At 34.0% G+C, this 72,089-nt stretch overlaps 4 protein-coding genes and 1 long non-coding RNA gene across 15 annotated transcripts in view; 3 read left to right on the plus strand and 2 right to left on the minus strand.

Annotated features, from left to right (window-relative positions):
• Positions 1–5,092, plus strand: part of LOC100815561 (formin-like protein 20) — a 23,365-nt gene extending 18,273 nt beyond the window's left edge. For 2 of the 5 annotated variants that reach the window (XM_014774736.2, XM_003522263.5), the window contains 3 exons: positions 3,627–3,695; positions 3,777–3,843; positions 4,049–5,092. In XM_014774736.2, the coding sequence (XP_014630222.2) occupies positions 3,627–3,695; positions 3,777–3,843; positions 4,049–4,218 (306 nt within the window). In that variant the 3' untranslated portion in view covers positions 4,219–5,092. The remainder of the gene's footprint in view (positions 1–3,626; positions 3,696–3,776; positions 3,844–4,048) is intronic. The other 3 variants (XM_014774739.2, XM_014774740.2, XM_014774735.2) reach the window with 3 other exon arrangements.
• A 1,270-nt stretch (positions 5,093–6,362) lies between these two features.
• Positions 6,363–8,121, minus strand: LOC100797246 (uncharacterized). Its single transcript, XM_003522957.5, has one exon. The coding sequence runs from the start codon at positions 7,683–7,685 to the stop codon at positions 6,699–6,701; it is 987 nt and encodes a 328-aa protein (XP_003523005.1). The 5' UTR covers positions 7,686–8,121; the 3' UTR covers positions 6,363–6,698.
• Positions 8,122–31,696: 23,575 nt separating this feature from the next.
• Positions 31,697–40,755, minus strand: LOC100797798 (LON peptidase N-terminal domain and RING finger protein 1). 7 transcript variants are annotated; one of them, XM_014774743.3, is made up of 19 exons: positions 40,374–40,755; positions 39,231–39,329; positions 38,067–38,149; positions 37,855–37,939; positions 37,672–37,758; positions 37,470–37,529; positions 36,763–36,824; positions 36,394–36,587; positions 36,250–36,310; positions 35,649–35,826; positions 34,839–34,877; positions 34,678–34,736; positions 34,516–34,552; positions 33,326–33,375; positions 33,159–33,228; positions 32,721–32,796; positions 32,273–32,388; positions 32,105–32,186; positions 31,697–31,935 (listed from the first exon to the last, which is right to left on the minus strand). In XM_014774743.3, exons 1-19 carry the CDS (start codon positions 40,443–40,445, stop codon positions 31,928–31,930), a joined length of 1,518 nt encoding a protein of 505 aa, XP_014630229.1. In that variant the 5' UTR covers positions 40,446–40,755; the 3' UTR covers positions 31,697–31,927. The 7 variants fall into 7 exon arrangements, with proteins under 7 accessions (XP_014630229.1, XP_014630231.1, XP_014630227.1 ...); XM_014774745.3 differs by having other exon boundaries at positions 32,273–32,352; positions 40,374–40,754; XM_014774741.3 differs by having other exon boundaries at positions 32,105–32,173; positions 40,374–40,754.
• A 12,357-nt stretch (positions 40,756–53,112) lies between these two features.
• On the plus strand, positions 53,113–55,785 carry LOC113001424 (uncharacterized). Its single transcript, XM_026128121.1, has 2 exons — positions 53,113–54,349; positions 55,556–55,785. Exons 1-2 carry the CDS (start codon positions 53,113–53,115, stop codon positions 55,783–55,785), a joined length of 1,467 nt encoding a protein of 488 aa, XP_025983906.1.
• A 15,299-nt stretch (positions 55,786–71,084) lies between these two features.
• LOC100818035 (uncharacterized) overlaps positions 71,085–72,089 on the plus strand; it is a 4,870-nt gene continuing 3,865 nt past the window's right edge. Inside the window, exon 1 of the long non-coding RNA XR_003266694.1 lies at positions 71,085–71,138. This is a non-coding gene — a long non-coding RNA (uncharacterized lncRNA). The remainder of the gene's footprint in view (positions 71,139–72,089) is intronic.

Here is a 72,089-nt window from a genome sequence, read left to right on the forward strand (position 1 = left end):
ATCCATCAATTTTTTTCATAAATTTTGTTTCTTGTATTTATTTGGGTGCAATTTTGGTCTCAATCTTTGGATTTATAAAATTGGATGTAAAGTGGCCAACACAAATCTTATTTTAGCACCTATTTCCCCTAAAGGGGTGAAATCATGGTTCCATAAAATAGAACACTTATATTAGCATCTCTTTTCCCTTGACTAAGTAAATGGTGATAATTATAGTTCCAAGAACCACTCCATAATTGGCAAGTAAATCTAGAGAAGAAGTCGATACTCCCTTTTGGAAATTAAGCAACAATTCTGAAAAGCTCATAATTTTTTATACAAATAGGTAAAAATTGGAGCTGAGTTGTGTTGGACCACTGGAGTTAAGAACTTTTCTTTAGCTACCAGTTTCAATGCAATTAAAGGCAATACATCAGTGATTTAAGTGAAAGTCTATTACAAATGTGTACTACTCTAAGGCCTAACCCTCCTTGAGTTTGTGGTGTTAGGAAGTTTCACATTGCCTGCCTCAGTTCTTAGGGTGCAGTTTATATATCTGTTGGACAATTTCACTTAGAGCCAATTGGTTTTAAGTTGAAATCTAACATGTGGGATGTCCTTACTTTGGAATTGGGAAACCTTTTCTCCCACGTAACTTTTCAGAAAGTGATGATAAAAAAAGGAGTTTTTTTAGGATTCCCACTATTCATAATTGATCAATAGAATCCTAGAAGAAGCTCAAACTGAAAGTTCCCAAACTTGCCTCTGAAGAGAAGGGAACAGTTGCTGTCTCTTTCTCAAACAACTTACCTTGTTGTAAAAGAAGTGTTATGTTCTTCCAAAAGTTTTAACTATGATGGGTGCCAAAGAATTCTTTGGTTTATGTTGAAGTAAAATGCTCATTCATATCATTTATGGCTTCTTTTTATGTTCTGCTCATGGTTGCTTAAAGGCAGTCGCAATTCCTGAAATCTTATCAGACTTTACTCTCCTCATTTCTCTCTATCAATTATTTTGTACTGTCCAAAAGAAAATTATTTGTTATCTAATTCCGAGTTTACATTCCAAATGCTTGCTTTGGCTTATTTTCAATTTCACATTGGTTCTAAGTTTTCCCATCTAAACTTTTTCAGCCCATGTCAATACACTCTTACCATCTACTCCTAAATTATAATGGTAAAATGCTTGTGGAGCAGTGTTGCTATTGGCCTTTTGTAAGTTATTGAGCTTGTCATGTACCTACTCTCCCAAATGCTTGAGCTGTTAGGTAAGGCACATGGATGGTTTTATATTACATCTGTAACCCCCCACCCCCATCCCCTCGTGCAAGAATCATTTGGGCTTGAAGCATGTATTATGCACCAGCCTTCCTACCTTGTGCTAAATTCAACTTTTTATTAGAAGAATGAGTGGTAAGGATCAAATTTCACTCGGTCATCAAGTCTCTGAAACCATGTCATGAAATGACTTTCCCAAAAGCTTAAACTATTAGGTGAAGACATATGAATGGTTTTATATCACATCTGGACATAATATCTGGGCCTCCGGATTGGGGCAAATCCAAGGCGGTCCAACACATGGGATCCTATAGTCAAGAAATGTAAGAGAAAATTGACAAAATGGAAGCAAAAGCTATTATCTTTTGGGGGAAGGGTAACACTTATAAAGTCTGTCCTAAATTCTATTCCTATATATTTTTTATCTTTTTTCAGGGCTCCAAATAAAATTCTGGACAAATTAGAGACGATTTCTGTGGGGCGGAGGTGTGGAGGAGAAGAAGATAGCATGGGTAAAGTGGGAGTCGGTGTGCCTACCAAAGGAGAAAGGTGGAATAGGGATCAGGGACTTAAGGAAGTTTAACTATGCATTCCTTGGAAAGTGGAAATGGAGCTTTTTCTATAACAAAGGAGAATTATGGGCTAGAATATTGGACTCAAAATATGGTGATTGGAGACATTTGGAGGAACCAACAAGGGGCAACAGAGCATCAGCATGGTGGAAGGATATAAATATCATAGATCCTTCAGGTGCAGATGGCAGCCTTTTTGATAAAGGGATAAAATGGAAAGTGGCATGTGGAGAAAAGACCAAATTTTGGGAGGATGGATGGAAGGAGGATAGAGTAACATTTAAGTTGAAATACCCCACACTTTTCTCTATTTCCAAACAGTAACAACATCTCATAAAGATGATGGGCAATTTCACAGCTACAGGTTGGGAATGGAACTTTAAATGGAGAAGGCAACTTTTCGATGATGAGATGGAGATGGCTGTAAAGTTTTTACAAGATCTAGAAGATATCAGCATCCACCCGGACCGAGAAGACAAGTGGATTTGGAAGGAAGATGCATCGGGTGTCTATTCAGCAGGGAGCGAGTACAAGAAGCTTATGTCAGCCCAAACTGATGAAAATCAGGATGGTGTTTTTACTGAGTTATGGAAGGTCAAGGCTCCTAGCAAAGCTACGTTCTTCGCGTGGAGACTACTCGGGGATAGATTACCAACAAAAATGAACCTGCGTAGGAGAAATGTGGAAATAAATGATCCCACATGTCCATTCTGCAAATATAAAGATGAGGATGCAACATATATATTCTTTAGTTGCAGGAAAATACTGCCTTTCTGGTGGGAATCAGTATCGTGGACAAACACTTCAGGACCACTTCCACAGATCCCAAGAATGCATTTCCTCCAGCACGTGGTTTGGAATCAAAATGGCTCTAGTTCTCAGATTTGGAAATGCTGGTGGATCTCCTTGACCTAGAGTATTTGGCAGCATCGAAATAACATTATTTTTGAAGGGACAATTTTAATGGTAGTAAGATACTGGAGGATGTAATTTTTCTTTGCTGGACTTGGCAAAAAAATCTGAATAAGGACTTTGACGTATCGTTTCATCACTGGTCCAACAATATGAAGGAGGCATTTATGTGATTAGGGTGGGACTCTATATGTATGTTGGGTAGCTGTGGACCAAGCAAACTGTCAGAATTATGGTTTCCTAATTCAATTTAGATACTCTGTATTAGGGAATCATAGTCCTACTAAATTTGGCCCAATGTGTAATTTCAACAATACAACTTATACTGATTAACATATAATACAATATTATTTTTGCTGAGTAAAAAAAAAAAAAATCTGGACATAATATATGTGATGGCACTAAATATTTTTTTTATTACATTTCTTACTTCTGTCTTGAACAAATATTATGGGTCACTGTCAAACCAAAATTAAGGAGTCCTTTAATTTGTTTTAGAAGAGAACGAACTCTCCGTCATATTGCATTCATGAAGCTAATCAAGTGGTAAGGATCAAATTCTACACTACTTGCTCATCAAATCTTTGAAACCATGTCATGAGCCAACTTTCCCAAAAGCTTAAATTATTAGGTGAAGACATAAGACATGAATGATTTTACTTTACATCTTTAACAGAATGTATGCAATGACATTTTCAAAAAAAAAATTGTTACTTTAGCCTTGAACAAATATTATGTGTCAAACCAAAATTAAGGAGTCCTTGAATTTATTTTAGAGGTGAACAAATACTCCATCCTATTGCATGAATGAAGCTAATCGTAGTTAATACAAGTCTGTCATCTAGTGTATATTTTCAATGCATTTGACTCTTTAATGTTTTTTCAGACATTGAAGGAATTCATTGCTGTTGCAGAGTCAGAGGTGGTATCCGTAACAAACCTATATTCTGTGGTGGTAATATGCTTAACCATCTCTTTGGAAGATTATACATAGGTATAAAGGGACATAAAGATTGTGTGTTTTATTTGTGGACAGGGTAGAAATGCAGATGCACTTGCCCTATATTTTGGTGAGGATCCTTCCCGTTGTCCTTTTGAGCAAGGTTGGTTTAGCATTAGTACTTATTCTTGTTGTCGGTAGGACAGAGAAGCAGAGGGTGAGAAAGGAGAGTAGATAAGGAAAGGAAGACCGACTTTAGTTTCATCGTTCTTGCATGTTAATGCTTTGTTTGGCAAAGTGACTTGTCCTGCTATCTATTTTATAATGCTCAAGCTAACTTCTTATTGTTGCTTTTTTGTTGATTGCAGTTACTGCAACTCTCTTCAATTTTACAAGGTTGTTTCTGAAAGCACATGAACAGAATTGCAAGCAAGCGGAGTTAGAGAAAAAGAAAGTGGAGAAAGAGGCTGAAATGGAGAAGGCTAAAGGCATTAACTTGATAAGGAGGAGTGGGAAATATGAAGAAGAAGAAAGCTGAGAAAGAGGTTGAAGAAAAAGGCTAAGGGCATTCACTTCATGAGGAAGAGGGAAAAGATAGTTGAAGACTGGGTTGGCTTCTCCTTTGCACCAACATCATTCTCTTGCCAATGAGAGGAGATCTACCTGTGGTAAGGGGATTGCTTCCAACATCGAGTTAAGTAGCCCCTTTGTGAGATCTTGGTGTGATAACTAGCCTTTCAAGTTGATCTAATTAATGAAGTGAAATGGAAAATTCTTTCCACCTGGAGACCTTTGAACATACAAAAAGGCTTAGGAGTTGATTTATTGATGGCATGCTGAATCATATTTTTGTTGATCATTCACAGAAGAATACTCTGGAAAGGCCAAATTTAGACGCAGCATGGATGCTTCTCATGATGATCACTAGAGAATCATCTGCCTCCAGTGAATGCTATGATAATGGATCTGGTCCTTCGATTTAATAAGAATGTTGAAATAGACCATGCTTCTATTGCAGTAGAGCTGGCTTTGGTTTCATCATTCAATTGGCATATTTGTCGGACACCAAAAAGCTAATGTTGTACCATGAAACCTTGAACAAAATTCGAACCCTCTTTTAGGATTTAATTCTGTCTCATGTAAAATAGAAATTAGTTTGTTTTTTTCCATTTAATAGTTATTTTAGTGGGACACCCTAAAGAGCAAGTTGTATAGCTGTCAGGTTATGAAAAGAATTAGAAATCAGGTCTCTGTACTGTAACTGTAACACAAGTGAGGAGAAGGCTTAGATAGAAATGCTAGTTTCAGTTATCTTGTGAAATGCAATACACATTAGCGAAAAAGCTTCTTGAATTCTTGTTGCATTCAGTTGTTCCAGAATGGACTGGGTACACACATTTTGGTAGTAGAAAGACACTTTTCGTATTCACTCTGATAGTATAGCTATTTAATGGTGCTGCTTGGAAGGTACCTCACTGATTGCATCAATATTTGCATTTACATAAGTATGTTGTGTGGGGTTCGATTCCTAGTCATGTATATAGATAAGACTTTGTTAGGAGAGACAACTCACTTTGGTGATCTCTACACATCGAAAGGAATTAGTCTTGGAAATTGATTGGGAAATATTATTGGTACAAAAAATATTTGCATTTTCCATCTGTAACTTCATTTTGTCATACTGAGATTTCATTTGTAGTGGTCATTCAGAATTGTATACTAGAGTTATTATAGCAGAACAGGAACTCCGAGAGTCACTAAAACCAAGTTTGTCAAAGTTCGAATGCTGAACTTTTACATTTGATTCCTATGAGTGACTTCGGCGCCGTAACTTCATTGATGTCTAATTGTGTCTGGAAAGAGGAATGGTGAGAATGGTAAGTATTAACTTTGCTATCCCAATTTACATGTTTCCCTTGCCTCAAGGTTTGGTCCATTAGATGTATTCACGGATCCTGATTTTGGTACAGAAAATTCCCACGGCATTTGCATTTCCACTGTTTCTCATCTTTGTTGCCTTGGACAAGTAATGAACAAGTTGGAAATATTGTACAAGTGTGTTTTAAAAACACTAAATATCAGTTGAACTTTATAGAAGCAATTCAGCTTTTTCTGTAATTAAATGTGTGTTCCATGGTTTAGAGTTCACATATCATGACTGCTCCGAGCTTGTTTTCCATTCAATGATCTCATGTATTGGGATCATAATATAATAATAACACTATATCATTCATTGGTTTTGACACTTAGATGGTCTCATACATACATTTTAAAAAAGAATTTAGAGGCTTGAGCTAATGTAAAATGAACATATTCTCCATGGGGTCCACAAAACAGCGTCTTACTTTTTTTGGTCTGAAAACAAACCAGTAAATTGCTTTGCCTCTAATAGGGTGTTTGGGTTTGCGTTTCCCACAGCATGTGTGTCAAGTCTGAAGCAAAAAAGTGGTATTTTTGCATCTTTTAGCTGATTTGACATGATAACGTGCATCCTGATGCAAATCAAAACACACTATAATTTGTCTATCATGGGATTCACAAGGAAATTGTGCTGGCAGCTGCTTCTATCTTTATTAAAAGGCAACAGCAACACTCACGCAGAAGAAATTGAGTAGCCCTTATTTTCCTGTAACATCAAGATGCGAGTATTCACCTATCTAACTTGTACAGAACGCAAGGAAATAGACAAGAGCCTTTGTATTATTCACAAGTAAAAGATTACCAATAAATATACAAGGTAGAGAGATAGGATAAAAAGAAGACATTTTAACAACATAAAAGAAATACATTAAAGTAAAATGGTGAATCAATCTCCTAGTTTTAGCACATAGCTGAGCTGAGGTTCCTCTGTTGAAAACCTTTTTGCCCTGGGGTGTTGCTCGATTTGGTTTCAGTAACATGAAGGAATTTTCAAATGCATCTATATATTTTGAATAACTTGTAGCTCCTTCCCTTTTGAGAAAATAAGCAGAAAAACCTTGGCCAAATTGATTGATGACAACAATATGCTACCTTATGTTACTTAGGTAGTTCTTCAAAATTCTTCAATACCAAGTAACCACAACTGTCTTCCTCTGGGAATTCAATCCTCATAAAATGCTTGTCTTCCTGATCACCCCTCAATCCCACCTTGCAGCTTTTGTAAAACTTGCAGCTCACAATTGTGTCAATGGTGATGAAAACTGAGTACAAATAGGCAATGAAAATGGCCTCTAAAGCCATAAAAGGCCATGATGACATTTCACCATTGTGATAGGCTCTTACAACCCTGAACTGGAACAAAGCCTCAATGGCAGCAAGGCCTACATTGGCAGGCAGTGCCAGGAACAAAGCCATTGATGTCCTTCCCCTTAGCATAACACAGGCCTTCAGAATTGCCATGTACCCTCCATGTCCCTCCATGCCAGACAGTGTCAGTGACATGTTGCAAATCACAAATGCATTGGCAAGGATCACAGAATAGAGAACTGCAGATGCAGCAGACATTAAAAGTGTGGAACTTGATGAAGTGTATCCCAGCCCTTCAGCAAATGTGAAGGCCAAAAAGAGGAGGCAAAAGCAAGATGCATTTGCTGAGAGAATGAAGAAAGAGTTGTAGATATAGGTGAGGAGAAGAGGCTTGTAATGGTACAAGATGGAAGTGAAGGAAGTTGGCAAAGTTGGTTTGTGGTGACTTAGAGCTTGAATTATGGATGCTTTTGCAATGAGGAGGAATGTGAGAGTGAAAGGAAGGGTGAAGATTGAGGAAGTGATTGTTTGAGAAACCTTAAGGTTGAGAATGGTAAACAATTGTGATGTGGAAGGAAAGCCTGCAGCATCAAAGAGAGTCCTTAGGTGACCGTGTATCTGAGGCAAGAGGGATGAAGAGGCTGGCACAAAAGCTTGTGATAGGATTATTGATGCTGAGAAAGGAAGGGCTAGAAAAGCTGCAGTTGAGGTGAAATAGTGGTAGTTTTGAAGAAAACTGTGAATTGATCTTCTCAAAATTTTGCATGAAACCTCCATTGGAATTGATGATTTTTTTTTTCTTTTTTCCTTGGAAAAGGAGAGGGAGAAGGTGATGAATTGAGTGGCTTGGCTTCTCAATTCTCACTAAAGGAGATCACCCTATGACAGACAAGTGTATGAGGTGTTGGTGTTGGTGTTTGTTTCCTTTTCTTTCTTTTGATTTTGCTCTTGATTTTTGGAGTAGTTGATTGGAGAGTTTAAAGGGTTGGTGTTTTTTTTTTTTTTTTGAAGGAAAGAAAGGATAGGCCAACAAAGATAAAACTAACTCCTACAAAGGTGGAGTTGTTCAGGAATTTCAGTTTTTGTCTTTACTTTTTCCTGAAGATTTTTATTTTTTGATCCTTCTTTGTATACTGAAAATCCTCACCAATAGGTTCTTAAGAGGACACAGGCAGAGCACCTTTTCAATGGCGTCACTGACTTGATATATTAGCACTTAGCAATAAGTGATTTGGTATGACAGGCTTTAAGTCTTTGTCTTGATTAAAAAATGTCTCCTTACTTAAATTGCACATAATTCAGTAGCTTATTATTGATGGCTAGAATACATTTTTGCAAGTCCAAGTAATATTATTTAAATCATGACAAATGGAATCATTCAATTTTGGCCCCCTTTATTATTATCCTTGAAATTTAAGGGCCATTTTAAAAATTTTAAGTACAACTCAACACTTGAGTGCCAAAATAAAAAAGCAAAAACAACATCTTGTCAAAGAAAGAAAATAGAATTTAATCTGACTTTTCATCATATAAAATATGATCTTTATAAAGTAGTAAGTTTGTAACCCTCTTTGACACTTTTCTTTTCACGTGGTATGGGAAGTGAACGTGAGTTGCAAGATATAATAGCAAAATAGGACAGAAGAAACAAAGAAAAGGTAAACAAAAAATGGTTTACCTTCTACTCCCATCAACAATAATTAGAAGAAAAAAAAGGGGGGACCCCACCATTATTATATGAATGCAACAAATCATGACCGTCTATTAACATCAAATCACATGCACATCTGCCATTATGGATGGATGTGATGTGAGTTCCGGTAGAAGTTGAACTCTAATCTGACGTGGAGGCATTGCTGACCAATTAGAGGAAAGTGTGGTGATTAATTCTTCATTGTTGGTGCAAGTATCATTCAGTTGGTGAGCTATGTGCTGATGTAGTTTGACCTGATTAGTTGGAGAGTTTTCCACAAGGGATAAGGCCTTATCATAATTTGAATTGATTTGGTTCCGTATAATATAAAGGGAATATTATCTAATCAAACTAGTTTTAGCATTTTAATATTTGAGCTCTACCTCCTTATTATTCCCTTGCTGAGGTGTCAACTCATTTGGTGACATTCTAACTGAAACTTAATTGTAATTAGGTGATTGAAGACAATCACCATTATTGAAGGTCAAGGTTAAAATTAAGGTGTTAAGGTTAAAATTAAAGTGTTTTGGTATTATTTGAGTTTAATTTTTATTGAAATTAATTTTTTTCAGGTCTCGTCAAACAGTTGATTAATATCTTTTATTTTTTTATGAACCCAAAAATAAAAAAAAAGGCTTAAAGATCATGGATTCTGTTTTTTTTTTTTTTTAATTTCTTTTTCTCCTTCATTTGCATGATATAGAAAAAGAAAAACATAAGACGACAAAAAAATAGAAACAAAATATATACACATGTATGTATATATAAGTGTCGGTTCCTTTTCTTAATTATTTTGTGGTTAAAATTAATTTTATTTATTAAGTTTGATTTAAAACAAAATATTATATTTGTCTACATGGAAGGCATCATTTTTTTTCTACATCTTAATCAAAGCAAAATCTTGCTTGAAAATTTTATCCTTACTTTCCAGGGTTCTATCTATCAATAAATCATTGGTTTGAGTGGTACTGGATTTGATTCTCTTAGACAAGATCTCAGGTACGAGTCCTATTAACGGAGAAAACGTAGTTAGAAGAAAAGAACTCTACTAAAAATTATTAGTTAAATTTTCCAACGAAAATTAATCATCGATGAAATAAATAATTAATAATTAAGGACTAAATTGTATTTGGGTTAAATAGGAGAAGTGTCTAAAGGTAACTGTTGCTACTTGATGAGAGTAGTGGTTATAAAAGGAGGTTAATACCCATTTACGTGAAACAAGGTTCCCTTCTTGACAGAAAGTGTTCTTTCTAATCTTTCTAGTCATCACGAACGTAGAGAGTTAGAAAGAATAGTCAAGGGAGTGAAAGAAGTTTCACTATGAAGAAAAGTACGCATTATTTATTTATTATTTGTGAGAATCATAGGTTTCAAGATCCTGTTGGTTTCCTGTCATTGTTAATCTAGGGAACCCTTAAAATTTGTTACATGTGGTATCCGAGCCATAATTTTTTTATTATCCAATAATGATTTATTTTCTTCCAATTACGATGAACCCTAATTATGAAATTTATGAATTTTATTTTTCCACTGCAAATATGATATTTTGTAAATAAATAAAAAGGGAGATTGTTGATTTTTTCCGAGAAAGTATAATATTGGAGAAAGAAAGTGGGTAGCCACCATGTAGGTTGTTCTTTTTCCTTGGAACCAAGGAATTCTTTGGAATTGCTATTTGTAGCCCATCTTTTGCTATTCTCAATCTCACTTGCTCATTTTGTTTCCTGAATATTATTATTAAATGTGATTAAAGGATTGAAATTTTATCGGAACAGTAAATATGTATATGCTATACATTTGCTTCAATGTGATTGAATTTCTATTATTTTATTTGGCCCGGAATGAAATTAATAAAATGACTATGAATTGTTAATAACAATAAGTATGTGCAAACCATATATTTGGTTGGAATTAAATGTACGATGAATTTGTTAGTCACCAAAGTGGCCAAATTTATAAGGTTATTCAATTTCATATTAATGATTATTTCAATTACTCATAGAATAATGGATGCTAAATTATATGATTATTGGTAATTGAAATTCATTGTTATAAGACATTTATAGATCGTCCAAAGGTTGATTAGTTGTTCTTATAATTAATAAATATAATTGTAGGCGATTTGTGTGTATCATTAGTTTTATTTATATACCCAAAGGAAATAGATACTACTAATTGGTGCATATTTAATTGCCAAATAATAAGAATTTTATTAGCATCATCATGTTTGTACATTGTGTTGGTGTATCACCCAAAGGAGAGCATCGATATACATTGACCGTTATCAAAATGAATCATATGTATAACATGTGTTTTATGTCTCAAAACACTTATGTGAATTTTATTATGCAATACATGTTCCCAATTCATTGAATTCTCATATATGATTTGTGCCAATTTTAATGGGCTTAACTTCTCTGACTAAAATGAGCAAGTCCAATTTCACCTCGGTGTTTTGGATCTTCATCTTGCTATGTTGGAAGAGGAGTCTATTACTATTATTGATGCTAGTACCAATGAAGAGAAAACCCATTATTAAGCTTCGAAAAGATCTAATAGACTCAGCCTAATGTTCATGAGAATAATTGTTGCAGACAATATTAAGACAACTTTCCCTAAGACCGATAATGCTAAAGAGTTTATGGGATTGGTGGGAGAGTGCTCTCAGACAGCTGATAAATCTATTGCTGGGACATTAATGAGTACATTGACCACCATGAAGTTTGATGGTTGGCGTACTATGCATGAACATGTCATTGAGATGACAAACATTGCAACAAGACTTAAGACCTTCGGAATGATTGTGAATGAGAACTTCCTTGTTCAATTTATTTTGAACTCATTACCGTCTGAGTATGGCCCGTTCCAAATGAGCTATAATAACATGAAAGATAAATGGAATGTGCATGAATTGCACGGTATGTTAGTTTAGGAAGAAATGAGGCTTAAGAATCAAGGAAGTCACTCAGTCCATTATATAAGCCACCAAGGGAATCAAGGAGCTGGAAAGAAATTTATGAAGAAGCATGATAAAGGCAAAGGGTCATTAAAGATCAATGACGACTCTTTGCAAATCTAGAAGAAGGTATCAAAGGGCAATAATTATCAATTTTGTAGGAAATCTAGACACTTCCAGGAGGATTGCCTAAAGTGTAAGTCTTGGTTCGAAAAGAAAGGTGAGCTTAATGCTCTTGTATGTTTTGAATCAAACTTAACTGAAGTTCCCCATAATACATGGTGGATTGATTGTGAATGTACAACTCGTGTTTCTAATACTATACAGGGGTTCCTTACAATCCAAACCATAAGCCTAAATGAGAAGTTCGTCTTCATGGGGAATAGAGTAAAAGCTCCAGTGGAAGTAGTCGAGACTTGCTGTTTAAAACTCGACATTGGACATCATTTAGATTTACTAGAAACTCTTTATGTACCTAGATTATCTAGGAATTTAGTTTTATTATCTAAACTTGTTGTTACTGGATACTCTTTTAATTTTGGTAATGGATGTTTAAGTTTATTTAAGCATAATCATCTCATTGGTATTGGTGTTCTTTGTGATGGTTTATATAAATTGAAATTAGATGATTTGTATGTTGAAACCATTTTAACTCTGCATCATAATGTTGGCACTAAACATAGTTTAGTGAATGAACGATCTGCTTTCTTGTGGTATAAACATTTAGGTCATATTTCTAGAGAAAGGATGGAAATATTAATAAAGAATGAAATTCTTCCTGATCTAGATTTTACGGATCTAAATATTTGTGTGGATTGTATTAAGGGGAAAAAAACAAAACATACAAAGAAATGAGCTACAAGAAGCACTCAGCTTCTTGAAATTGTGCATACTGATATTTGTGGACCTTTTGATGTTAATTCTTTCGGAAAGAAAAGATACTTTATCACCTTTATTGATGACTATTCACGTTACGATTATGTCTACTTACTGAATGAGAAATCTCAGGCAATGGATGCCTTAGAAATTTACTTGAATGAAGTAGAAATAAAATTAGACAGAAAGGTGAAAATTATTAGATCTGATAGAGGTGGTGAGTATTATGGAAGATACGATGAAACTGGGCAACACCTAGGTCCATTTGCTAAGCTTATTTAGAAACATGGCATTTGTGTGCAATACACAATGCCTGGCACACCACAACAAAATTGTGTATCAAAAAGGCGTAATAGAACTTTAATGGATATGGTTAGGAGTATGTTAATCAATTCAACTTTACCCATATCTTTATGAATGTATGCCTTCAAAACTGTCATGTATTTGTTGAATAGGGTTCCTAGTAAGGCAGTTCCAAAGACACCCTTTGAACTGTGGACAAATAGGACACCTAATATAAGGCACCTGCATGTTTGGGGTTGCCATGCAGAAATAAGGATTTATAATTCGCAAGAAAGAAAATTGGATGCAAGAACAATCAGTGGATATTTCATTGGTGATCCAAAAAATTCAAAGGGGTATATGTTTTATTGTCCTAATCATAGTATTAGAGCTGTCGAAACTGGAAATGCAAGGTTCATTGAAAATTGCGAAATCAGTGGGAGTACAGTTCCACGAGAAGTGGAAATTAAAAAAGTTAGAGTACAAGTCCCTTTAGCTTGTGCCTCTAGCAATAAGGTGATTTCTCCTTTAGTTGTTGTTAAAAAAATAATAATAATAAAGAGAAGCAGCACAATAATGAGTCTATGGTACATAATGAACCTATTGTGGAAGAACCACAAGAACATTAAGGAGGTCTCAAAGAGAAAGGAGATCAGCTATTTCAAATGAATATGTGGTATGTCTAAATGAAACAAAAATAGACTTAAGCATTAATGGTAATGATCTGGTTTCATTTTCACAAGCTGTAAGTTGTGATAATTCTGAGAAGTAGTTAAATGCCATGAAAGAAAATATAAATTCCATGGAACATAATTGTATTTGGGACCTTGTAGAATTGCCAAAGGATTGTAAGAGAGTTGGTTGTAAGTGGGTCTTCAAGACTAAGCGTGACTCTCATGGCAACTTTAAATGTTACACGGCTAGACTTGTTGCTAAGGAATTTACTCAAAAAGATGACATTGATTATAAAAAGACATTTTCACCGGTCTCACGAAAGGATTCTTTCAGGATTATCATGGCAATAATAGTCATTTATGACTTGGAGCTACATCAGATGGATGTGAAAACTTCATTTCATAATGGAGATTTGGAAGAAAATGTTTATATGGACCAACCAATGGGGTTCTCAGAGGAACACATGATGTGCAAATTAAAGAAATCAATATACAGTCTTAAGCAAGCTTCCCGCCAATGGTATTTGAAGTTTAATGATACCATTGTTTCCTTTGGATTTAAGGGAAATACTGTTGATCGGTGTATATATCTGAAGGTCAATGAGAGTAAGGTTATTTTTCTAATCCTATATGTTGATGATATATTGCTTGCAACTAATGAACTTGGTTTTCTTCATAAGACTAAGAAATTTCTCTCTAATAACTTTAAAATGAAAGATATGGGTGAGGTAAGTTATGTGATATGGATAGAAATATTGCATAATAGATCACAAGGATTGATAAGCTTATCTCAGAAAGCATATATCAATAAAGTACTAGAGAGATTCAGGATGAAAAAGTGTTTAACATCACCTGTTCCAATTTAGAAAGGAGACAAATTTAGTCTTGCACAATGTCCTAGAAATGATATGAAACGAAAAACAAATGGAAGCAATTCCATATGCATCAGTTGTTGTTGCATCTACTATGGAAGCTGAATTTGTAGCATGTTTTAAGGCTACAATTCAAGCTAATTGGTTGCAGAACTTTATTTCAAGGCTTGAAATTGTCGACAGTATTGTTAGGCCACTATAAATATGTTGTGATAACTCTGCAGTAGTATTTTTCTAAGAATGACAAGTACTCTAAGGGTGCTAAGCATATGGAATTGAAGTACTTTGTCGTGAAGGAAGAAGTTCAGAAACAAAGAGTGTCAATAGAATATATTAGCACTAAGTTGGGTTTTTTTTAGAGCAACACTTTAAGATTTTGGATTCCTAGTTTCTATTATCAATATTATTATCTGAGGATTTTAAGGTTCCGTTGTCTCAATTCTTTGCAATGGAGTCAAGCTTGATGGCTTTACTCCGAAGAGAGAGCTTTGTCAAGGTGAACCTTTATCGCCATATATGTTCATAATGTGTATAGAGTGGTTGGTTGTAGGAATCCAGGCCTTAGTTAACGATGGTGTGTGGGAACCTATTTATTTTTCGTGTAGGGGCCTTCCTTTGTCCCATCTCCTTTTTGTTGATAATGTCATGATTTTTTGTAAAGCAAATGGTGATCAAGCTAAAGTTGTTGTAGTGATTCTTGATAAGTTCAATGAGGTGTCTAGATTAAAAGTCAATTTGGACAAGTCCAACTTCATTTGCTCGAAGGGGGTTCTTCACGTGGTTAAAGGATGAGATTGAAGAAATTTAGGGAATGAGATGCACCCCTTATACTGGGAAATATTTGGGGTTCAAATTAATTTCTAATAGAGTGACTTCGGTGGATTTTAATGATATTGTGACGAGTGCAATCTCATTTGGCATCATGGAAAAGGAAATTACTTAATAGAGCAAGATGTCTTTGGCTAACAAATTTAGTTCTTGCAGCTATTCCCATTTATAGCATGCAAGCTATGTGGTTGCCCAAGTATGTGTACACAAAGATTGATCAATGTCGTCGGTCCATGATGTGGTTTTCTCAAGGAAATACCTGTTGCTAGAATCTTGCATCATGGCAAGTTATTATACGTCCCAAACTTCTTAGAGGTCTAGGAGTTTATGATACTAAAGCTGCAAATGTATCTGTTGGATAAGTGGCCTCAATAACTTAAGAGGGGGGGTGAATTAAGTCTTACAAATTTCCCACCAACAAATTTTAACACCCTTTTATATGATATATGATAGGCTCAGAATGCAGAAGAAGAAGCAATCAATTTAATAATGTTCTTTTAAATGTGCAAGACAAAGTAAACTACAATAAAATAACTCAGATAAGGGAAGAGAGAAATGCAAACTCGTTTTATCCTGGTTCGGCCACTTCCCATGCCTACGTCTAGTCTTCAAGCAACCCACTTGAGATTTTCCACTAACTTTGTAAACACTTTACAACTTTTGAGCACACCTTGGGATCCCTCTCCCTTGTGTTCAGGATTGTCACAAGTCAAGAGACAAATAGTCTCTTGATCACAACAATGTTTTTAGAATGTACAAAAGAATTTTTCTCTTTTAGAGATGATAATACAAATTAAAGATCTTAGAAGAATACTCAATTGATTTGCAAGTGTTTGGTCAATAGTTGCTTAAAGAGAATTTGACAATTAAGTTCTCTTTTTAAAATCTCCTTTTACTTTTCGAAGTCAAACACACATATATATAGGCCCATTGTGCCTTTTCAAAATGGTTTGAAGAGATATGTCTTTTCAAAAAGCTTTTCTTAAATTTTCTCACTGGTAATCGATTATAGGATTCTGGTAATCAATTACACAGTTCTATTTCAGAAGAGTCATGACTTTTCAAAGGTTTTTTGAAATCTCTTTACTGGTAATCGATTACAGGATTTTGGTAATCAATTACATAGATCAAAGTTTAAACACTTTTGTGCCATTAGTCAAAAATATCTTCACAAACTCTCTGGTAATCGATTACACAATCTGGTAATCGATTACCAGTTCAAAAATATCTTTTTAAATTGATTTAGCCTTTGATAAAAGAGTGTTTGATACTAAATATGTTGAGGTCAAACTAAAGCAATGAAATTGAGATTCTTTAAACAAATTTATTAAGTTCTTATCTTAGATTTACTTGATCTTGTTCTTTTGACTTGATTCAATCCATGCTCATCAAGTAACCTTTTTGGCATCATCAAAACCTGCATGATATTCATTCACAATATCTCTCCTAGGAAAGATGATATGGAGTATTTTGCATTCTTTGAATACCCATTGGTGCAAGTCATGATGGGAAAATACATAAGAGGGGAATCTATTTTATCTGTTCCCTTAAAATTTGGTTCCTCCTATATTTTAAGAAGTATTTTTAAAGCTTGTGATGCTCTTGGAGATGGGTTTCAAGCTCGATTAGGAGATGGTAAATCCTCCTTTTGGTTTTTTGATTGGACAGTGAGAGGAAAGTTGTGTAATAAAGTGTCATACGTCCATATTTCAAATTTAGATTTCCTAGTTGAAAATTTTTAGGAGAACAATGCTTAGAGATTGAACCATCTTTAACAACTCTTACTTGAGCAAGAGGGGTTCTTAAGATTGTAGCTATTCTGGTTCCAACTATTCCAGTGAGGGAGGATGTTATTTGTTGGATATGGAATAATGTTGGTGTTTATAATTCACAATCTACTTATCACTAGATCATGTGTATGGATGTTATTCATATTGATTATAAGTGGAGGCAAACATGGCATGCTCCTTTACCAGAAAAGCTTTGTTGTTTTATGTGGCAAATCTGTCAAAATGCATTGCCAATGAATAATAAGAGGGATACATGTAACTTGACGTAATCTACGACTTGTCCTAGATGCTCATCAGCTGATGAAACACCATTACATGTGCTGAAGGATTGTCCTCATTCGCGGTAGTTGTGGAAATAATTGGTAATTAAAATTCATCCCATTGTTACTTTCACTGATGTTAATAAGTGGGCAGTTAATATTATGAAGCATGATGAAGTTGTGTTAATTGTAACTGTTTGTTGGTGCACATGGAGGTGGCATTGTAACTTTGTCTTCAATTCTCGAAAATTTCCCATAACATATATTTACGTTCAATACAACAACAACAACGCCTTATCCCACTAGGTGGGGTCGGCTACATGGATCAACTTCCGCCATAATGTTCTATCAAATACCATACTTCTATCCAAATCATTAAGTTCGAGATCCTTTTTGATAACCTCTCTTATAGTCTTTTTGGGTCTTCCTCTGCCTCGAATTGTTTGCCTTCTCCCCATCTGGTCTACTCTCCTCACTACAGAGTCTACCGGTCTTCTCTCTACATGCCCAAACCACCTAAGTCTATTTTCCACCATCTTCTCTACAATAGGCACTACTCCAACCCTCTCTCTAATAGCTTCGTTTCTAATTTTATCCTGTCGAGTCTTACCACACATCCACCGCAACATCCTCATCTCCGCTACACCTAATTTAATCTCATGTTGGCTCTTGACCGCCCAACATTCTGTTCCGTACAAAATCGCCGGTCTTACCGCAGTCCGATAAAACTTTCCCTTTAGCTTGATCGGTACATTTGCATCACATAACACCCCCGATGCTTTTCTCCATTTCATCCATCCTGCTTGAATGTGATGATTCACATCCCCTTCAATTTCTCCATCATCCTGTATTACAGACCCAAGATATTTAAACCGTGTGACTTGAGGGATAATATGGTCTCCTATTTTCACCTCTGAGTTAGAAACCCTCCTTCTTTTGTTGAACTTACATTCCATATACTCTGATTTGCTTCTGCTTAGGCGAAAGCCATGTGTTTCTAGAGCTCGTCTCCAAGTTTCCAACCTCTCATTCAACTCCTCCCTCGACTCCCCAAGGAGGACTATGTCATCTGCAAAAAGCATGCATCTCGGCGCTATCTCTTGGATTTGTTCCGTGAGGACATCCAGAATTAAGGTAAAAAGGTAGGGGCTAAGGGTTGACCCTTGATGCAAACCAATTGTGATGGGAAAATCGTCTGACTCTCCACCCTGTGTCCTAACACTAGTCGATACCCTATCATACATATCTTGGATAGCTCGAATATATGCAACCCTAACCCCTTTCTTCTCTAGAGCTTTCCACAAAATCTCTCTAGGCACTCTATCATACGCTTTCTCCAAGTCAATAAAAATCAAGTGCAAGTCTTGTTGGTCCATGCGATATTGCTCCATCACCCGCCGTAATAAATAAATCGCTTCCATGGTCGACCTTCCCGGCATGAAACCAAATTGATTCTCAGTAACTTGAGTCTCCTTTCTTAATCTCCGTTCGATCACTCTTTCCCATAATTTCATGGTATGACTCATGAGCTTGATTCCCCTATAATTTGCACAATTTTGTATATCCCCCTTGTTCTTATAGATTGGCACTAACGTGTTTCTCCTCCATTCCTCCGGCATGCGTTTTGACCTCATAATTTCATTAAAGAGTTTGGTGAGCCACTCAAGACCTCTATCTCCAAGAGTTTTCCACACTTCAATAGGTATGTTGTCTGGCCACACCGCCTTACCGTTACTCATTCTTTTCAACGCTTCCTTTACTTCCTGTTTCTGAATTCGACGATAGTACTTATAGTTCCGGTCCTCTTCTCTTGTGTCTAGACTGCTAGAGTCATATCCATATCTATCATTAAATAAGTTGTGGAAATACGCCTTCCACCTTTCCTTGATATCTTTTTCATGCACTAAGACTTTGCCTTCTTCATCCTTAACACACTTTACTTGATCCAAATCTCTAGTCTTCCTCTCTCTACCCTTAGCAAGCCTATATATAGATCTTTCTCCGTCCCTGGTTCCTAGAGCTTGGTATAGTCCGTCAAAAGCTTGGGCTCTTACCTCACTCACCGCCTTTTTGGTTTCATTTCTAGCTATCTTATACTTATCCCAAGTTTCAGAATTTCTACACCTAGGCCACTCCTTGAAACACTCATTTTTTACTCTAACTTTGCTCTGAACACTTCCATTCCACCACCACGATTCTTTACCCCTAGGTCCAAAACCTCTAGATTCACCCAACGTCTCTTTAGCCACTTTAATAATCTCTTGGGACATCTTGTTCCACATATCATTTGCACTTCCTTGTGATTGTCCACACCATCCCTCCCATATCTTTTGTTGGAAGATTCCTTGTTTCTCACCCTTCAAGTGCCACCATTTGATCCTTGGTGCTACCATAGGAGAATGCTCTTCGTTGACAATGTCATGTGGAACCTTTAGTGAAGGTTAATGTTGATGGGAGCTTCAGAAATAATTGCATGGAGATAGGTGGTGCATTCCAAGATCATAAAAGAAGATGACTAGGTGGGTTCTCAATTTTTTTTGAAGATGGATGCCCAGAGTGCACCGTTTTTGGCTATAGGAAAGGCCTATATGAAGCATGGTAGTGCGGTTATCATCAGTTAATTTGTGAAATTTATTACCTTGACGTATTTGAGGCTATTCGTAAGGGTAACGAGGCTGGTTCCAAGGCTCATATGCATGTGGATCTAATCGCAGACATTCTTTAGGTACTATAGAGAAGTTGGAAAGTTGAACTCCAAGTGGTACTCAGGGAGGCAAATAGAGTAGCACACATCTTATCAACACAGGGTTTAGGTTTGATATTTGTGATTGGATCCTAGAAGACACCTCCTTTGGGGGCACTAGCCAGTTTAGAACTTGATTCTGTTATTCTGTAATTTTTCTTTGTTTTCCTACTCTACCAAAAAAATAAAAGTATTTATTAGAGTTAGTTAAAGTAGTTGTAAAAGTAGTTATTTCTGTTAGTTAGTTAGTTCCAAGTTGATGTATATATAGCAATCATTGTGTAATCATTCACCAACTTTCAATGAATTTATTTTCTAGTTCTCTCATATAACATGGTATCATGAAAAATTCTGCCACATTCTTAGTTTTCTAGCTTCTCACGAAGCATCTTCATCTTCAAGCTTCTTCTCTTTCATTGAATCTTTCTCTAGTTTTTCTCCCACGGTAGCCATGAATGAATCCAGTCCTTTATTCATTCATTATTCCGATAATCTCATATTGATGCTTGTTTTTCATCCTCTGTCTAGAGAAAATTATAGTTCTTGGAAGAAGGCAATGAAGATGGTGTTTCTTGGCAAGAACAAGTTCAGTTTTGTAGATGGTTCCATTCCAAAACCTACCACTAGATTTGTTACTCATTCCCTTTGGCATCACAACAATAACATAGTTGCTTCTTGGCTTTTGAATTCACTTTCGAAGGAGATGTAGGTTAGTGTTTTGCATTACTCTTCAGCTAAGGCTATTTGGAGTGATCACAAAGAGCATTTTGAGCAATGCAATGGGCTTCTCATTTTTCAACTAAAATGCGATCTTGTTTCACTTCAGCAAAAGTCCAAGTCAATTTCTTCTTATTATCCAAAATTGAGATCGATTTGGGAGTCATTGATTGAGTTGAAACATGGTCACACATATATGCTTTATTAGCTCACAATAATTTGTCAATCACTTTTCTTAAAAGTCATTTTTTTATTCAGGAGATGCCTCACTCCAAGAAGAATGGCAATGGTGATCTCACTGAAGGCCTATATGTTTTGTCCTCCTCGGCTTGTTTTGATGAAAATCCAAGAACTTCTAATTTAGTTTCATACAATTCTTTTACAAATTCAGTTTTTTCTTGTCAAAATGTTGTAACCTATAAGAATGCTTATGTTTGGCATTCAAGGTTTGGCAATGTATCTGACAAGATTCTTAGACTTTTGAGCAATGAAATTCCTTTTGATATGTCTCATATTTTTTCTACTTCAGATTGTCAAATTTCTCCTCTTTTACTTCACTTAATAATGTTTCCCACTCATTATTTGATATTTCGCATTGTGACATTTGGGGGCCATATGGTAAACCTACATATGATGGGAAACGATTTTTCTTAACTTTGGTTGATGATTGTAGCCATTTTACTTAGGTATTTTTACTCACACACAAGTTTGAGGTTGCTAGCGCCATTAAATAGTTTTTTCAAATGGTTAAGACTCAGTTTGGAGCTACTATTAAGTGTCTCAGGTTTGATAATCCAAAAAAGCTTGCTCTTATTGAATTTCTAGCAGAACAAGGAACTCTTCATCAATTTTCTTGAATGGAGAGACCTCAAAAAAATTCAGTAGTGGAAAGATAACATTAACATCTATTGAATGTGGCTAGGGCCTTATTTTTTTAGTCCAAATTACAAATACAATTTTGGGGAGAATGTGTCTTCACTGCTGCTTTCCTTGTCAACACAGTTTCCTCTCCTATTTTACAACAACAATCCTATCAGGTGCTTTTTGATTCCAAGCCAAATTATCACTCTTTAAGAGCCTTTGGTTGCCTGGCATGTGCAGCAACATTGCCATCTACTAGGAACAAGTTCACTCCTCAGGCTATTCCATCAGTTTTTGTTTCTAGAGATATAGTTTTTCATGAAATGATTTTTCTTTTCTAGGCAGTAACACTTACTCAAGATATTTCACATTTTGTTGATGACATAGTTATTCCTTTACTTGTTGCTGACAATTCATCCTCAGATCTTCTTGCTTCAGATGCTATGAATACTTCACCAACAACAACTATTGTTGAATCTGCATCCACTGCTAATATCAATGGAACCTCTGTGCTAGTAGTTCCTTTGAGGAGATCCTCAAGAGTGATGGAACCTCGATTTGCAAATCCAATTTTTAGCATCAGCAAACTGGAAAACCAATTTGGGGCTCTATGAAATTAGGGAAAATAAAAGAAAAAAGAGGAACTAGAGAAGAAGATGGAAAGAACAATGCCACAATCTTGGAAGATTGACAAGTTGAGAATGATTCACCACAAAGAATAGAATTCTTTGATAAGAACCTAAGGTTTCACACAAGAACCAAGAGAGACACTCTCTTAACTGTGTCTAATATAAAAATTTCATCAAAACTTCCAACAAAGTGTTTAACAAGTCTATTTATAATTCCTACTAATAATCCTAAATTAGGCCCAAGGCCCAATAACTAATCTAATAATTAAAAGACTTAAAAATAACAATAAAAAAGGTAGCAGCCCATTACAAGTCCAAAAATAGGCCCAAAAATATAATTAAAAACGAAAATAAATCCTATTCTAAAATTTGGGTAAAATAAATGAACTTGACTTCTTTTTCTCTTTCCTCCATGAGAGAATTTAGTCTCTCATCAAGCTCTTCTTGAAATCTCTTACTCCTTGCTCTAGTGATTGACCCATCCATGTTGAGCCCACCCAAGCCAAATTCTTCCTCCTTGGATAGTCCTCTATCATACCCTCCATCTTGGGAAGAATTCGCTCTCAAATTGATGTCAAAAGTATCTACATCACAACGAGTCAAGTCAGTAACATTAAAAGTGTTGCTCACACCATAGTCAAGTGGTAAAGCAATTTTATATGCATTATAGTTGATGCGCTTTAAAACTTGAAAAGGACCATCTCCCTTTTCTTGAAGTTTAGATTTCCTTTTGGAAGTAAACCTATTCTTTCTCAAGTGAATCCAAACCCAATGACCCGGTTTGATAACCATTTTCTTTCTCCCCTTATTGGAATATCCAGCATATTCTTCAATCTTTTTCTCAAATTGTGCTTTCCCCTTCTCATGAAAACTCTTAACAAAATTGGCTTTCGAAAGTCCACCCCTATTTATCATAGCATAAGTGTTAGGAAAAGGTAACAGATTAAGAGGGGACAATGGACTAGAATCGTAAGCTATCTCAAAAGGAGAATAAGAAGTAGTAGAGCTTACTACCTTATTATAAGAAAATTCAGCATAGGGTAGGCATTGCTTCCAAGATTTCAAATTCTTACCTACCAAGCACCTTAGAAGTGGAGATAGAGTTTGATTTACCAGAACGATGGGCATAGCACATGGACTCAAACTTTCTCTAACCCATCCTTTTTCCATCAAGCTTTCCACTTGTCTTTGGCTCTTTTTTGTTTCTTTTGGATTACTTCTATATGCTGGCCTATTTGGTATGGAAACTCCCCGCATGAGATCAATTTGGTGCTCTATCCTTCTCAAAGGAGGTAACCCATGAGGGGTGTCTTTGGGAAAGACATCGCCAAACTCCTTCAATAATTCTTCCATGCCTATAGGCAAAGAACTAGCAATAGAAGACAAACAATAATTATGAGGCATTAGTAAATACATAGGTTTCCTAGCTAGCATCACTTTCTTCACCTCTTTTTCTCTCATGAACAAGCTCTGTATTTTTCTCTCTTGATTTTTATCTTTTTTTTTTCAGTTTCACTCTTTTTTTTATCTCCACTCTTTTCTTCATTTTCTCTCCTTTCATGTTTCTCTTTCTTTTCATCAATTTTGTTTTTCTCTTCTTTTCTCTCTTGTTCTCTTTTCACTCTCATTTTTATTTGATCCTCACAAACCTCACTTGGAGATAAAGGATTAAGGGTAACCTTTTGCCCTTTATGTACAAATGAAAATTTTTTTGTGACACCATTGTGGATAACATCCCTATCATACTGCCAAGGCTTTCCAAGTAAAAGATGGCTAGCCTCCATAGGGACTACATCAAATAGTATCTCATCAACATATTTTCCAATGGAGAAGCATATCAAAACTTGTTTATCTACAAATAGCTCCTTATTCTCACTCAACCATTGTAGTTTGTAAGGCCTAGGGTGAGGGGAAGTTTTCGAAGCAAGCTTTTCAATCAATCTTTGTCTAGCTACATTAGTGCAACTATCCCCATCAATAATCAAAAAACATATTTTCCCCATGACCATGCACTTGGTATGAAAAATGTTCTCCCTTTGAGTTTCATCTCTATCCTTACACACACTCCCCATTAACCTCCTAACCATCAAAAGATCACCTTCTAGGGGCTGTACATCACATTTACTTTCACTCTCACTAGAAGAACTAGAAGAGCTAGAAGAAGATGCACTAGTGATATCCCCATTACCCATCACAACCATAGTCCTTTTGTTAGGACATTGGGAGGCAATATGACCCTTTGCCAAACACTTAAAACATTTAATAGAACTCGCCTTTGAAGAAGTGGGAGTAGGGTTAGAATTTATTTTACCAAGGGCAGCACCTTTTTCATGAGATTTGATCATTTGAATGAAGACCCTCCCTCCTTCTTGAATGTCTCCTTATCTTTCCAAGTTGAAAAGCCATAGAGGGACTTCTTGTATGCTTGATTCCTCTTTAATTGCTACTCCACCTTGATAGCTTGATGAATGAGATCCTCCAAAGAGGCATAGTGGTGCAACTCTACAATGTCTTGGATCTCTCTATTGAGACCATGCAAAAACCTTGCCATGGTGGCCTCTTGAGACTCCTCAATTAGAGCCCTGATTAAGGAAATATTCATCTCTTTGTAATACTCATCCATAGTCCTATTTCCTTGATTAGTCTTTGGAGCTTGTTGTGAAGGTCTCTCCCATAATAGGAAGGCACAAATCTCTCTCTCAAAACTCTCTTCATGTCTTGCCAAGTATTAATCAAAGGCCTTCTCATCCTCTCAACATCACTCCTCACTTGATTCCACCACACTAAGGAATATCCCTCAAACTCTAGGGAGGCCAATTTGATATTTTTCTCTTCGTTGTAGTTGTGGCAAGCAAAGACTTGCTCAACCTTCATCTCCCACTCAAGATACACTTCTGGATCATAAGTCCCGTTAAAAGTAGGGATGCTCACCTTCACTCCCTCAATCTCTTCCTTTCTTTGTCTACCTCCATATCTTCTATGATTTCTTCTCTCTCTATACCTCTTATTCCTCTTTCCTCCCTCATCTTCTTCATACCCCTCATCTTCTCCATAAGAAGACTTAGATGATTTGCCTTCTCTTCTTCGCTCTATATTTTCAATCCTCACACTTAAAGCTTCACTACTTCTGTGTATTCTTTCCAAACTCTCTTCATTCTCCTTTCTCATTCTCTCCATCCTTTCTTCATCTTCATAACTCATTCTTCTCATTTGCTCACCAAGTTTAATTATCTCCTCCATGAGCCTTGCGGTTTTTGGAAATGGTGGAGTAGCATCTCCACTTGTAGAAGCCATACCTACAAGAAAAGTTGGTGCACAAGTAAAAAATAGAATAGGACCTCACCACTCAACTTAGTATTTCACTTGTGTATCACTCTTTCAAGGCTTTTTCTTTTATAATATCAGTTCTTATGCAGAACCTTCAAGCTCAAAATCAAGAAGTATTCAATGTGAAATATGTCACAAATCAAAACTCAACTCAAGAAGCCAAGAAAAAAAAATACTCTAAGAGAAACTAAGGAATTTTAAAGACAAGCAAAAATAATGAAAGGAATACTCAAAAGAAAAGTCAAGGAAGGCAAACTAAAAGACTCCAGAATGAAGAAAAGAATTGTCCAAGAATTGAACTATACTAGATGTAAATAACAAATAAGACACATTTTTTTTTAAAAAAAATAGAGGTATGTAAAAACAAGAAAGACTCTCAATGCAGATTTTTTTTCTTTCTTTTTTCTACACTTTTCTTCTTTTTTATTTTTTATTTTGGCACACAATTCAAATTTGAATGCAAATATGTGATTGGAAAAATTCAAATCTAAATTGTAATAGAATTTTGCCTCCAAATCTGAAAATTGGGTTTCTTTCTTTTTTTTAACTTCTTTCTTTCCTTTTTTTGCAAAAATTTTAATACTATATTTATAAAAAAAAAAAGATAAAAATATATCGATACTAGATATAGTTCAAAAAAGAAAGATAGACTCAAAGAAATAAAATAAAGGAAGATAAAATAATAATATAAAGTTAATTAAAAAAGTGACAGAACAAACAAACAAAGGAGGAAACACACATGAAACAGAAAACACAAAGGATAGATAACACCTAATTTTAAGAACCAAAGCTCTGAACCCAATTGTTGTAACCCCGATTTGCAGATCCAATTTTTAGCATAAGCAAACTGGAAAACCAATTTGAGGCTCTATGAAATTGGGGAAAATAAAAGGAAAGAGTGGAATTAGAGAAGAAGATGGAAAGAACAACGCCACAATCTTGGAGGAGTGATAAGTTGAGGATGATTCGCCACAAAGAATAGAATTCTTTGATAAGAACCTAAGATTTCACACAAGAACCAAGAGAGACTCTCTCTTAACTAAGTCTAATCTGAAAAATTTCATCAAAATTGTCAACAAAGTGTTTAAGGAGTCTATTTATAACTCCTACTAATAATCTTAAATCAGGCCCAAGGCCCAATAACTAATCTAATAATTAGAAGACTTAACAATAACAATAAAAAAAATGTAGCAACCCATTACAAGTCCAAAAATAGGCCCAAAAATATAATTAAAAATGAAAATAAATTTTATTTTAAAAGTTGGGTAAAATAAATGAACTTCACTTCTTCTTCTCTCCCCTCCATGGGAGAATTTAGTCTCTCGCCAAATTCTTCTTGAAATCTCGTACTCATTGCTCTAGTGATTAGCCCACCCAAACCAAACTCTTCCTCCTTGGATAGTCCTCTATCAAAGAGAGCCTAAGGAGCCACCTTATTTGTTTGACTTTGTGTGTTCCAATACTTCACAAACTTATCCAAATCATTAATTTTTTTCCCTAGATAGACTTAATCCAGATTACGAGGCTTTTATCAATCAGATTTCTACCACATATGAGCCTCAGTTTTATAACTAGGCAGCTCCTTTTCCTAAGTGGAGAGAAGCCATGGCTCCTTTAGAGGATAGTAACACTTGGTCTTTAGTTCCTTTGCCTTATGGCAAGCATTGCATAGGTTGCAAATGAGTGTTCAAACTGAAATACAAGGTAGATGGTTCAATGGATAGATATAAGGCTTGACTAGTAGCCAAGGGCTACACACGACAAGCTGGGATTGACTTCTCCGATACTTTCTCACCAGTAGCCAAACTTACATCTGTAAGAGTCCTAATAGTTGTAGCTGCTGGTAAAAATTGGTGTTTACAATAATTAGACATTAATAATGCATTCCTAAATGGAGAATTGTTTGAAGAAGTTTGCATGGATTTACCTCAAGGTTATAAGACCAGCAGTACTAAGGATTTAGTTTGCAAACTCAATAAGTATTTGTATGGTCTTAGGAAAGCCTCAAGACAGTGGTTCTGTAAATTTTCATCTACCTTGTTTCAGCATGGTTTTACACAGTATAAAAATGACTATTCATTGTTCACACATGGATCTGGCTCATCCTTTGTTATTTACTGGTGTATGTGGATGATATCATCCTGGCTGAACCAAATTCTGCTTGTGTTACTCAGATACAAGTTCAGTTACAATCATTGTTGAAATTGCTGGTTCTTGGTTCTCTTAAACATATTTTAGGCTTGGAAATTGCTAAATCCAGCAAAGGAATCTTCTTAAGTTAGAGAAACAACACTTTATCCTTGCTTGATGATACTGGCTTCTTAGGTAGCAAACCTATAACTCTACCTATGGATCCAAATCTGAAGCTCAGTCTAGTTGATGGTGATCTTATTAAGGATCCTTCATTGTACAAAAGAATGATTTACAGGCTTATGTATAATGCATCTGACTATATCTCAGCCAGATATTACTTTTGTTGTGCACAAGCTTAGTCAATATATGAAGCATCCTTTGTCTACTCATTTAAATGCAGTTCATCACTTGCTGCAGTATTTGAAATCCACTCCAGGTCAAGGTCTCTTCTTCCCTCCAAATAACAAGCTACACTTGTCAACCTATGTTGTGCAAACTGGGGGAGTTGTTTAGATACCAAAAAATCCACAATTGGCTTTTGTGTTTTCCTTGGAGACTCTTTGATTTCCTGGAAATCTGTCAAACAAGGCACCGTTTCAAAATCTTCAGCTGAGTCAGAGTATTATGCCTTATCCTAAGTAGCAAGTGAAGTGATTTGGTTACAGTGATTGCTAAAACACTTCAAGGTTTCTATTGACATAGTCATCCTCTTCTGCAATTCACTTGGCCTTTAATCCTTCCCATCATGAGAGGTCTAAACATATTGATATTGATTGTCACTTTATCCGTGAACTAGTTCAGAAATAACTACTCACATTGATTCATGTCAAGACTCCATATCAAGTAGCTGATATGTTTACTTTCCATGGATTCATCCACAAGTTGAGAATTATTAACATATATTCTCCAACTTAAGGGAGGATATTAGAGTTAGTTAAAGTAGTTGTAAAAGTAGCTATTTTAGTTACTTTGTTAGAAGTTAGTTAGTTCCAAGTTGATATATATATAGCAATTATTGTGTAATCATTCTCCAATTTCCAATGAATTCATTTTCTAGTTCTCTCATCTAACAGTATTGTTTGAGTGCTTAAAATTAAGACTTTACGTGCTTTAAACTTAGGTCAGACCTTTAGAAAGAAAAAACAACGTTACAAAGCATAAATATAGTGTGCTTAAATCAGAGGATGAATCATCTTGATCCTATTAAAAGAATTGATGTAGACTCCAAGGTCATTTGATTATGTCAACTGTCGAAGTTAAATATTTGTTAAAATTACTGCCACAAAAAAATTTGTTAAAATTAAAGAATTCTAAACCAGAAATATTGTCCTTGTTTTTTCTTTAAGGAAATATAGCCCTTGTTAAGAGGGGAAAAATATTGAAAATATGCATCTAAACACTCGTTAAATTAGATAGGTTGAAGCATCTCGCTCTGATTAAACATTTGACGTAGAGTCTAACGTCATTTGCTTACGGACATTGTCCCGATTTTATACCACGACAAGAGAACGTATTTGCTTTTCACTCATCTTTTTTACTGGTGCTTTCCACTCATTTATTAACATTATTTAAAATAAAATTACATGTCAAATAATACTTTTTTAAAAAACAAATATGATCAGTTAGACAACTTTTTTGAAAATATAAAACTGCAAGTGACTTATTTGCGGTTTTTTTTATAAAAAAAATAATAATCGGGCATAACAATTTTGAAGCATTCTTGCAGTTCATAATGTGATATTCTTGCAGTCCTTTATGAGAAATATAAAGGACTGATAATGTGGATCCATCACGTTATGAAGCGTGCTTCTTCTGTGTTGCTGCATTGGCCAATCAGATAATTAACACAAAGTAATTTGAGATTAAGAGACATGTCATTAATCAAAGCATCAATGTCATGGGGGCATTTACGCTGATGTACAGAAATTTTGGCCTTTTGGGCAAAAACAATGTTTATAAAATAATTTCAACAAACTTCGACAAAAACTTTATTATCATTAAGAGAAATAACTTTATTATCATTAAGAGAAATGTGAGTAATATATTCTTTTTGAACATATTATTTTTAAGTAGATTTCAGTTTTTATTCAATGAATATGTACTTTAATTTTATATTTTTTAATTAATTTTAACCAATAAAAAAATATGTTAAAAAAATATGTTTTTAATCAACTAATATAGTGAAAGGGTTTAAACTCAGAGAAGATCTATCTTTTCTTCTCCCTTCAATCTTTAAACCTCCATTTCTAACCAGCAAGTAAACTTTAAACTGATGATATCTATATACTATCAAGGTTTAATTATAAATTTTACCACCAAAATTTTATTATTTTATAAATTTTATCATTCAAGTTTTATTTTAACAAATTTTATCACTCAACTCTTTCTTTTATGAATTTTACCATATAAATTTTTTATTTTTTTTATATTTATCAACATATTAATAATAAAATGATGTAATTTTATTTTATCTTTAACTCTTTTTATGATAGTGGTATAATACATAAAAATTGAAAACTTAGATAATAAAATTTATAAAATAAAGAAAGTTAAATAATAAAAGTTATAATTAAACCTATTATTAATAATGTGCTCATTGCAAAAGTTGGACTGATATGAATCAAGGACAGCTAATACTTAAAACCAATCAGAACAAAATGGAACTGGATAACTACTCTGATTTTATTGAGACCTTTTTCATAGAAATTCAGAAAGATTCAATAAGCACAACACTGAGCGAAGGAATGATTGATAATATAAAACATAAAACAATGTCTTGCATTGGGCCCCTAATATAATAGTAACATGTTGCCAACAAGGCATTATGTTATGTCCGCAAATGTTTTAGTATGACATTTACTTTAGTTGGTTGAACAGGAAAATAAATAAAAAAATGTTTTATGTCAACAAACTTAACAAATGCAAAGCGCGAAACAACGAATCATTCTAAATAATAAATACTGCCTCCTTGTCATCGAGGTGGCATTAACTGTTGTCCAAAGAAAATAATGTTAAGGCGTATCCAATGAAGCAATTCACATGATATATCATCTTTAATATATATTTTTTCACTTTTTCTGATAATAATATATTATCTTTATTATTTTAAGTAATTTAATCAATTTTTCTTTTCAATTTAGCAATTCTAAAAAGCTTCTTAAATAGATCCCACAATTTATTTCACTCTTTTATATTTATTATTTATCTTAATTTTAATTTAATATATTTTATGTCAATTGTTTTAATAATATATAAATATATAATAATTTGTAATTACATGAAATTTTCACTTCAAAATTTAAAATATAAAGAAAAAGGAATGGAAAAGTTTAAATAAAAATACACTATTTTAAATAATTTTTATAATACATGCAAAACTAGTGTGCTAATAATTTAAATAAATAAAATAAATTTTAAAACAACCATATTTTTATTTATGTAAAGAAATATAAAATAATACATTGTTAAAATTAAAATATAGTTTAATTTATAAACAGTTAACAAATATAATTCATTTGTAACTAAATATTTTATATATAAATGTAAACTAATATTTTAAATACAAAATTAAGTGAACCTCATTAAATATCTCATGAAAGAAGAGTTACCCGATTAGAGATACCCTAATATTTACTCTTTTTTCCAGAACTCCTACAAACTCGAATATAAAAATGATTTGGAGTGTTAATTACCGTCAATGGACGTTTGTTTTTCGCTGCCATCAAGTCCCTAGTGTGTTCGAAAAGTTCTGGATCATTTTTCTACAAAAAGCTTGTATATTTTAACTTTCAATTCTTCTGATAAATAAATTATTATTATTATTATAAGTATACATTAGAAATCATAATTAAAGTATATTATTAAAAAATTCTATAAAAGTATTTTATCATTGATTTCTTAACCAATGAAAAACACTTGTTAATATTTTTGCCTAGAATTATAGGTTTTGAAATTTTACATAGGATCCAAACAATGGGTAAAGGCAATTTAAAAGACAGTAAACCCCCAATAAAGTGCTTTGTGATTTACGGATGGACTTGTAAATCATTCTGGCTTATTCCAAATATGATTTAATTTATTACGTCTGCATTCCGCCAGCATAATAACTCAACTTAAAAACCACATGCAAAAACCAGATGGCCAATAAAAAATGTGTTGTAGATGATTATATATATTAGAAAAACTGTTCAACCCTATGTTACAGCAAAAATGACCTCATCAACGGTTGTTTATGAGGCCGAAGAATGTTGAAAGACTTCTAAATGAATTTGCAATAAACAAATATTCAATTGCAATAATAGTGGCAGCCCTCCTCAGCTTGTCTTACTGAATTCTGCACCCTTGTTCCTCCTGGCGGAGAAATATCAGGCCCCGTCTAATCCTCTACAAATAAAAGGAAGAAAATTTGTTTTTATATGGTAACAAGCAAGCAATGTATACAAATGTAACTACAGCAGTTCCCATCCATTGAATTAAACTACAGAATAAAATGCTATATCAGAAGATCAAATTCAACAATCCCTCCCTCTCAGAAGATCAAATGGCTTAATACCTCGGCAGTGTCTCTTATGCGTAGGAGATCCAATCTTTCCGCAGGCCTCCGATTGGAAAGAGTAGCCAGCTGCAATCAAAGCCTAAATAAGTACACAAAAATAGCAAAAGGTGATGTTTTCACCCACAACGAAAAAACTGATGTCAAGTCACAGATATATGTAATTACCCAAAAACTAAAGCGCTCAGGGTCTTTTGGTGAGGGCATCATTACTTCAACACTGGCGAGTCTCTCAAGTTTTCTTTGATCTGTATGATATTCCAGTAGTTTAGTATTGCAGCAGTCCATTGTCATTTGTAAAGGTGCAAAGAGGAAAAAGGTCACTCCCATTCAGAAACATAGGATAACAAAAACTAAAGCATCATCAGAATTAACAGATTCCTATAAGTGCTGGAAATATATGTTCAGCAACCCCCCCAAAAAAAATGGGAAAAGAAAAAGGCGATGACCAATATATCTTGGTTGTCATTATAATCAAAGTACAAAGAAGTCCTAGGTAGTAGGTAAACATCATCTGATGATGGTTTAAAAATTACCAATATATCTTGGGTTTCACTATCACCAAAGTACAAAGTAGTCCTAGGTAAACATCATATAATTATAGTTTAAAAATTACCATGTCTTGCTGCTTCTTTAGCTCTTGCTATCCATGATCTAGCATCTTCGACTGCATTATATGTCTGTTGCTGTAACTGTAACAACATAATAATAAGTTATTACTTAGAAAGATGGATCAACAATTTGTTACAGTATAATGCATTCAATCTAAAGAGTCATCAGACATGTAGCTAAGCCTTAACATTTAAAAGTAAAGCATAAAGGAATATAAATTTTAAAGGCAATCAAAGATCTCATTATTCAAACCACTAGGGCCAGCCTAACAGTGGGCGTTTCAGTAGTTTGCATGGAATCTTAAGTACAAACCCCATTACCACCATTGTACACCCAAAAAGAAAAAATATCATATGTATGCAGATAGTCAAATAAACTAGCATGCTATCCACATGACAGTGAGCTTACAAATACATTCATAACAAAATTTTAGTGAACTTACAGTATCTCTTTCACTTGTCCCTTCTGGTGGCATAATATCTTGTATCCATTCAACCTCTGCAACACGATACCTGCATAAAACATTAAAAAATAAAGCCATATTTCCATGAAAGAAAAACAGCCAGATCAACAGCTAGAGAATTCATGAAACACCCAGAGACAACTCACCCATCTTGATCCCAGGAATGGATGATACGAAATCTCCTGCGACTTTCAATCTGCATGTAGAAACACTTTCTTAGACATTGAAATATTTTAAAATAAAATTAAAGAAAAGCCAAATCTATTTTAATAGAATCCAGATTAAGATAGAAAATTCTTAGGAGCCTCCGAAGTATCCTAGGACCACTAACACCAGCCCAGCAGTGACAAAAATAAAATGAGAAACAAACACCAAAACAACTGACTCTTAGAGTGAACTTGTACAACTTGTCAATTGTTCACAATATTCTCAAGTCCTTCTGGCAAGCGCATACGATATAAACAAGAAAAAGTTCAATAAATTGCTTTCTGGATTTATCAAAATTGTCAGAAAATGATTGGGATAAAATTTTTACCATGCGAGAACAGTGTAGACAATCAGCATCATAACAAAATATAGATTTTTTGCTCTGTAATGGAGAGTTGCACATTTTACAATCAATAATAATCAATCTAAGTTCTAACTACATGTAATGGTCTGGCCTAATTCAGCTCACACCTAGTTCAGCAATATCTCATCATCTGTAAAATTCCATTGACAGAAGGAAGTCCTCCTAAATAAAGCTACATAAAGAAAATCCAAACAAAATGTTGATATTATAATAAGATTGTAACCATTGTATTGTTGAGATTTTACAATATACGCTGAAATTGTGTTAGAATATTTGATTGATTTCATAGTAATTATTTCTTTTTAATAGCTGTACATAATTAGGGTAATTAAACTAAGTATCTTGTAATGTTCTTTCCCTAATTATAGGAGATGTCTAGTACAAATTCTATGTATATGATAGGGCTGGGAGAACACTAAGCAAGTTTTTCAGTCAAATGTTTGTTCCTTGTCTCTGTTTCAAATAAGAAAACCCTAGGTAGACCCTGTAGTTTCTGGATTTGGAAAGGAAGCATTTTAAAGATAGGAGAATTTTTTTATATATTTTGTGAATCTCCTGTCATATGGAGAATCACACCAGAGAAATGTTCTTAGAAAATACAGAAAGAACTAAAAGAAATCCTGCCAACAAAGATGAAAGAGAGAAGTGGCTTGTTCTTGAAAGTTGAGAGAAAGACAAAAAAAACTTCCAAATTTCATCTTCACTAATAAAGTTGAGAGCAGTGAAGTATATATAAGTACATAGATAAATCAGTTAAATTTTCACCTCTATATAAAAACGACCATCTGGAAGTGGTTCACACCTACAACATCAAATAAATAAAATTATTTAAATCAAGTGAAATACATGAGAATGAATTTCATATGGGGAAGGGGATATGTATTTGAGATTTTATATTTTCATGTGAAAAGGATGCCAAACACCTACTCTGTGATTTCCACTTCACAGGCAAACTCAGCTAAGGAACCTGTTGAATCAAGTATAGCCTACAAGATCAAAAGACAAGTCACACACACACAATAACAGATGGAAATGGTCAGTGCTATATAGCAAAAAAGGGGGAAAAGGAGATAAGTGAAGTAATCTACCATTCCCATCCGATGATTGCCTTCCATTATTCTTCTTACCTGTTTTATTTAAAAAATAATAATAAATTAGAGATATGATGACATTCAGAGTTTCAATACTAGTGTTGATAAAAAATAAAAAAATAAAAAAGAGTTTCAATACTAATGAAGAAAGCCCTAAGTTTCATTTTTCTAAGTTTTGCAAAGTTGTCAATCCCTAATACAAACTTTGTAATGCAAAATATAACTATAATACATACATTATAGGAAGAAATAGTTTCATGAAAATTGATTGAATATGAATAAGAACATTTTCAGTATTTTTAACATGTTAATTTTTTTCATACATTTTGTTGATAGCAACATTTTTTGAATATATGAAAAGGAAAAAGAAGAATGTCCCACTGAAAATGTCCACCAGCGTCTACCCAGCATAGTTAACCACCATTAAACATTTCAATAAACTCATAACACTACTAACCACTTATGAAGCATACTTGACCATTTGTGCCACAAGTACAAATCGATAATCAATAATTGGTCCGTGGACGCTGGGTGGAGAATTCTCAACAGTACATTAATCACTATTCACTACTCAAGATAAAGAATTGGTATATATTTTTCAAATATTTATAATAAATCAAGTGGTTTAATTTCTATATCCTCGCTCCCAAGTCCCAACTACTCACCAACATTAGGCAGATGGCACTGAAAAAGACCCTACTGTTTCTTAAGGACGAACCACAAGAAAACAAATCACCAACTTGCACATACAAGATATATTAAAATTTAAAATTTTCTAGCAACTATCTGCATCTGTTACCAACTCACCATGAGTCTATACCGAGGTTCAAATATATTGAGTGGAAACCTTTGACATGGTATGACAACATCCATGACAAAAAGAGGGAGTAAATCTACACCAGCTTTGATTAAACTGTCGTGCTCTTGCTTCCTTTCAGCATATTCCTCTGGGAAATTCTTTTGTATGATGTTCTTCAATGTCACACTAAAAAAAAAATTGACAATAACATTAGAAAAGTAATGGTAAATGAAATCTGTTATTGTTTTTATTTGACCAAAATATCTGAAGATTAAACTGAATTCTGAAGAACACATACTCATAATCCCAAAGGAATTGCCTGTTATAGATATCAAAGAGGTTCAGCAATCACCAGAAGGGTGTTGACAACATGCATTTTTTTTGTCCTATTAATTTGGGGCAATACATTGTCTCAATCTCAACAAGAAAAGTAGCTTAAGAAAGTAACTTCCTACTGCCACATTTTTTGCCACTTGGTTTTCAACCTATTTTGGTTAGAAGAATGATGAACTATCCCACTATGAACTAGAAGAAAAATAAAGCAACCCAAAGCTTTCATGCAGTTTCCCATTTATGACATTGTAATTGTAGAGTCTATAGACAACTCACCTGATGGAACATGTTCTAGGACTAATAAACAGAACAGTCCTGCACAATGGGCATTTGTTTCCTAACACATGAGGACAAGAATCAACATAGCACAGAATATATAGATTCATGTAGAAAATATAATCAACAGAAGATAGCACTAACCACGATCCATTGACTGAAATAGACACGAACAGCAAAAAGAATGTCCACACGGGGTTGTGACAGGTTCATACAGTAACTTCAGGCAGAGAGTGCAATCAAAATCATCATTACGTTCTGGATGTCCATGTGTACTCATCCCTCTTGAACTAGATGAAACACTTTCCAAATTTTGAAGAGAAGCCCGAAGAGAATTACTACATGATATCAGAAGAAATGAGAAAAAAAAAATAGTGAGCTGTGAAATAGTACAATAAATGACTATTGCAAAAGCTCTATATTCAGATATTCCATCTAAATTTAGATAAGGAATATATATATATATATATTTCTAGTATATAAAAGAAGGAAAGACTTGAAAATGAGTAATACCTAAAAGGATCAACTTGAAGGCCTGAAAGAATAACATCCCGGGCTTTTTCATATTTCTCTAACTGTGAATTTAATACAATATCATATCAAGTTACATTCAACATGAGCACCATCATAACAAAGAAGTAGGGCAGAGAGGCATATGTAAAGACTCGAGAAAAGGATGTGCAATTGACCAGGGGCAAAAACATACAAGTTGACATAATTTCCTATATTATAGAAACTCAAAATCCTATAGCACATACACAATAGAAGTTACTTATGACATCGGGCTTTACACAAGCATTAAATACTATGCAAGTACAACTTCCACACCTTCAAAGTTCAAACTCAATGAAGCACAATAATAATGACTCTAAATTAAAGTTGTCAAGAAGGTAGGGAAATCTGCATAAAATAGCCATATTAACCATAGAAGACCCAGAACATAACAAAAGCACATTAATTAAATATATAAAATGTAATGAGGCTTGTTTAGAATCACAATTGCACTGTTTATTTAGTTTATTAGAAGAAAAACTCAAATAATTTTAATTACTTTTTGTCTGGTAGGTTTCTGAAAGAATTAACCACACACTGGTAAAGGTGCCTTCTATTTCAAAGTATTCCCTAGAATCACAGGCCATAAGTTATAACTAAAACAATTAGTCACTGTCCCTTATTATTCTTCTGAATCACCATAATATTAGTCATGTCCATCGCCACACCTGTCCTTCACTCAAGAGTTCCCCATCAAGTAGGTACAGACCCAGGGTGGGAGAATTCTCCTGAACTAGCAACATGAGTTAAAACACAAATGTATGGGAAGAAAATAAAAATTAAAGGGTAAATATATTTCATAAAAATCAGGGGCTACCCCACAAATTCAAAAGGAGAGATTAACTGATTAACAGAGCATGAGACACTTACCAGTAGAAAAGCATTGGCCTTTAAAAGATATGATTTTGCTGAATTACTTTGGAGTTCAACAAGCTTCTCAGCATCCTTCAAACCCAGCTGGAAATGGTTGTCAAGAATCAACTTAGTATGTGCAAATTAATTTACAAATACTACAATACATCCGCATGATAAAAATGATGCAAGTGGACATACTTCAGCAAGTGTTGTGGGTTCAAGCCCACTCAATGGCCTACGTTCTGAAGATGATGGTGTTCTGTGCATGAAATATTGGCTAATCCTGATTGGAAAATATCATGATTGCCATGAGACCACTAAACTATACAAAACTGGAGCAAAATTATTTGAAGATGATAAATACGTTTATAACAAGTAATTCAAAAGAAAATTGTGAAACTATGATTAACCTAATATAAGCTGCACTTCGATTGCTGAGGATGATTGGATCACCTGATTTGATGTTATTGGCTCTTGAGTAAAAGTTGATTGCCTGAAATAATGACAAAGGCAGACATTGGAAAGACATTGTATAAGCATCAAATTTCATTGTGTATGAAACAATTCCACAACATCCCTTTATTAAGTTCTGCAGTAAGGCTTGTAATGCATGAGAATTGCATCTATATCCAAATTTGAGGAGTGTTTTTCAGGAATAAAGCATGTATGAAGTGGAAAAACATTAAGAACACACAAAAAAAGGAACAGACTGAAGCGTAACACTTAATGTTTCCCAAGCAAAGCATGAAGTAAAAACACTGAATTAACTGTTTGTCATGATAATGGACTAATTATATTATGTCAGGTTTGTTCACTTGTTGCCAACACCAATTCAATTAACTTCCATCTAACAGGCCAATAGACATGGGAATCAAGCTCTACAAAAGTTGCTAACTGAAAAAATACTGAAATCATACAACGATTGTACTTAAACCTTTAACAAAAAAATTAATCTAAAATAAGCATATCTATGCAATATTTAAAGTGCAACAAAAGGATCTGCTTTGTAAACTAGTTAACAACCAAGCTAAGAATGATAGACACAACAGAACAATATGATTAGGTTGATAATAAAGGCCTTTTTTTGGAATTAAATGATAAAATAAGACATTTAAAATAAGATTCCACTACATGCAGCTGCATCCAGAACAACTCAGGGTTGGAAGAAGATCTGTTCTTTCAATTTCTTGACATAAAGCTATGATAAGCCAATAATCTCATTTCAATTTCATATTTTAAAAAAGCTTAATCTTACATGACAAAGTACTTTAACGAAAAGAACTATTCCACATCCTCCTAATCTGTCCTCATAATTACTCAACAAAGTATTAAATATCTTTTATGTTTACATGACTACAAATGCACGTACATTTTCTTTTAGCACTTTATTAAGAATTACACGGACATATCATTACTCTAATGAAAAAGTCACTTTAATACTTATATTTTTGTAGAGAGAAAAAAAAAAAAAAAAGAATTGCAAGCAATTATCATATATAATGGACTGCATTCAAAAGAACAGTCAACAGAACACCACCACCCCTCAAAAAAAGTATATATAGTAGCACACTAACCTCTTCCATTCTGTTCTCTCGAAATGCCACATTCCCATTCTTCACAAGCTCGTACACATAATGAAGTGTGTCCCTTGACAAACCTTCTGACCCATTTTCCTGCAACCCAATCAAAGTTTAGTGTTCACATCCTTATGTTTGATTCTCCACAAAAACATCAATCTGTTCAAAATTATAAATTTACTGCTTCCTGTTTTATTGTTTGATGCATAAGAGGACCATCAATGATCAAACCAATAGAACTATAGAAGAGGAGCTACCCAATGGCAAATGAGCCTATGATCCCGTTTAGATCAATTTCTCCATAAGCATTTGCAGAAGAAAATAAGAAACTAAAAAAATTGGGTTTCTCTTGTGAGTTAAAATCAACTTATATATAGAAGTTCTCCCATTTAACTTCTCACTCGATACATTTTACCTTCTTATTTACTACTCCTATAGGTACTCAATCCAAACAGGACAATGTCAAACAAGGAGGACAAAACATCCCCTTTGCTTATCAGAAAGTTCTATTCAAATCAAAACCCAGCCATTACCACCCACCAAGAATGTGAGAAAGGAACCAATGTTTTTTAAACAGAAAAGTTAAGCCATTATTAATAAGGACGTTAAGAAAAAGTTGCACAATAACTCAGGGTATAGAAAAACATCGCAGTTAAGGGGCAGAAAAATAATTGAATCCCATTTTGAGTGTCTTTTTCTTGTCCTCGGATTCACCACCTAAGAATTAAGTGTCAAAGGGAAAAAAGTAAAGTGTGGTAACAAGAGGACTTGGCTTTTAGCATATTCTTCTCAGCAAACCGACACGAAAAAGGAAAAAGAAGCAAACGAAAGAAACCAGTTCGAAAAAAAAAAAAAGCTGTGCACAGCTACACAGTGCAGTAAAAACAAGCAAGCACTAAATCAAAAAGTAGCCAAAGAAAAAAAAAGAACAGAAATGAGAAACCTTCACTCGCTTAACATCGATTTCCCAAAAATCGCGAGTGTTGAAACGCTAAAAAAACAAAAGAAAAGCACGCATTGGAACAGAATGCAAAAGAGAAGGCGAATTGAGCGTTCGAACGTGACCTAAGTGAAAAGAAAAGCGCGATTGAAAGAAAGGAAAAGAAGTGATTGAAGAGAAGCAATGCGGAAAGGACTGACCAGAACGTAGTCGTCGACGTCGCGAAGGGTTTGGTCGAGGGAAGAGGGAGAAGGGGAAAGAGAAGAAGCCATTGATTGGATTGGGAGAGAGTGTAAGAGAAGAGAAGAGAGTGAGAAATGGAAAAGAGTTTTAATGTTAAAATGTTTTTATGTTAAGATGATTGGTTAGGGGCATCGTGTTCGAGCGTGGCTCCTTCGTTGCATACACGGACCAAAATCCACTACGTCTTCTCTTCGCTCTTCTCTTTTCCTTTCCTTTGTGTAAAAAATGGAACAGGAATTGAAAGTTGAAAATGAGAGAACCAACGTGGTTTGGTATGTGTTGTGTATAGTTGTGAATGAGGTCTGTTTGTTTCTCTTCTCTTTTCTCGAGATGGATGGGATGTGTTGTACGTGGAAATATATATACCCCTTGTTTTTTGTTGTTTGTGTGGAGAGAGAGTGTGTGCGTGTGTTGTTGGGGCCCTTCTGTTGTTGTGTTTGGAATTGAGGCAGTGCCAATTAGCACCAAAGCCACTCAATTTTTTTTGCATAGTTTCTATCATTTTGACTACTCTTAGCATTTCTTCTTGTGTTCCAACCGAGACGAGCCGCTTGGTCATTGGTCAATCCAAATTTTCCTCAAATTAATCTTCTTATTACTGGATAAAAAATTATTGAATGCATATTAGATAATGGTAAGTGTTAGATTCAGGAGATGAAGATTTGGTTGAGGAGGAAGAGATCTCCGGGTCTAGGAACGAACCATGATGGCTATTTAGGTGGGGGAGCACGATGACATCAAGAAGATCCTACGTTAGGGTGTTTACATACACTTCAACGCTCAAGTCAGTCAAATGTTGAGGGTGGAGCAAGAATGAAATAGAGTTAGTTACCATATCCGTGCTTTTATACCATGTTTATAGCGGAATAATCAATTATCCCAATTGTTATCATGTAGCCCTAGGTGAGGTGCCACGCATCGAGCGTGATCATCTTCTCGTTGTAGCTGAGAAGGTTGTGACTCCAACTCGAGTATAGAGGTTCTCAGGATGGGATCACAGATTTGGTTTTGGTGACTTGAGTTAAAAGAGTATCTCAATTCATACGATGTTAAGATCCCACTTTCAAATCAGGTGTTCCTAAGTTAGTTACTTCTTTGTAGAAATTGTTGACTTACATGTTATAACTTAAGGTTTTAAACGAAAAGGAAATAATATCTTTAGCTTAATACCATCTCTTAGCCATTTTTTTGGAGAATTGGTCAATTCTCCTAATTTGGTTCTTATCCCGAGATTACTTCCAGATAAGTAAATTTGTTGTAATTACCAAGAGTGTATGGATTAATTAGTGTAAGATTGTTTGAATTTTAAGTATTAAATACTTAAACAAAGAAATTTTGTCACTATTGGTACCAAAATAGTTTAGCCAATAACAAGGTAATTAATATTCGACAACAAACAACTAATAAGATTAACCGATATTGCAACCGTTATAAAATAAAATATATCAATATTTGTAAACTATTTTTTTATTTTAACATATTAATAAAATTAACATTTTAAAACTTACTTATAAAATATCATTCTAAAATATAAATTAATTTAAAACAAAAGGAATACAATAATATCACGTCAGTTTTTAACAAATTTTATTTATTTATTTTATTATTGTTCATAGGGTCAAATAAGTGGATGCTAATTTCTTAATCAAGGAAGGTGGAGAAGCTCACCAAAGAAGGAGTCCTTAAATTGTGAGGTCGTCCCACTAACGTCGTTGAATTCACCACCACTACGATGATTTACTCATGTTCGAGAATAAATATTATGTTATGTGCAAATTGTTATTATGTTTTAAAAAGAGTTGGCAATATCATGTGTTATAATAATGCTAAATAGAAGTAAAAAAATCGTTTTCAATTAAAATATGATAAAGAAAAATTAATAAAAATAAATTTTATTTTTAAAATAATATAAGATAATAATTATTTAAGTTTAGTTAATAAATTTTAAATTATAATAATAGATTAAAAAATAAAAAGACATCAAACTAGACCAAACTAAATCAAAAAATTGGTTTGATTTATTTTAGAGTTGATATTATATTTAAATCAAATTACATTTTTATGTTATGTTTGGGTTGGTAACATTATTTAAAATTCCGTAAGTTAGCAAAAGTTGCTTAATAAAGGGCAATCATGATAGAGGGTTAGTTGCTAACTCGTGAAAAGATAAGGCTTGACGAGGTCAAAAATTAATGGAGCTAGCGATTAGAGTCTTAGATCTTTAAACTTAAATAGAAAGACTTAGTTAGTAAGTGAAAATCCTTTTCGGTGGTGAATCTCGATTTACGTGAATCGATTCATTCATCTATAAATATTGTAACAAGTGAGATGATCTTCAACTCAAATTAATTTCTTATTTCCAATAATTATCTTTTTGCATTTTACCAGTTTTCTGCTATTTTTAGCTTTTCGAATTCCCTTTAGCATTCTTGAGTTAGTTTTTGTCTTGTAATTTCATCTACACCAGGTATTTTTTGGAGTAACTTAAAAATTCATTGTTAGATAATAGATTTCCCTTTTTTCCGTTAATTGGTAGAACATTTATTTTGAAATCGTGTTGGAACATTCTACCGATCTAATTAGTTCACTGTCACGCGATAACAGTTTAATTTGAGTGATTTTTTTATCTGAAAACCAAACTAAGGCACGCTCCGAAGCCCCCCTAAGTTTGAGGCATAATTTACTACTTTGCAATAAAAATGAGATTGACAAGTTCAAGGAAAGGCACTGGCTTAAATTTCAGTGGATGAGAAATATACAGCGCAAGCCGTTTTTTATACTTTTTGACTTTGAAACGGCAATCGTCGAAGACGAGAGATGCACTGCATGACAAACACCATACGACAACGTTTACCAAAGGCAAACACAAAACACAACCAGAACGAGCGACCATTCATAACAAGACGAACGACGACTTCATAATCATATAAATACCCTCATAATCTTTTTCGTTTAGGCTTAATTACTCATTTAGTCTTTATAATTTTTAAACTTATCTCTTTTAATTTCTATAGTTAATAAATGAATTTTTTAGTACCTAAAATTTAGTAAGTGAATTTTTTAGTTCTTACTCGCTTCCTTTTGGGTGTGAAGCAGTATCAAACTAAACTATCCAACAAATATTAGCTCTCCTTGAAAAGGAAGTGATCCAACCACACCTTTCAGTACGACTATCTTATTACGACTTCACTTCAGTCACTAACCTTGCCTTTGGCATCCCCCTCCTTGCGGTTAAGGTAACGACTTCTGGCATGGTCAGCTCCCATAGTATGACGGGCGGTGTGTACAAGGCCTCGGGAATGAATTCGTCGCCGTATGACTGACTGGCGATTACTAGCGATTTCGGCTTCATGCAGGTGAGTTGCAGTCTATAATCCGAACTAAGGACGAGTTTTTGGAGCTAGTTCACCCTTGCGGGATCATGATCCTTTGTCACATCCAGTGTAGCACGTGTCATAAGGGGCATGATGACTTGATGTCATCCTCACCTTCCTCCGGCTTATCACTGACAGTCTGCTCAGGGTTCTAAACTCAATGTTGGCAACTAAACATGAGGGTTGCGCTCGTTGCGAACTTAACCCAACACCTTATGGCACGAGCTGATGATAGTCATGCACCACCTGTGTCTAGGTCCCCGAAGGCACCCCTTTTTTTCAAGAGGATTCACAACATATCAAGCCAGGGTAAAGTTCTTTGCTTTGCATCGAATTAAAACAACATGCTCCAACGCTTGTGCGGCCCCCCATCAATTCCTTTGAGTTTCATTCTTGTGAACGTTCTCCCCAAGCGGGATACTTAACGCGTTAGCTACAACATTGCACGGGTTGATACACATAGCGCCTAGTATCCATCGTTTACGGCTAGGACTACTGGGGTATCTAATCCCATTCGTTCCCCTAGCTTTTGTCTCTCATTGTCAGTGTCGGCCCAACAGAGTGCTTTCGCCATTGGTGTTCTTTTCGATCTCTACGCATTTCACCGCTCCACCGGAAATTTCCTCTACCCCTACCGTACTCCAACTTGGTAGTTTTCACCACCTGTCCAAGGTTGAGCCCTGGGATTTGACAGCAAACTTAAAAAGTCACCTACAGACGCTTTACGCCCAATCATTCCGGATAACACTTGCATCCTTTATCTTATCACAACTGCTCACATAGAGTTAACCAATGCTTATTCCATAAACATGGGCCTTTTGGGAATTAAAATTTTAATAAGTGAATTAAAAAATTTTAATAACAAAGATTTTATGAAAATTAAAATGTAAACTTCAAAAACTAAAAAATCTACTTATTAAATATAAAGACTAAAATAGATAAGTTTAGAAACTATAAAAATTATATAAATAATTAAAGATTTTGTTTATTTTTCTCTTTCTGTTGTAACAACTAATTGAGCAATGAAACCACTCTTCAGTCCTTATTATCCATATAATAAACTAATTGTAATAATTAAGTAATAGAACTAAATATGTATTTAATTTCTAATAAATATTTGATTTTTATGTTTACTTTTTAATAATTTTTATTTTAAGTTCTTAATAAAATAATAATTTTATTTTTTATTTATAATTAGCCCAAACTAAAATAAAAGTATCTAATTTATCATAGGATAAACATAAAATCACTAATTTATCAAAGACTGGAATAAAATATGAATGATAATAAATAAAATAATTGTTTTATTAAAAATTCAATAGAAAATAAAAAATTTATTAAAAATAAATATACAAATTAAATATTTATTAAAAATAAAAATATATTTAAACCTAAAGTAATAACCCACAAAAGTTAGAAAGAAGAAAAACCATGGATAGGATGGTAGTCATGTGACCATGTGGTTCTTCATATGCTTTGTGGATCAAATGTGGGCACATTTTTTCATTTGATACTGTCCACATTTTTTCTCTAATTTTGGTGGATGGATTGGATAAGCTTGTGCTAAAGGGAGAGTAATTAATTACCATTACCAACAAACAGATAAGAGCAATAATGATGATGATGCGTGTGTCATTGAGTCAATTACGGAAATGAACTCCATGTGCATGCAGTGTTTCATGTCCGATTATACACAAATTAATATTGGATACCTCTATTTTTAAGATAACAATTACAAATATGTTTTTAATCTTTATAAAATGAGTGAATTTTTATTTTGATTATTCTAAAAAAATAGTTTTTATCTTAAAAAATATGAAATTATAAAAAAAAAGTCTTCATTTTATTTATTTAATTCTGATTATATTTTAATGTTTTAAAAAGGATTTAGTAATATAAAATTATAAATTATTGATATTTAAAATACATAAATAAGTAAATAACTGAGGTTTCTTTTTTTGCTAGTAAATTAATTCCAATTTAATATATGAAACTATTTAAACAAATGGTCAATAAAATCAAACAATAGTGGATTTTTTTTAAAGAATAAGATTACTTCATTTAATTTAAAATAAGGGAGTAAATACAATTTAGAATATGATCAATAGTGTGAAATTTTACTGTCTTAACTATGACATGTGGACAATATGATTGACTTGTCCTCTAATAAAACTCATCATTGAATTTGAAAAATGTTGAAGAATAACTCTACACATACACAAAACACAATGGAAATCCAAAGAGTCATGTGAAGGAGTTTTAACCCCCACTATTTGACAATCAAGTACAAAGATTACATTTGAAACACGTATGTTTGTCATCCAATGCAACGTTTGTAAGAAAGCCCAATCTTCTGCTTCTCTCAGACAATCCAAATAAAGCAAGGATCTAGCTTTGATGAAGTTTCCTTGATCACCGCGAAGACAAATACCCACTCCAATAGTTTTGTTCCTAGGAAAGTGTCACATCTATATTACACGTGATAAAACCTGAACACAATTTCTGCCATGGTACATTATTTGGTTCTTAAGGAAGTGTTGAACTGTTGTGGCCAAAAGTGTTTCAAGCATGGCACCATTCATAATAGAATTGCATTTGGCTTTGGGTTTTGAATTAACCACTACTACAAAAGCCCTTTTTTAAGACGCATGTTCTAAGACGGTTGTTTAAAACTGTCTTAGAATACGAAGCGGTGACAATTTTGTAATAAAGAAGAAAACTTTTGTCTTTAACGTCGCACATTCTAAGGCGGCTATAGACGATCATCTTAGAATATCCTTCGGTGGCAATATTGTAATTATCAGGAAGTAAGACAACGATGGTTTTTACAAAAGACCGTCTTTGTATATCGTTTTTACTTTTTACCCTAGCTAGCCCACGAAGAACTCGTTCTTAGGTCGCCTTCATGTCCGTTGTCGCGCAAGCTTTGTCTCCTTCAACCGCAGTCTGTTGGAAACAAAACCCCCCATCACACAGTGTCTCCCAATGCCACGAAGAACCGAACGCCACAAAGAAAGTCATATCGAGGACACTGAAGCTTTTCCTTTTGGGACTGTTACTTCAAGGTATGTTCTCGTGCTTTTCTTCCATTTCATTACCTTCTCAACCAGCTAAAATATTTGAGGCAAAAGTCTAATGTATACTTCTTCGCATCTTTGTTCTGTAGCAGTGTATACATATTCGAGGACACTGAAGCTTTTTTACTATAGTAATTAAATCCTTGTTTTGTAGCAGTGTGTGTGTGTGTAAGTTATCCAACCGATAGTCATTGCTTTAATGTTTTTGACTAAAACTTATGTATGTTGTGGGTATTTCCATGGGCACGACAAACTAACATATGGAGTTGATTTGAGCAAGATACGCTGGCTTGGGGTAGTTCAGGTTGTTGGGACCAGTAAAGTTGTTAACCCTTGCTAACTTATTGGGGTTTTTTTCTTTTAGTTATGTCTAATTCAATGGTTATGGTATTATTGTTGTACATGTTAGTATTTTCTTTATCATCTCAAATTTATTCTCAAAGTCAATTAAAATAAGTTTTCCTAAAAAATCATTAATTCTTAACACTTACTTGATTGACTGAGATGCACATTAGATCCAGTTTAAGAGAATTATGGTATAAAAAAGATTGCCTTACACATAAAATGAAAGGATGGTGTCTTTCAAGAATGAAGTTAAGAAGCTGATACCTGACTGACTCTAGAGTAGTAGTGGGCCAGAGTCATGGGTTGGGCTGACAGAACATTAGTAGTAGGGAACTACTATTCTCACTACCAATAGTGTTATTCACACTACAGCAACCCCTGAAATGGCTTAGCCAAAGAAGTCCATTGGTACCAAACTGGATGATGACTTAGCCGTTTTAGTTTCAAGCTGTACTTGTACGAAACTGTACAGGTAGTTGAATTTGTTTGTTTCTAAAAATGCCTAAAATTAAATACATTCATTATGAAATATAAAAATGAAGTTGAGACCTCATCTAATGCTTTCTGCCTCATTCCTTATTATTTTATATGAAAATGAATTTCAATTTTTTTGGATGATTGTCCCATATCCCATTTATTACAAGGACCTTCTAAATTTAGTTTAGTAATATATTGAGTGAATTAGTGCCAATACATATTCCCTTCTACCATTTAACTTGTTCATGTTAGATTGTGATATAACAACATGTAGTACAATGTAATGAAGCCAATGAACTAGTAATTGTTTCCAATAAAACTTTTGTTGCAGCCTCAGGTGATCGTGGAGTTTCTCAGCCTTAAGTAAACCACTCATCAGTAGCATTCTTTGTCATTACATCTTCTTGAACTGCAGCCATAAAGCCCTTTATCCAGGTGAAAATTTACAAACAGCTCATAAAACCACTCACCAGTTATGACTTATGAGACAATCATTTCATTTCCTGCTCGAGTAATAAGTAGTATTATAGTAAAGCTATTCGTACTTCAATTGAATATCTAGAGGAGAAATGTTAATTGCATTCCTGCTTAGTTTTTGTGTTAAATATAACAGTTTTGGACTTTCCTCCAATTATAAATCATTAATATATTTTTGGAAAATAATTATACTAAAAATTGTCAATGATAGCCTTGTTTTTTGTCTCTATATAAAATTACTCAGATGTTGAACAATGAAAGCACAAGAAAGGTGTGTAAATAACTAGTGTTTTGTCTTTGAATTAGTGGCCGATAAATTAGGAAAGTGAATAAGTAATTACTAATGCCGATAAATTAGTAATTCTGATCCTTGCCCAACCTTCACGGGATCAGGAATATGCTTCATATGGATTTGATGGCAGAATATTAGCTAAACTTTACTGGTCTTCTTGTCTGTAATTGTCCGCCTTACTTTTATCACTGTTGCATTTGATGTTGATGTGGCAAATAGAACACTTATGGATAGAGGTGTGTTTGTTTTTCCAATTTAAATCACTTTGGAGGAAAGTTACCTATTTTTCTAGATAAAACTTAGAAGGAAGTGATACTGTAGAGTTTTAACTGAAGCACACACAGTAGGTGCTGGAAAATTGGTTTCCAGTTGTGTGACAAGGAGGATATAAAGGCTTATCTGAAAATATCACGAGTCTTATATACAATCTACCCATTTGTTGCTTTTGATATAAACTCAGGTTTGCTCCTAAGATAGGTTACAAAATTAATTTTAGGAAAATCTAAACATAATACAAAACTATAGATTGTGTTTCAAAAATATTGTTGAAATCTCCAGACAGGTACCCATACATACCCTATGTTATATTTGAGGCATATATGCACGTAAGTTAAATATAAAAGATTCCATTTCAAAATATAAGAAATGTATTATCTCCTTCCATATATTTAAATGTTTTATATTCTTCTTAATTTCAAAACCATTGATGTTTTAGAATTTTAAAATTTAATTAATATTTTTTTCTCAAAAAAATCCTTATAAAAAAATTAATTATTACTAAAAAATAATATTTTATTTATAATTATACATTATTAAATTTGCAGCACCTGATGCCACGAATGCTGCACATAGTGTAGGCAAATAACAAGTCACACAGAAAAATAGTGCACTTTGTCTTTTAGTTAGCAAAGTAGACACTTAATCTATTGAGAGGAAGTTGAATTAAGGGGCATGTAAAACTATCTGAACAAGGCTTCTAAATAATAGTAATATAATATGACTTGCTTTATATGTCACAAGTAACGGACGTAGCAATCCACTATAGCCATCATTAATTGTACACAATTCATTGTAAACTTTGTTTCATTGGCTTACCTATGTTTTTCCTTATACAACTTGCACAGTAGGTGTCTACTAGATTCAGGTTCATATACTTGTCTAAACACCAGTTGCCTTCTATCAAGTCCAATGATGCTAGACATATAAGGCATACTAGTTCCCTCTTAAAATTGGGCAGAAAAATTTAGTATATAAGAGTTAATCATCTTTGAACTTCTGCTCACATAATTAGTGGTGGATATTTTAAATACTTTATCAACTAATTTAAATTTGTTAGGTAGTGGTTGCTTGGATAATTTAATATACATTTATAAATGTTCAAATAAAAATTTATCTTAAATTAAAGTCATATTCATAATTAATAATTAAAAGTCATAATTTTAAACCTATGATAGAAATAAATGACATGGGTCAAGTAATATAAAAATAAAAAAAAGAACAAAAGCATAACAAGAACTACCTATGTGAACAGAGACTACATAGACTCTTCTTCCTTGATGTGGAGCCTAAAGACATGAATAGAATAGAGACCACAAAACAGTGTGCTGAAGATCTGTGTAGGTTGTGGGTTGGCTAGAAATGTACCTTGAAGATTTGATTCAGATTGTTTGCTTTGCACAAAGGAGAGATCTGTAAGAGTAGTGTGTGATTTAGCTTGTTTGGAAGGGTTTCATACTCTATCTAATGAAAAAAGGGAGCAATGATGAAATTATCCCTAAATTCAATTAAGGGCTAAGGTTTTTTAGCCCTCATGTCACCAATCACGACTGTGACAGTTATAGTCAATGTAATTAGGTTGTTTTGTGAAATTGAGATGCAAAACCTGACCTGTTAAACTAGTTGCAATAAGCCAAATTTGCTTGCAAAAGATTGTTGAACCCACAATCTTACAAATATGAGTGATTTCACTCTGGTTACACTACGTTAATGCTTTGTTTCAGCATGTAAGAGCCCTTAATAAGTGCAAGATCAACAAGTTTATGATCTTACTCGTGATTTTGACAACATTACACATAATGATGTGATTTGAAGTGTGAAATCTGGTGTGGCAACCACTCTATGAAACTGCAACACTATCCCTTAGCCATGGCTATCTCCAGCCACATTACGACATATGTCTCCAGCTAATTTAAATAAAAATATCCTTTCATGTAACTTGTTACACTTGTCTTGTTTTGTGTATGATCACACACACAAAGAGCTACTTCGGTGTGAATCATCATAAAGATAGCAGCACAACTCCCTTTTCACTTTCCTTGCTTCTATTTAATTTCAAGTCCGTTCTCTCTCTCTCTTCCCACTTTCCTTCATATGTTCAGAAGTTTGTGACCCATATATATGAGAAATAATTGAAAATTAAATTCATGTACATAAAAAGTGTTAGGTAACTATATTTCTTGCTCAGAAACAGAAAATCTTGTTTGCTTCAAAACCTGGAATTATTTGCAGACGCCATCATCTCTGATCTTAATTGAATCCATTATTGCTTCATTAATGACCTTTGATTTCTTTTTATACATAATTAGCTTTGAATATATACCAGCTATATTTATACACCTTGTTCATACTTTAGAATAAGTAATTTAAATGATGCTCTCTGTTGTACCAGGTTAGTAATAGTATAATATTAGTAATTAGATATTTTTAATAGTATTATGTGCTTCAAAAGGAATTTAGGTGTAAGGTTTCTGAATAGGCAAGGCATGATGGGTAATGCAAAGGTTAAGGAGCAAGTGCAAGTGATGCTTGTTAGTTAATAATCAATTCCTATTTTTCTGTTGAAGCACATCATCAGCCTATTTATCATTCTGCCTGCACCCTTATGCTTTCTTCCAAACACCCTCGCTAGTCACTACTACATCCTACACAATGTCTTTCTATCAGAATTTTTTTACTTTAACTAGAAATCTAATTAGAAACTAAATATCCTACTGCATACTTGAGCACATTTCCTCCCCCACCCTCCACCCCCAGTACCATAATAAAGTACTGTATACAACTGAATATGATAGAGTACAAACATAAGAAGCCCCTACTTCTAGGCTATACAAATAGTAGGACAAACTACATGTAACAAGCAACATTAGTTTAATAATGTAGGAGGTTATTAGGTTACCTAGGCACAAAATGCTTGAGTGTCTCACATTCAACAAATATATATATATATATATATATATATATATATATATATATATATATATATGTGTGTGTGTGTGTGTGTGTGTGTGTGTGTGTGTGTGTGTGTGTGTGTGTGTGTGTGTGTGTGTGTGTGTGTGTGTACAGAAAAGGAGTACAAGAGAGTTCCTAGACTACTGAGAACACTAAACAACTTATACTAGATACAACAAAAGTCGGCTGTAAAATTTGAACGGACATAATCAAACTTTTCCAACAAATATTCCACCTAATTATAAGTCAGCTTGTGTTTATTTAATTTGTATATATGTTAGTAGATATTACAGATAAATTGCTCAATGTTAACAAATACATATGAAGCTCTAGTAACAGTATGTAGCATGAAGGTCTAGATACCATATTAGGAATAATGCCTCTAGTCTGAAACTTAACGTATGAAAAGCCATATGCAGATTTACTTCAGAAACGCCATATGCATATTTAATTGTAGATGACAAATACATATTTTAGCTTTGTGTTTCAATTATTTTTCGTTAGAAAACTCTACTCCTACTATGGTGTTAAATTATTTTAATTGTGTGTAGGTAGTATTGTTAAACCTTACGCCGGCTGTTGAGGATAGAAATAAACTACTTGTTGCTAAACTGAAGTTACAATCATCTATTGATCTACAGCGTCACCGCAATCAAAGCTTTAGTTAGTAGCCTATTTCGAGGTATGTATGTCATTCTTACACTTATGTCATTATTTATTATATTGTTGGTTCACATGTAACTATTGTGTAGTATTACATTCTACTTCATTGAGCCAACCATAGTTCCCCGTTTGAGGTTCAATACAACGATTAATACGGAGAGTTTGGATTAATTGTTGTATTGAATCTTGAATTGTCCGTTTGGACAGTTTGGGAAGACTAATTATTTTTACATCATTTTCACTTATAAGTTAACTATGTTGTGTTATTTTTAACTAAATTTCGGACACTGCTTCTTGCTTTGTTCTCTAGGTGCATACATGATCGAGGTGAATTGTTGTCACTGCTTTCATGTCGTGTACTTGGAGACCAAAGCGAAATGCTGCCGAAATTTAGTTAAATTTAACATAACCTTGTTAACTTGTTTGTTTGAATGAAGTAAAAAAAAATGTCTTCGTGAATGGGGTAGGGTCACACCTTTTTACGAAAAAAAGAGGTTCGCATGCATATCGGATAATGTACCTCGTCTGATAGTACACCAAAGATGGATCAAAGTTGGATGAAAAGACCACACATAACTGAAGAGTATGACAATGAGGTTGAAGATTTCTTAAAATTTACCAAAGAAAACGCACCAGACATTGGTGGAGTATACTTCTCCTGTGTTAAATGTTTGAATGGGCGACAACAATTTTTGGATGACATTAGAACACACCTTATCTATGATGGTATCTGTCCTACTTATGGCATGGTGAGTTACCACAAATGTCATCAACCCCTTCGACTGGTCCAGTTGATGAACAAGTCGGTGATCATATAGAAGACATGATATGTGATCTTGGACAAGAGGGTTTTAGGCAAACACATGTACCGTATTATGAAAAGTTAGATAATGATTTGAAGAAGCCATTGTATATCAGATGCACTAAGTACACACGGTTATCAGGGGTGTTAGCTTTGGTGAATTTGAAAGCAAGATTTGGGTGGGGTGACAAAAGCTTCAACGAATTACTCTTGTTATTGAAGAATATGCTTCCTGTAGATAACATGTTACCGAAGACTCATTACGAGGCAAAAAAGATATTATGTCTTATTGGTATGGAATACCAAAAAATACATGCTTGCCTTAATGATTGTATTTTGTATAGACATGAGTTTGTTGAATTGTGCAACTTCCCTACATGTGGGGTGTCACGCTACAAAGTGAATTATGACGATTGCAGTGAAGATGCAAGCACATACAAAGATCGTCCACCAAAAGTGTGTTGGTATCTTCCAGTAATACCAAGGTTTAAGCGATTGATTGCTAATGCAGAAGACGCGAAAAACCTAACTTGGCATGCTGATGGCATGACCAAAGATGGATTGCTTTGTCATCCTGCTGATTCTTCTCAATGGAAGACAATTGATCAGTTGTATCTAGAGTTTGGCCAAGATCCCAGAAACCTAAGGCTTGCTCTTGCTTCAGATAGAATGAATCCATTTGGAAACTTGAGTTGCAATCATAGTTCGTGGCTTGTTTTGTTGATCATTTACAACTTCCCTCCTTGGTTGTGCATCAAGCAGAAGTACATAATGATGTCTATGATGATAACCGGTCCAAGACAACCAGGAAATGACATTGATGTGTATCTTGCTCCCTTGATTGAAGACCTCGAAAAATTGTGGGTAGAAGGGGTTGATGTGTATGATGGGAATGCTAATGAGACCTTCAGGTTGCGTGTTATGATATTTTGCACCATTAATGACTTTCCACCATATGGGAATTTGAGTGGATATAGTGTGAAAGGCCACCACACATGTCCCATATGTGAGAAAGACACAAGTTACATCCAATTAAAGCATGTCAAAAAGACAATGCATACAAGACACCGAAAATTTTTAAAACCTTTTCACCCATATAGGCAAATGAAGAAAACATTTAATAAGATATCTGAGATTGACAGTGCACTGATTCCTTTGTCAGGTGTTGAAGTTTTTGATCGGGTGAAGAACATTAGCCGTATGTATGGGAAGACACAAAAAAAGGATGGCACCCCCAACAATATTTGGAAGAAAAGATTCATCTTCTTTGATCTGCCTTACTGGTGCGATTTACATGTGAGACCACAAAATCTGAGTACTATTAGGAGAAAAGAACTAAAAATAATATATTGCTTGTGTATAAGTGGGCCAAGTTTAAACTACCATGTTAAATACATTAAATAAGAATATTGCTTCTCTTTCAGTAAGAGGTTAGAGAATAATAAATTTGAATATATGCTTTATTCTCCTAACAGAATTGTTAATATGTTAGATGATAGTGGTAGAAAAGATTAATAAATTTGGGTTGTTCTGGACACATTAATAGTCATAATATGGAACAAAATGGACTTTTATTCAAGATAACTATTTGCTTGAACTGTATGTAAGACTTTAATTTTACAATATGTACATACTAGTATCATTTTGCTGAAATATTGGACTGCCAATATAGATATTATTGCATGGGAATTAGGTTTATGATCTTTCTGTGCAAATATTGGAGTTCTAGGCTAGGAATTAAAAGACAAAGGCTTCTGAGTGGTTTTACACGAAACGATGTCATCTGTTTTGTGTCTACCTTTGTAATAGTAGTCTACTTATGCTATAATTCATTTTCTATTTCTTTTTATTATGGTCTTTCTGATAGTGGAATTTAGCTGGTTAGTGGTTAGAGCAATCTGATGTCAAATACTGATGAGTGATGACAACATTTTGGTTTGTTTGCTGCAAGCAGGAGCTTGAATATAGAAACTGTTAGAATATATGAAAATATGTTATCATATATTTGATCATATCTTAAAATATCCTTTAGGCTTAGTTTTCCTATTTGTCATTATCTCTTAGTCTTAGGATTGGTTATGAGATGTTTCCTTGTCTCATATTTTGTTTCCTTGTTTAGTTAGAATTTACTATAAATAAGGGTTAATGTTGTTTATAGTTGGTCTATATAAGGGCCAATGCTCTAAGTTTTATGCACATAATATGACATTGTATTACATCATATTCAACACAATATTATTCAAAGTCTCTTTCTCTGAATCTGCTCCCTCTATACCTAAAACTCCATGATTTCAACAGAACCATGCAGTTTACTTGTATATATTGTTAAAGGTTCTTCCACAGTTCCACTTGTTTCTCTATGGATTCTGATTCATGTTACTTTGAATTTTTTTTTTAATTGCAGGTGCTTATCTTGGATTGACTGGAAAGAGGATTTCTACTCCCTCAGATGCAATATATGCTGGCCTTGGAACACATTATGTGCCATCTGGAAAGTTAGGTTTATTCAAGGATGGCCTCTTGGCCACAAACTTGTATGTTAGCTTCAAATCAGTTGTCAATATTCTATGGATCATTGGCCACAAAAATTCTACCATGCTACCAATGTTAGATATTCTAATGCCAATTAGTTGAAACTTTTATTGTATAGTAATGTAAATTGTTGCAAAATTGTAGAGTCTCATTAATTATGTAAATTCTTGTATTATGTAATTAAATGATTTTACAATTGTTGAAAATGATGAGTATACTTTTGCTTCAAATCAATGTTTAATGTATTAGTGAAAGATATTCTAAAAAATTACAAAAAATAAAACAACACAAAAAAAATTACAAAAAAAATAAAATATTCTAAGACGATTTTCAAAAATCCGTCTTAGAACGCTAGACATACTAAGACGGTTATTGGAAAAACCATCTTAATATGTCATCCGTGGACATGGGAATCTAAGACGGTTATGCTCATAACTGTCTTAGAATAGGCTACATACTAAGACGATTATTGCAAAAACCATCTTAGTATGTCTGGAAATCTAAGATGGTTTCGCGCATAATCGTCGTAGAAAGACTTAGACACAAACCGAATACTAAGACGGTTATTACAAAAACCGTCTTAGTATAGTCAACTTTCTAAGACGGCTATGCACATAACCGTCGTAGAAAGACCTAGACACAAATCGAATACTAAGACATATAGTCGACTTTCTAAGACGGTTACACGCATAACCAAATAACCGTCTTGGAAACACGACTATACGGAGACGGGTCCAAAATCATCATTGTACGTGTTTGGCCATATTACGACATTGTCTTTTACGACGGTTAACAAATCATTGTAAAATGTCCTATAGGATCGACTTAAAAACCTGCTTTTGTAGTAGTGAACTCTGTTCATCTATTTAATTCTTGGGCATTAAGAGAACTCAAATCACGCCTTCTTGAGTTATTGATGCCATTTGATTTATAGAATAAATCTTGACTATACAATCATACACGATTGATTATGATGAAACATTATTTAATGAAGATATTAGTCTATTAATGGTTAATTTTTAGTTAAGAACTAAAATTACTTATTTTACTCATCTAATTTACATAGAAAGATCCTACAATAAAACATACATGTTATATGTCTCCTTCTATTCCATTTATCAACATGTTGTTATCATTTTTTTTTCTAAAGAGGATTCACAATATTTTTTAATCATGTTATAAGTATGAAATATTTATTTATTAAATTTATTTATGATTAATTTTAATTGAGAATTTGACTGATTATATTTAGTATGATCCTTTTCTCAATCATATTTTTTCTATTGACATGATTTTTGAACCTGAGATTCAAATTCAATTCCCCCGGAAACATTATAGTAGAAAATAGTCTTCACTACTAGAAACAAAGGTTTTCAACGTCGATTCCCAAGCACATTTCACGATGTTTATCAAAGACAGAAGCCATCATTGTGGAAAGTGTTAAAATGTCACATTTCACTTTCAACGTTGATTCCCAAGCATAGTTCACTTTCCACACTACTACAGAAATTGTTTATTACGACGTGCCAACAATGACAGTTGGCCAGAAACTGTCTTTGAAGAGTATCCAGTGACAATATAGTAATTAAGTTTATTAATAACGAAGACAATTTTCAAATAACCATCTTAAATTGTGAGTTTAAGGACGGTTATTTGAAAAACCATTGTAATTGAATCATGTACAAAGATGGTTATACAAAACCGTCTTTGAATGTTTACACTTTTTTCGCTTTCTCTCTCTCTTATCGAATAACTATTGGTCTTTTCTCTCTCTTATTCTCACTTTCTCTCTCTCTTATCAGGCAGCGCACTGGTCGCGTTTCTTCACCTCAACTTCTTCAGCACGGCACTAAGGGAGTTTGTTCACTCTCTCTGTCCCTTTCTCTTCTTTGTCCCTTCATGCCTCACACAATTCTAAAATCCCTAGAAACAAACCACACTTACCCTAATCCATCCTTACATTACAGCTATACCTAGTTGCATTCTTCTCATATCTATACCAACGTCGAAGGAAATCAACTTTCTCTAAACCACACTTAAAGTCTTATGTGTGTTTGGCATTCCGTGTTTGGTTGTGTTGAGGCATTTCGTTTCCTCAGATGCCTCATGTGAGATAAGGAAGAAAATCATAGATCCCTCCTTATTCCTTGAAAAAGACCGTTAGAGAAATGCTTATATAGCGTTACAGGCGTGGAAGGAAGTCATTCTCTCTGATTCAAAGAACCTCATGTAGGACTGGGTGGGACCTAATTAGTAAGTTTGAACCAAACTCCAAACTCTAATGGTGACGTGACCTTTCGTCTCCTCTATCATGCATTGTGTGTGGGCGCCATCATCGACAAGTTCAACATGCTCATGAAGACGCTCTAGGAGGCCACCAACGCCAAGATCTGAATCGAGGATGCCCCGGTGGAATTCCCTGATCGTGTCATCCTCATTAGTGCCCCTGCTGCCACTGCCGAGGTGAGGTCTCCACGGCACAAGGGGCGTTACTCAAGGTCTTCGACCGGGTTCTCGACATTGTCACGCGAGATCACTAGCACTGCTCCCTCCGTGGGCACGACAGTTATTTTTGCAAGTCACTTTCTAAGATGATTTTCAGTCAAAAACCGTCTTAGAATGTCACATTTTTAAGATAGTTTTCACTGAAAACCGTCATAAATTATGTAGATTCTAAAACAGTTTTCTTAAACGTAACATTCTAAGACAGTTTTGACTGAAAACCGTCTTAGAATATGTTTTTAAAAAAATAAAAAATAAATGATTTTAAGATGATTTTTCAAAGAATCGTCTTAGAATTTTTTTAAAAAAATTAAAAAAATTTAGGATTCTAAGATAGTATTTTAAAAAATCGTCTTAAAATATAGACATTCTAAGACAATTTTTTAAAGAACCGTCTTAGAATGTCTTTTTTTTTTTAAATAAAAAATAAAAAATTGAGAATTCTAAGATGATTTTTCCAAAAAATTGTCTTAGAACGATTTCCAAAATTTTCTAGTGCCACTCTCTATTATTATCTTTTCTCCTGATTTAAAAATAAGACCCATTAAAATTGGTGATTTTCAATAAATTTTTTAGTGTTAAAAAGAAAGCAAAAATTGACATGTGGTATGTTGCTAGATGTGGGTAAGCAGGCTGATCCGTCCCGCGTAAGGCTCACCTGCATAAGCCCGTATTGGCGGCGGACTGGGTCAGCTCGTCCTGCATTCTTACACGGGCTTAATATATTGGTCCGTCCTTGTCCCATGGACCCCGTGAGCCAAATAGAATAGTTCGCGGGTCTAGTTTTTTTTTTTTAAAAAAAAACTGCAATTTCAAAATAAATATATTTTTTCTCTTAAAAAAATAGTAAATTACACTCAACTATATATATATTAAAAAGTATTAATAAATCTTTAACAAATATTCGATTACAAAAGTTTTAACACAACCAAATAAATTTTCAACATAAATGCAAAAAAAAATTGGATTGGGCTTTTTAAATTAATTGGGTTTCGGTTAGGCTTAGTTGGTGTTTGAGGGCCAACCCGCGGACCCCACAGTCCAAACCCGCACAACCCGCGGATTTTACGGTGATGTAAGCTCCATTGGAGCTTGTAGGCCTAGGATCTTCTTCATCAATGGATTCCTTTGCTTCTTGGAAGATAAATGACATCGGAATGGAGAAGGAAGAGAGAGAGGAGACGGCACTTCAAGGAGAAGATGAGTCTAGAAGAAGCTCATCACCATAGGAGGCCATGAATAAGAGCTTGGAGGAAGAAGGAGATGAATGAAGGGAGGGGGAGAGAAGAGCACGAAATTTTGTGCTCTAAAATAGCTCTGAAATCTGAAGTTAATATTCAAATGATCAAAGTTTAAAAAAAAACACACACACATGACCTCTATTTATAACCTAAGTGTCACACAAAATTGAAGGGAAATTTGAATTTCAATTCAAATTTCACTTGAATTTGAAATAGAATTTGTGGAGCCAAAATTTCACTAATTATTATTAGTGAATTTTAGTTATGGTTCAGCCCACTAATCGAAGATCAATTCCAAGATTCTCCACTAAGTGTGCTTAGGTGTCATGAGACATGTAAAGCATGAAGGACATGCACAAAGTGTAACTATATGATGTGGCAATGGGGTGTAGTAAGCAAATGCTCACCTCTCCCTCTAAAATTTAATTGGATTGGGCTTCTATCAATTCAATTAAATTTATTTCCAACCACACACATCAAATATTCACTTAGTGCATGTGAAATTATAAAACTACCCCTAATACAAAAACTAGTCTAGGTGCCCTAAAATACAAGGGCTGAAAAATCCTATATTTCTAGGGTACCCTACCTACAATATGGAGCCCTAAATACAAGGATCAAATATAATGACATCCTAGTCTAATATGTACAAAGAGAATTGGACCCAAACTTGGCCCATGGGCTCAGAAATCTACCATGAGGTTCATGAGAACCCTAGGGCCTTCTTCAGCAGCTCTAGCTCAATCCTCTTGGAGCCTCTTGCTCATGGCTCTAGTGACTGGTCCCTTCCTAGGGAGGATTGCATCATACGGGGTGGGCCTAAAATCCTGTATAAGCATGGATTTCTAAAAAAATTTGGTCCATGACCAACACAGACTGTGGGCCCCACGGGCTGGTCCATGGACTCAAGCCCATTTACCCACCTTTATATGTTGCTAAACCGTAAAACATGGTCAGAAAGTGTGGGGCTTGGGAAAACATCTCCTCTAATGGCAATGCCTAAAGTGAAACAAGATATAACTCAATATTAGTATTTAAAATAAAAGAAAAAGATAAAATCAGCATATAAAATACCTTCATAAATCCCATCAGTTATGTTGGACAAGTGACCTCAATAACTTAAGAGGCGGATGAATTGAGTTTCAAAATTCTCCCACTAACAAACTTTTAACCCCCTTCTAAATGATAGGTTCAGAATGCAGAAGAAGAAGCAAAAATCAATTTAATAATGCTCTTTAAACATGCAAGACAAAATTGATTACAATAACATAAATGAGATAAGAGAAGAGAGAAATGCGAACTCGATTTATATTGGTTCGGCCACTTCCCGTGCCTACATCCAGTCCTCAAGCAACCCACTTGAGATTTTTCACTATCTTTGTAAAAATCCTTTTTACAACTTCTAAACACCCAAGGAATCTCTTTCCCTTGTGTTCAGAAAACTCACAATTCAAAAGACAACCAGTCTCTTGATTACAATTGACTTTCTAAGAAGAACAGAAAGAACTCTCTCCTTTAGAGTGGATAGTACAATTTGAAGTTCCTAGATGAACTCTTAATAGATTTGCAAGTGTTTGCCCAAGAGTTGTTGAGAGAGCATTTGACAATGAAGTTCTCTTGGAATGTCTCTCTCTTACTTTTCGAAGTCAGACACACATATATATAGGTCTTTCGTGCCTTTTCAAAATGGTTTGAAGAGATGTGTCTTTTCAAAAAGATTTTTCTGAAATTTTTCACTAGTAATCGATTACAGGTTTCTGGTAATCGATTACACAGTTATATTTTGAAGGGTCATGACTTTTGAATTTAAATTTCAAGAGTTTCGTTGCTTGTAATCGATTACAAGCATCTGGTAATCGATTACAGATTCAAAATTCAAATTCAAAACCTTTTTTAATAGCTATTTTTCAAACTTGTCTTTTGGTAATCGATTACACTACCTGGCAATCGATTACCAGAGCCTTGGATGTCTTGGAAACACTTTGTTTTGAGGCAAGACTTGATCTTGAGTTAATCTTGAAGCAAGGCTTTGTTTGTTGAAGCAACCTTGTATTAATCTTGAAGCAATGCTTATCCTTTGAAGCAACCTTGTTTGATTCTTCTTTGGCATCATCAAAATCATGTATTCATACATTCACAAGTTATGTGGACAAATAGTGTTGTATAATTCATTGGACACCCCCCTGTAATTCAAAAACCTGTCTTCTCTCAGAACCGTCATCTATTTATACATTATGTCATCATCATGCCAGAAAAATAAAGCTCAATTTCTATAAAAGAAATTTCATTGAACATGTGATATTAGCTAAGAAGCAATTGCCATTATTTAGAAATAGAGAGAGAAAGGGGAAGGGAAAAATGATTATTAATGTTCAATAGCCTCATCATGCAAGTAAACTACAAATTTATGCTATGTTAATGCTTCCATTAAGTTGTATCCTTCTCTAGTTATAATAATTTGATACATCAATGTTCCACCATAATTATTATCATCTCACAAAAATATATAAAGGCAATCTCTTTGGTTTTTTCATAAAGGAGAAACAAAATTGCAATTGGCCATTTCAGTTCTAAAAGAAAAGGTGTATCCACAATTTGAAAAGATGGCATTAACATAAGTAGAAAGTGAATAAATACATACAAATTTAGATACAAATCCAACAGATCCAAACCTATAGAGCTTGCAGTGAATTATATTGTCAATTGTTCCAGCTGTGTCACTAATTTTAAAAGCACTTGCTTGAATGCCTCCATTAGTGGTTGGACCAATAACAACCTATCAAATCAAGAACACTAAAATAAGTTTTTTTTCATGTTATTATATAACTATATATTAAGCCAATCAATATCTATTTCAACTTCCACCTTATTGTTTGCCCCGACATATGCAACCAATTGCTTAGTGTTTGACTTAGGTACTCCTCCAGCAATAATAGCAACAACTCTAATCATTGGTTGTTTCAAAGCAACCATGGATGATGTTGCAGCATTGCATGTAGATCAATTTGTACATGTTAAAATCATAAGGATTTTGGTAGGGAAAGAAGGAAAGGGAAAAAATAGGGACTGAATAATTGAAATTGACATTGATTTGATGTGACATGATATGATAAAAATGAAATTAAAGACTATATATATTAATACTAGACTCTTAATAATCCTAACTAAATAAGGAAATAACTCATGAAATATGTAGCCACTACTGAAACATAATATATAAGATACTTTAAAATATTTTATGATGCAAAATTGATATTATGAAACTTTTTCTGGATATGCTAATGGTATTCATGTATTATTGTGCAACAAGATACCATAGACTCAAAATAATAGTAAAAAATATATATGTTGACCTTCTAAATGAAGCAAAGTTGATGAAGACATCAACACTAGGATGTGGAGCACAAGCTACTTCAATGCTGCAAAATAAGTCAACATAAATCACCCCTCAGACACAATAATATGTCATGCACTAAAGTTGGTTACTTTGTATTCAATGGTATGTTGAAGAAGTAATAAGACCACTAAAATAAAGAAAAATCTCCCCTTGGTTGTTGGAAAAGAGAAGGTTATAGAAAGTATTTGAGAGAAATGGAGGAGGAAAGAATATTTGAAAGAATGCTAGTTTTTTATTACTTGAGAAATGTTTTTGTTTTGGTTTCTTTGGGTTCTTTTTGGTTCCAACTTACAAGTGACAACCTCTCCCCATTTTATAGGCTTCAAGGGAGAGTTTTAGATACTTCAAGAAAGATTCCACACACTTCAAGGGAGAGCTATACACACATCTCTCAACTACTTAGTTCTACACATTTCTTCCAATTAAATATTACTTCTACTTATTTCTACACTTTTCTAGAAGTTTCTTTAGAGTAGTAACACAAACTTAATGGGTCTGACACTTAATTAATGGGCTAAATCAAGTTTATATTATCCAACACCCCCCTTAAATTTGATTTATCTTTCCAAGTAAGCTTCTTAACTTGATAAAGTCTCATTGCTTGAGTGGCTTGTTTTAGTCCATAAAGTGTCTATTTTAGCTTGAGAAATTTGTCTTCTTCTTCTTTCACATTGTATCTCAACGGTTGCTCGAAGTACACTTCTTCCTCGAGTACTCCATTCAAGAAGGCAGACTTCACATCCATCTGATCAATTCTCCACTTGTGTTGAGCTTTTGCTACTAGCCTTGCCTTATATCTTTCAATTTATCCCTTAGCATTTTTCTTTGTTTTGCATACCCACTTGACACCAATAGCCTTGTGCCATTTTGGAAGAGAGATGAGTTCCCATGTGTCATTCTTCTCGATGGATCTAATTTCTTCGTCCATTACATCTCTCCATCTTTTATCTTGCACAATTTCTTCAAAGTCCATTTGTTCACAATCTGCAAAGAGACAAAATAGTGTGATACTATCCAAACTCTCGGTTTGATCATAAAGATCTTGGAGGGTTCTTGTGCATGACACAGTCCTTTCACTTTTAGGAGATGACAAAGTGTCTTTGTGAGTGGTTGATGTTGATGAGGTGAGCTTTTGTTGAACATGTTAAGTTGTCTTCTCTTCTTCAAGTGGAGGAAAGAAGTTGTATCGTTTTTCATAAGTCTCCAAATCCCATTGTCTTTCTTCATCAAACACCACATCTCGACTGACTACCATCTTCTTGTTGTTTGGATTGTACAACTTGTACCCTTTTGAACTTGAATCATAACCGATGAAGATGAATCTCTCACTCTTGTCTTCAAGTTTTGCTCTTCTCTCATCTAGGACATGAACATGAGCTATACTACCAAAACCCCTCAAGTGTGAGATACTAGGCTTTCTTCCACTCTATGCTTCTTGTGGTGTCTTTCCCCATACATTTCTTGTTGGAGATTGATTGGACAAATAAACTACACACACCATAGCTTCTGCCCAGAATTCTTTTGGCAGTTTCTTGCTTTTGAGCATGCTTCGAGCTATATAAAGGATTGTTCTATTTTTTTCTTTCTGCCACACCATTTTGTTGAGGGGGTCTTGGATTCGTTAGGGGACATTTGATTCCATTCTCTTCACAGAACTCTTAAAACTCTTTGGAAGTGAATTCTCCTCCTTGGTCAGTCCTCATGGCTTTGATCTCTCGATCACTTTCTTTCTCTACTACAGCTTTGACCCATGTTTTTCTTGAAAAATCATCAATGAAAAAGAGGAAATAGTTATTTTTACCTAGTGAGCTTAGCTTGATTGACCCATAGACGTCAGCATGTTTTAGCTCGAGTGGCTTTTTAGCTCTTGAGTTTGACTCCTTTGGAAAACTAGTTCTAAATTTCTTGCCGAGTAAACATCCTTCACAAAGTTGATCAGGGTGGTTAATAGAGGTTAGTCCTCTTACCATCTTCTCCTTTGATAGAAAACTTAAGCCTCCAAAATTTAAGTGTTCAAATCAAAGATGCCATAGCCAGGATGCATCAATGTAGCAAGTTGTAAGACATTTTGCAACATCATTTTGGATATTCAACAAGAACATCCTATTTCTTGACGTTGGTACCTTGGTGATTAGATTGTTTCTCCCATCTTTGATGGAAAGACCGAAATCTTTCCTGTGAATATCATAGCCTTTTTCAAGTAATTGTCCCAAACTCAAAATATTGTTCTTCATATCTGGGACGTAGTAGACATTTGATATGAATTCATGTCTTCCATCTTTCAAACGAATTAAGATCTTACCTTTTCCTTTTATAGGAGTCTTAGAATTATCACCAAATGAGACATTGCCACTTACTAATTTATCAAGATCCACGAACATGCTTCTTTTTTCTCACATATGGTTGCTTGCACCAGTGTCAAGGTACCATGAGTTTTCTTGGCTACCTTCATTGCCTCCACATGCTAGGAGCATTGTTTCAAACTTCTCGTCTTTTTGCTCCACATAGTTAGTCTCCTCCTCAACTCTATTCTTGGCGAATCTACATTTAGAAGCATAGTGGCCAATCTTTTGACAATTATAGCATTGAGTTTGAGATTTATCATACCTTATGCTTGCATAGCCTCTTCCACGTTCTCTTGTTGAAATTTTTCCTTTCTCGCAACTGTTGTTGATGAAATTTGAACCTCTTTCACTATTGCCACATCCAACCTGTCCTCGACTGTGACAATGACCTCTACCTCGGTCTCGTTGACTTCTCTAATTTCCTTGACTTTCTTCCTTTTCCTTCAATTGCATCTTGAAGAGTTACCCAGTGATCTCTTGCTTCTTCTTATGCTTCTCCTCATAAGCTTGCAGTGATCCTTGAAGTTGTTCTATCATCATGGTTTCTAAATCTTTGGTTTCCTCGATTCTCACAACAATGTGCTCAAATTTGGGATCTAACGAGCGTAGTATCTTCTCCATAATTGTTACTTCTTCTAACTTCTCACAATTTTTTTAGTTGATTTGAAACTGCAAGAATTCTTGAAAAATAATCGGAAATGGACTCCGACTCTTTCATATGTAAGGATTCGAACTCAGCTCTTAGAGTTTGGAGACACACTTTCTTTACTTTGTCTCCTCCTTTTTCAACCATTTCCTGAACATCATGTGCTCCAAGAAGTGCTTTCTTTTTTACGGTCCAATTGTCATAGGTGCTCCCCTTTAGAAGTGGAACTTGGAAGGATGTCACTCCATTGCTTGCCATAACTCTAGAGGAATTTCTTATCAGAACCTAAGCTCTAATACCTCTTTGTTGGAAATAAGAAGGTTATAGAAAGTATTTGAGAGAAATGGAGGAGGAGAGAATATTTGAAAGAATGCTAGTTTTTTATTACTTGAGAAATGCTTTTGTTTTGGCTTCTTTGGGTTCTTTTCGTTCCAACTTACAAGTGACAACCTCTCCCCCTTTTATAGGCTTCAAGGGAAAGTTGTAGATACTTCAAAAAAGATTCCACACACTTCAAGGGAGAGTTCTACACACTTCTCCCAACTACTTAATTCTACACACTTCTTGCAATTAAATATTACTTCTACTTATTTCTATACATTTCTAGAAGTTTCTTTAGAGTAGTAGCACAAACTTGATGGGCCTAATACTTAATTAATGGGTTAAATCAAGTTTATATTATCCAACTACAACTAGAACCAACCAAATCCTAAATTCAAGCAAAAAAGGAAATTGAGTATAGTAATGAACGAGCAACACATATGTAGTATGAACTGGGATGGCAATTTCCTCCTGACCAAAAAAAAAGTCTTGGAAATCCTTCAGAAGCATGGAGTCCCATTCTCCTGTGAAAGCGATTCAGTTTAATAACTAAGAAAATAATATTACTAGATTGGACTTGATTTAATTTATGAGAAAGCAAACCATGGAGGAAACAATGATGCCTTGTGCGTTGGGAATGATCATGCCATGCCTCATAACCTAGTACTATTCTTCACAGTCGGCGACATTTGATTTGATCCCTTACCCTAATCTAACCCCCTCCTTGTATGGCATAAGAGTCAAATTGACAAAGCTAGCTTAAGTGAATTGAAAACAAGAAACTAAAAAATAAAATAACCAAACAAGCTTACTTGTTTGCTGAGAAAAGTCCAAAAATTCTTGGAGCTCCATTTTCACGGCAAATCCACCAAGCATTTGCTAAGCGTGTGATTTGTGCCACAATCGTTATTGTCATCGTCGATGGCTGCCTCCGTCATCATCACTTCCTCCGAGATGGCACGCTTCTCGCCCGCCTCAGTCTTCAATGCCTTCTTCGTGCGCTCGATGGTCAGGTCCCACGTGTTGTTGGGGTGAAGGCAGAGCTTTTCTTTGTCATGCACATAGCGGCACACACCGTCGTGGTTGCACGATCTGTTGTGGCTCTGAAAGTAGGAGTAGAGGCTGGTCTTCCATAGTAGATGCAACGAACAGTCTTCGACGACATCGTCGTTCCTTTTTCGTTTCGCGGTCAGAACGACATCGTCTTCTCTATTGGGTTCAACCTCTTCCGGAGTCATTTGATGTGATTCCGAAGTGGAATCATGGTCATTGGTTGTGTTTAGGGTTTTAGAAGAAGAAAGTTCCACATTTGAGCGAGGTTCTTCCACCCGCCACCACAACGTCGACATCATCGTCATTCGTGAGAACACTGAGGGAGACTACCCTGGTCTCGAGATCTAAGTTTTAGAGAACGAGACACACCACTTTGGGGCTCGAATCTCCCTAGCTGTCGGGGAAAAAAGGAGGAGAAGGTGTGGTCAATTTCGAAACCCTAGTTGTTGTTGGAATATATCAGAAATTCGAGGAGAGAAAAGGAAAAGATAAAAAAAAAGAAAGAAAAGAGAAAAACTCGAACCAACGTTCTAAAATATGCATTCTTCCATTCCTTTCAAAGACGGTTTTCTAAAACTGTCTTTGTATTCTCTCATTCTACATCGGTTATTGAAAAAATTGATGTCATAATACGTTTTCAAAGACGATTTTGATAAAGCTATCTTTAAAAAGTTACAGTTTTATAAAAATGTCATCACTTAACTTATGACATCGATTTTTATAGAACCGTCATACAAATAGTGTTGTAAAATACCATATTTTTAGTTGTGCTTTAACTTATTAATCCCAAAATATTAAATAAAATGAAGTCACGTATAACTTGTACATATAACATGCCGATCAGCCGAATCTTGATAGCATGATGACTCAAATGTTGATTCCCGGAGCCGAGGGAGAAGTCTCGAGTATCTCTTTTGTAAAGTATTCACAAAGTGGAAGCAAGCTTTTGTCTTTGGAACTTAAACTTCGGCTATACCATATACATGTAATTAAGTAATTTAATAGCATAAAACGGCAAATCGTACGGTGCTCACGGCCATTTGTTCTTCGGCCTCAGCATATTTCGCAGCCGAATTGCACCACTTACCTTTCTTCAAGTTAGTCTTTTTTTGTACTAAAATAAAACTCAATAATGATGTACTATCATTTTATTATATTGATTAGGCCCTAGGGATCTTTATGCTTTGTCTATTGCGTTGAATCAACCTAATGAGATCTTAGATCTATGAATCTGTTTCAATTTTGCCCAACATTTGCATTAATCTCCACATTATTTAATTTGCCTTTTTGTTAGCACTTTTATATATATATATATATATTTCTAAGTCAAACTAGTTCACAATTAAATAGTAATCCAGTTGTGGAAGCTTACATATATCCTTATGTCAATTTCTTTGCGAGAATCTACCGTGACCCAGACGAACTGCCATGATATAATTTAAATATACAAACTCAATCGGACAAAAAATGTTAGATTTTCAGTGAAGAATTGAATAACTTCATTGGAGATGCTTCGGTCATTCTTCAACTAAACTGGTTGAAAAGTTCGAGAGGGTGTTTGGGTTTTATGGAACGTGATTATTTTACTCTTTGGTGCGTGATGTGGAAGACATTTGAAAGGTCAAGGCAACTTTGAGTCAGACATAATGCATATTTAATTTCTACTAGAAATTTCTAAGAAACACCTAAGATTCAACGAATAAAGGTAAAATAAAAAAAGAGTATTAATTCTTTTGTAAAAGTACTTTTGCCTGAAAAAATAATTTTTTTACCTGATTTTCACACATTTAGTTCCATACTTCCATGAGTTCCATCTAATAATTTACAAGAAAAAAATTAAAAGAATGTAAGAATAATGATTTTTTTTACAATATTAGTTTAATTTGGCATCCCTTTAAAGTAAATGTGAGAAATACAGGAATGAGAAAAAAAAAACATAAATAAAATGTGTAAAAAGTCCTTTTTTTATGATGTTGACTCAATTTTATTGTATTAAACTTAGAATCCTCTTAAAATAATTATGACAAATGCAGGAATGAAACTTATCTATTCATATAAAATGTTCTTTTTGGTAATGTTTGTGCTCAATTTTTTATACCAAACTTGTTAACCAGTAGAGGTGTTCATGGGTACGGGTCATCTATAAATTCAAATTGATCCAAATCGATTTGAACAGTTTGGGTTGGGTCATTTATGTATTTAGGTCAAAATCGATCCGAATTAATTAGAACGGGCTGAGTTACGAGTTTAAATTCATAGATCCGATCAAAACATATCAAAAATTTTAGAGTTGTTTGGTATTACTATACATTGTTATTTGTTTTACCTTCTTTCATTTTTTTACCATGTTTATAATATTAATTAATCATATTTTGTTCATTTGTTTCAGCAAATCTGGTTGTAACAAATCTAGTTACATCAAAACTTATTGCAAGAAATTAGTTTGTAAGAAATAATCTGACTCAAACTATTATAGTAAATCTCGTTGAAGAATATTTTTATTTTAAGTTGTATTAGTCTATTTTATAATATTTTGTTGATGATATTAAATGAATCCATTTTATTACTTTAAGACATTAGATAATATTTTGTTTATTGTATTAGATATTTAAATGAATTATGATATAAAATAATAGTTCTAAGAAGAAGAAAAAGATTAAATTTAAATCGGTAACCTATTGTCCAAATCGAAAAAAACTGTTCATAAATGGATTGAGTTGGGTTTCAAAAAAAATTATGAAAACTGAATTGAATCAAACCAATCAAAATTGATTGGGTTGGATCCTAAAATTAACAAAAACTGATCTGAACCGGCCCATGAACACCCTATTAACTCATTAACAAATCTAATTTTTAGGGGACTAATTAATTTATATAGACAGATACGCTTGTGAATCAAAATAATAAAAGGACTATAACTTTTTTTCAACTTTTATATAAATACCATATATAATTTAGCAATAGTATGAGGCAGCCAATAAATTAAAGTTAATCCATTTAAATTCAACTTTTATATGGCTTAAAGATTTTCTAACATTTTAGATATTAGAGTCGAATAGATTCTTTCCTGTGTTTGTAGTAGGAACTTGGGAACAAGGGATGATCCTAGACCCAAGGGTCAAAGTGGCTATGCTCAATTAGGAAAGGAAATGAGAATTTAAATTTTGCAGAGCAGATGTATTGGAATCACCGTGAGAAAATCCAGTTGACTTGAATTAATCTCCTTCATTATTCTTTCAATTAATTATGCCTTTTCTTCAACTTTTTACAAATTTTTTTGGGGGAATAACAGGGGAATTCTTCAACAAAAAGGAAAGAACAAAATAAAAAATCCTAACTTGACATTCTATACTGACCGGGGAAATTTAGCTAATTCATCAGCAACCTGATTAGCCTATGAGAGAGTATGAAAAACAAAACTACCACTTATCTTATTAAAAGATAGAATTGTGAACGATGCCTCCAAATAAAAGTTTGGCCTAATCTAATTTTGCTCGGCCTAAATCTTTTCGGCCTATTCTGTAGTGTATTGATCTAGGAGTTGCTATTGGCACTACTACTTTTTCTATTGGCACTATCCACATGGGTGCCTTTTAGCAATATCCCTGAAATGCCCTTTTGATAGAAACACAATGGAATCGTGATTTTTTTTGCCTATATGAGGTGGAAAAAACAAAGCACAACAGAAACATGATTTCATTGTACAAGTGAACAACAAAATTGTGTTTTCGTTGTTTAATTTTTTGGGGGTGTAAGATGGAGAAGTAAGAGAGGAAGAGAGAAGGTTGGGGGTGTAGGAAAACTCAGAAGGGTAAGATGGTCATTTTCTAAGACTTGGTAATGTTAATAGCAATTCAGGTAGTGACAATATCAATACCCTTTGATCTTTGGGGTAAATGACAAACATTGATGAACCAGCTCCTCCTTTTCAACAGGAAGGTGAAAGCAGGGTAATGAAAAAAATGGTGGCAACCAAAGAAAAGAAGAAAAACAGTGAAAGTGAGAAAAGAGAGGATCGAGTGAAATCAAAGTGTGGGGATCAAAGGGTTTGAGACAAAAATAGCGTGTGGAAGATTGAGTTTGCTGTGGTTCATAAAGAAAAAGTATTGAGACAAAAAATTCTAAAAAATTTATTTAAAGACTAAAAGTAAAATTTATAAAACTTTTAGAGAAAAAAATATAATTAACCCTTATTCATTTGTCGGATCTTCCTTGTTCAATATAATCAATCGAGAAGTGATTTTTACATAAAAATAATGTTTGTAGGCTTGTAAATAATAATAAAAACTTAAAATAACTACAATATTAATATTATTTTTTACTATTCTTTAATATTATAAATAAAAAATACTAATACTATAAATTTTTTATATATTATCAGTCAATCTTAAATTGTTAATTAATTAAAATTTGTTCATTTTTTGACAATTTTTTTTAAATTATACATAAAGCATTAATTAATTAAGTTAAATTATAATTTTATTCTTACTTTAATTAATTATTAATATGTTACTTTAGTTTTTCTAATTTTTTTACAATTTTAGTCCCAACATTATAAAATATTTGCGTTTTTGGTCCAATACTCAATTTCATATATACTTTATTTCTTTTATCTGTGTCCAGTTGAAACTTAGATTTAACATTTATTTAAGGTATCATCAATAAATAATTTAATTAATTAAAATGTAAAAAATAAAAATAAATAAATATATAAAACTGATGATTGGACTAAAATTGTGAATTTCTAAAATGTGAAGACTAAAATCATGAAAAGTTGATTGATTATAATCCCAACTCAAGAATTAAGAGAACCAAAATTATAATGTAAACTAATAAAATAAAATAATATAATTTAATGACATTTTGATGGAAAAATAATCAATATGACTAAGTAGCAAATT

Source organism: Glycine max, chromosome 4, assembly GCF_000004515.6.
Source record: "Glycine max cultivar Williams 82 chromosome 4, Glycine_max_v4.0, whole genome shotgun sequence".
NCBI classification, from domain to species: Eukaryota; Viridiplantae; Streptophyta; class Magnoliopsida; order Fabales; family Fabaceae; genus Glycine; species Glycine max.

Excerpts from the sequence above, each read along its gene's own strand:
- LOC100797246 (XM_003522957.5), bottom strand. The coding sequence starts at position 7,685 with ATGGAGGTTTCATGCAAAATTTTGAGAAGATCAATTCACAGTTTTCTT.
- LOC100797798 (XM_014774741.3), bottom strand. The coding sequence starts at position 40,445 with ATGGCTTCTTCTCTTTCCCCTTCTCCCTCTTCCCTCGACCAAACCCTT. Across the intron at positions 32,797-33,158 it reads GGACAAGTGAAAGAGATACT|TTACAGCAACAGACATATAA; the intron begins GTAAGTTCACTA and ends ATGTTGTTACAG. Across the intron at positions 32,174-32,272 it reads CTGAGCGCTTTAGTTTTTGG|CTGGCTACTCTTTCCAATCG; the intron begins GTAATTACATAT and ends CTTTGATTGCAG.
- LOC113001424 (XM_026128121.1), top strand. The coding sequence starts at position 53,113 with ATGTCATCAACCCCTTCGACTGGTCCAGTTGATGAACAAGTCGGTGAT. Across the intron at positions 54,350-55,555 it reads TCGGGTGAAGAACATTAGCC|GTGCTTATCTTGGATTGACT; the intron begins GTATGTATGGGA and ends TTTTAATTGCAG.